General features: G+C 38.5%; 3 protein-coding genes and 1 long non-coding RNA gene across 9 annotated transcripts in view; 2 read left to right on the forward strand and 2 right to left on the reverse strand.

The window, feature by feature from the left end:
• The first annotated feature begins 25,457 nt into the window (after nt 1–25,457).
• Nucleotides 25,458–34,051, forward strand: LOC113567601 (uncharacterized). Its single transcript, XR_003409473.3, has 5 exons — nt 25,458–25,509; nt 28,270–28,332; nt 30,547–30,846; nt 30,955–31,243; nt 33,043–34,051. It is a non-coding gene; the product is annotated as an uncharacterized LOC113567601 (long non-coding RNA).
• A 2,501-nt stretch (nt 34,052–36,552) lies between these two features.
• Nucleotides 36,553–59,024, reverse strand: LOC113567599 (NLR family CARD domain-containing protein 3-like). 3 transcript variants are annotated; one of them, XM_081711243.1, is made up of 10 exons: nt 58,976–59,024; nt 57,440–57,547; nt 57,226–57,330; nt 56,242–56,296; nt 55,652–55,856; nt 52,753–54,538; nt 49,526–49,699; nt 42,717–42,890; nt 38,851–38,897; nt 36,553–38,657 (listed from the first exon to the last, which is right to left on the reverse strand). In XM_081711243.1, exons 2-10 carry the CDS (start codon nt 57,487–57,489, stop codon nt 38,110–38,112), a joined length of 3,144 nt encoding a protein of 1,047 aa, XP_081567369.1. In that variant the 5' UTR covers nt 57,490–57,547; nt 58,976–59,024; the 3' UTR covers nt 36,553–38,109. The 3 variants fall into 3 exon arrangements, with proteins under 3 accessions (XP_081567369.1, XP_081567394.1, XP_081567422.1); XM_081711268.1 differs by having other exon boundaries at nt 57,440–57,562; nt 58,976–59,010; XM_081711296.1 differs by having other exon boundaries at nt 38,518–38,657; nt 38,851–38,883.
• A 1,812-nt stretch (nt 59,025–60,836) lies between these two features.
• On the forward strand, nt 60,837–66,739 carry LOC113567598 (uncharacterized). Its single transcript, XM_026995680.3, has 4 exons — nt 60,837–61,061; nt 62,059–62,352; nt 63,241–63,525; nt 64,542–66,739. Exons 1-4 carry the CDS (start codon nt 61,001–61,003, stop codon nt 64,742–64,744), a joined length of 843 nt encoding a protein of 280 aa, XP_026851481.2. The 5' UTR covers nt 60,837–61,000; the 3' UTR covers nt 64,745–66,739.
• Nucleotides 66,740–68,314: 1,575 nt separating this feature from the next.
• The window catches only part of gak (cyclin G associated kinase), a 31,664-nt gene continuing 27,889 nt past the window's right edge, over nt 68,315–72,089 (reverse strand). For all 4 annotated transcript variants that reach the window (XM_081705155.1, XM_081705123.1, XM_035526144.2 and 1 more), the window contains 2 exons: nt 70,916–71,092; nt 68,315–70,606 (listed from right to left, as the gene is read on the reverse strand). In XM_081705155.1, the coding sequence (XP_081561281.1) occupies nt 70,505–70,606; nt 70,916–71,092 (279 nt within the window). In that variant the 3' untranslated portion in view covers nt 68,315–70,504. The remainder of the gene's footprint in view (nt 70,607–70,915; nt 71,093–72,089) is intronic.

Below are 72,089 nucleotides of genomic sequence, written 5' to 3' on the forward strand. Positions count from 1 at the left end.
TTGTATACTAATTATTTATATAACAACAACTATTATTCTTAAATATTTAAAAAGAACTAATAGGTAGCCAATAAAAAGGTTTAGAGCTCTAAAATGTGTAAAAACTGTTTTTTAAAAACATTTAAAAGGACTTTCCACAAAAGTCTCATATACAGTAATTCTATATCATTATTGTATGCAAATGTACTTCCGTATCTTCTTCATAATAACTATTTTACACACCAAACGTACACCATGCACTAAGTTAGCAGACAGAGAGAGGCTACCAGACCTACGAATGTCTCATCACACGACCTCTTCTTAAAACCACTAGTAAATTAATTTGCTAAAGATTAGAATATGGCTATTCTTTCTAGCCTATGTAAGTGTGTGAGTTAGCTGAGGTTAGTTTATTTTCTGGCTTCTTATTCCAAATTTCAACTCCGCCTTAAAATACTCAGCAGGCTAATGGCAAACAGCTTTTTTTTTTTTTTAATCTCAAATGGTTTGAATATAGTAAAGCCACGATGTAATGAACATTATGAATTGAGAAAAAGTGAGTGCTTTACTTGTCGACTTGTTATTTTCTCCTCTCCTTTCTCCGACCCTGAACGTCCTTTACCTCACGGCCAAACTGGAAATGTCATCATTTTTTATAAGAATGGATTAATAAACAAATGACACTTGGTTGTGGATCCACAGTAGTGAACAGTGTAAAGCGCTATTTTATCTGGTTCAAATGCTTTCAGTAGAACGTTGGTAGCTTGTTCCCCACACTGGCTCATCAAAATGATAGGAGTGGAAATCACCAGTTTGTGAGTGCATGGTTATTCTCATTTGAACATAATATGTTTTTAACTGTTAACAAGAAGAAAACGCTACAGTTAAACTCTACAGCAGTGTATAAGCTAGCCAGGCTATTTTCAGGCTAGATATCGGATGGAATCGGATCGGATTCCTTGTAAACTCTTTATCAATATCTTATCCAGAAAGAATTGGTGCAAGTGCTTTTTTTACATACTAAAAATATTCACTCTGACATGGTCACACAGCCCTGTTCATGACACCGTTTAGTCAGGCTTCACATGCTTGCTGTGCAAGTCTGTGCTTGAAACTGATTTGTAATAGTAAAGGGTATATTACCAGCTGGGCAATGAGCACGACGTACAGACTCGCTCGACGAAGACAAACATTTATTAACAAACGATACAAGACTAAACTGATGCAGATGTGCGCTAAACAACCTACGCGTGGTTACAAACGAGACACAGTCAACGGAGAAGTCCCACTGCACTCGGCGGGCTATACTACGTGACCAGTGCTAGGGCCGCGTTCCGTGACACTCGGCACAGTTTTGGACACCCGCCTTGAGTTTTGAGGGAAACTGATGCAGCAGCTTTATCTCATTAAAAAGTGTGAGAACGAGTATCACACCATGGATTGGGAATTTAAGATGCAAGGGTATAGGAAAACTCGTGAGAGTTGAGAGTATTGGCAGTAAAAGAAGAGGAAAGCAACGACATTTACCGCCACACACCCCCACAACCGCTCCACTGACGATGCGATTGCACATCTGCTCCACACTACACTGACTCACCTGGACGAAGGGAGGGGAAATTATGTTAAAATGCTATTTGTCGACTACAGTTCAGCATTTAACACTATCATTCCCTCCCTACTCACTACTAAGTTGGGAGATCTAGGACTGCATACATCCCTGTGCGACTGGATCTCCAACTTCCTAACAAACAGACCACAATCAGTACGGGTGGGCAACTGCGCCTCATCCACCCTCACCCTCAGCACTGGAGCTCCTCGGGGTTGTGTCCTAAGCCCCCTGCTCTACTCACTGTACACCTACGACTGCACAGCCACTTCCAGCTCTAACATCATTGTCAAGTTTGCTGATGACACCGTTGTCGTGGGTCTGATCTCAGACAACGACGAGAGGGCCTACCTGGAGGAGATTAAACACCTGGAAAACTGGTGCCAGGAAAATAATCTCCTCCTAAACGTCAGTAAGACAAAGGAGCTGATCGTGGATTGCAGCGAGAAGCAGGAGCGGCACTACCAACCTGTGAGGATCAGTGGAACCACGGTGGAGAGAGTAGATAGTTTCAGGTACCTTGGTGTTCACATCTCGCAGGACCTGTCCTGGTCCCGCCATACCAGCTCCCTGGCAAAGAAGGCTCGTCAGCGTCTTTACCAGCTCAGACGCCTAAGGGACTTCAGACTGCCCTCCAAGGTACTGCGGAACTTCTACACCTGCACTATCGAGAGCATCCTCACGGGGAACATCACAGTCTGGTTTGGAAATAGCACCAAGCAGGACAGACAAGCACTCCAAAGGGTAGTGCGTTCAGCAGAGCGCATCACTCACTCGGAACTTCCTGACCTGCAGACCACCTACTACAAGCGGTGCCAAACCAAGGCCAGGAAAATTGTGAAGGACCCCACCCATCCCAACAATAGACTCTTCTCTCTGTTGAGGTCAGGGAGGCGCTTCCGCTCCCTGAAGGCCAAGACAGAGAGGCTGAAGAGGAGCTTCTTCCCACAGGCCATTCGGGCCCTGAATCAGGGAAACTGATCAACTGTGGGGACCACCACCACCACCACGTAACGTGACTGTATATCTGTACATCTGTATATATAGATTTTAGATTTATACTCAATTAACCTGTTACAACAACTGTAGATATGGTACTATACAATGGATCTGTACATTCTCTAGATTGTGTACATATATACTCAACCATATACATTGTACATTGTGTATATAATCATAATATACATATATTGTACATACATTGTTAATATATTTTTGTACATACATAAAATATATTTATTTATCTGTATATATATTTTTTTCCTCTATGCACCCCTGGTTCTCTTCCTCAGTTTGGACAGAGCACTCTCCACCATTTCACTGCGTGTTGTACTGTGTATGACTATGTATGTGACAAATAAACAAAACTTGAAACTTGAAACTTGAAACATTTGGAAGATTTGTACAGGGAACAGACTTATAAAAAGGCACTGGGAATAATTAAATGTGTTCTACAACATCTCAATTCACAATTTATATAATTACCATGTGAGATGTGCTATAGGATCCTCAAGGCAACTGAGAACATTTATAAGACGTCCTTTTTAGCACATGCAGCAGAAATGTGTAACATTTCAGGCTTGGAACTATGATATACTTACAATGTGTGTTGTTATTATGTCTTATTGTAAATGTTATGATGTCAGAAATGTTGTAATTTAATTTTTTAAAGCCACGAATGACCAAAGAAAAATTCCTTCAAGGAAGACAATACATTTTCTAATCTAATTATTTGGCTCCACAGAGAAATTCTTGCACTGCTTCCTGTGTGTCATAGACCCAAACCTTTCTAGTGGAATTCCGTGTTTTGCATGTCGTGACAGCAACTGTTTGGTTGCCGCATTATGGCATTATGGTGCATGTTGTGGCAGTGTCTGATTGGCTGGGCTGTTTATATAAAGCTGTTGTAGCATGAGTTCCTGTCTCATTTGAACGGGGATAAGGACTGTACGTTTTGAATTGGTTTCTCTGCATCATGAACTTCTCTGTTGTTGAGCTGACTTCGGTGAATATAGCAATGCCAGATGAACAACCTACAGTTAATGTTGAGTCTGACACAGAGGAAGGTGGTCTTGATTTATCTGTGCATCATTTGATAATAGAAATGATAAACTTGATAAGACCACTGTCGAGACGATTTCACCAGCTACGTGCTTTGTGGAAATTTGTAGTAGCTGTGTTCGATCTTTATAGTGCATGTCGATAGAATAGAACATAAGTTCAGCTGTTTGGAATGGTGTATATATAGATATGTATATTTATTTTAGAGATTTGACGGCTGGATACGACCAAAAAATATAACTGAAATATTTCCCCCTCTCCCATAAAAAAAAAAACACCCCACGTTCTTTCTAACACTACAACAAGAATCTGCATATGGAGCGCTGAAACCTTTCAGATGGGAATGAACGAAAAGTATAACTCAATTCTACAAAATTAATTCTACAAAAACATCACCACTAAAGCAAGAATCTTTACACGGAGCAGCGAAGGCGTGATTGTTACCTTACAAAACAACCTTGAGAGTGAGAAAGGCGCTATTGAAGCGTAAATAATATTAACAATAATAACAATAACAACAATAACAATAATAAGGGCAGTGGTAGCTCAGCGGTTACGGCGTTTCAATTATCATCCAAAGGCTGCTGCTTCAAACCCCACCACTGCCAAGTTGCCACTACTGCGCCCCTGAGCAAGACCCTTAACCTTCAATTACTCAAGCTGGAATCACTCATAATTGTAAGTTGATTTAGATAAAAGCATCAGTATGAATGTAAATTATTGGTTACAATGTTCTATCTAATAAAAGCGTTTGAAGCCTTTATTTGTTGCGTGTTTTTGTTATATATAAAATGCTGTCTAATATACAGACTTATACAATTCATCTGAAAAGACAGTTATGCTTGTAACAGCTGAAACAAGAGCAATTGGATATTATTAGAGGAATCATGAACAAGCCTTGAAGAAGTTTGAAGTCCCACACAGAATGCAGGATATTTTGGTGGAAAATTTGTATACTAATTATTTATATAACAACAACTATTATTCTTAAATATTTAAAAAGAACTAATAGGTAGCCAATAAAAAGGTTTAGAGCTCTAAAATGTGTAAAAACTGTTTTTTAAAAACATTTAAAAGGACTTTCCACAAAAGTCTCATATACAGTAATTCTATATCATTATTGTATGCAAATGTACTTCCGTATCTTCTTCATAATAACTATTTTACACACCAAACGTACACCATGCACTAAGTTAGCAGACAGAGAGAGGCTACCAGAACTACGAATGTCTCATCACACGACCTCTTCTTAAAACCACTAGTAAATTAATTTGCTAAAGATTAGAATATGGCTATTCTTTCTAGCCTATGTAAGTGTGTGAGTTAGCTGAGGTTAGTTTATTTTCTGGCTTCTTATTCCAAATTTCAACTCCGCCTTAAAATACTCAGCAGGCTAATGGCAAACAGCTTTTTTTTTTTTTTTAATCTCAAATGGTTTGAATATAGTAAAGCCACGATGTAATGAACATTATGAATTGAGAAAAAGTGAGTGCTTTACTTGTCGACTTGTTATTTTCTCCTCTCCTTTCTCCGACCCTGAACGTCCTTTACCTCACGGCCAAACTGGAAATGTCATCATTTTTTATAAGAATGGATTAATAAACAAATGACACTTGGTTGTGGATCCACAGTAGTGAACAGTGTAAAGCGCTATTTTATCTGGTTCAAATGCTTTCAGTAGAACGTTGGTAGCTTGTTCCCCACACTGGGTCATCAAAATGATAGGAGTGGAAATCACCAGTTTGTGAGTGCATGGTTATTCTCATTTGAACATAATATGTTTTTAACTGTTAACAAGAAGAAAACGCTACAGTTAAACTCTACAGCAGTGTATAAACTAGCCAGGCTATTTTCAGGCTAGATATCCGATGGAATCGGATCGGATTCCTTGTAAACTCTTTATCAATATCTTATCCAGAAAGAATTGGTGCAAGTGCTTTTTTTACATACTAAAAATATTCACTCTGACATGGTCACACAGCCCTGTTCATGACACCGTTTAGTCAGGCTTCACATGCTTGCTGTGCAAGTCTGTGCTTGAAACTGATTTGTAATAGTAAAGGGTATATTACCAGCTGGGCAATGAGCACGACGTACAGACTCGCTCGACGAAGACAAACATTTATTAACAAACGATACAAGACTAAACTGATGCAGATGTGCGCTAAACAACCTACGCGTGGTTACAAACGAGACACAGTCAACGGAGAAGTCCCACTGCACTCGGCGGGCTATACCACGTGACCAGTGCTAGGGCCGCGTTCCGTGACACTCGGCACAGTTTTGGACACCAGCCTTGAGTTTTGAGGGAAACCGATGCAGCAGCTTTATCTCATTAAAAAGTGAGTACGAGTATCACACCATGGTTTGGGAATTTAAGATGCAAGGGTATAGGAAAACTCGTGAGAGTTGAGAGTATTGGCAGTAAAACAAGAGGAAAGCAACGACATTTGGAAGATTTGTACAGGGAACAGACTTATAAAAAGGCACTGGGAATAATTAAATGTGTTCTACAACATCTCAATTCACAATTTATATAATTACCATGTGAGATGTGCTATAGGATCCTCAAGGCAACTGAGAACATTTATAAGACGTCCTTTTTAGCACATGCAGCAGAAATGTGTAACATTTCAGGCTTGGAACTATGATATACTTACAATGTGTGTTGTTATTATGTCTTATTGTAAATGTTATGATGTCAGAAATGTTGTAATTTAATTTTTTAAAGCCACGAATGACCAAAGAAAAATTCCTTCAAGGAAGACAATACATTTTCTAATCTAATTATTTGGCTCCACAGAGAAATTCTTGCACTGCTTCCTGTGTGTCATAGACCCAAACCTTTCTAGTGGAATTCCGTGTTTTGCATGTCGTGACAGCAACTGTTTGGTTGCCGCATTATGGCATTATGGTGCATGTTGTGGCAGTGTCTGATTGGCTGGGCTGTTTATATAAAGCTGTTGTAGCATGAGTTCCTGTCTCATTTGAACGGGGATAAGGACTGTACGTTTTGAATTGGTTTCTCTGCATCATGAACTTCTCTGTTGTTGAGCTGACTTCGGTGAATATAGCAATGCCAGATGAACAACCTACAGTTAATGTTGAGTCTGACACAGAGGAAGGTGGTCTTGATTTATCTGTGCATCATTTGATAATAGAAATGATAAACTTGATAAGACCACTGTCGAGACGATTTCACCAGCTACGTGCTTTGTGGAAATTTGTAGTAGCTGTGTTCGATCTTTATAGTGCATGTCGATAGAATAGAACATAAGTTCAGCTGTTTGGAATGGTGTATATATAGATATGTATATTTATTTTAGAGATTTGACGGCTGGATACGACCAAAAAATATAACTGAAATATTTCCCCCTCTCCCATAAAAAAAAAAACACCCCACGTTCTTTCTAACACTACAACAAGAATCTGCATATGGAGCGCTGAAACCTTTCAGATGGGAATGAACGAAAAGTATAACTCAATTCTACAAAATTAATTCTACAAAAACATCACCACTAAAGCAAGAATCTTTACACGGAGCAGCGAAGGCGTGATTGTTACCTTACAAAACAACCTTGAGAGTGAGAAAGGCGCTATTGAAGCGTAAATAATATTAACAATAATAACAATAACAACAATAACAATAATAAGGGCAGTGGTAGCTCAGCGGTTACGGCGTTTCAATTATCATCCAAAGGCTGCTGCTTCAAACCCCACCACTGCCAAGTTGCCACTACTGCGCCCCTGAGCAAGACCCTTAACCTTCAATTACTCAAGCTGGAATCACTCATAATTGTAAGTTGATTTAGATAAAAGCATCAGTATGAATGTAAATTATTGGTTACAATGTTCTATCTAATAAAAGCGTTTGAAGCCTTTATTTGTTGCGTGTTTTTGTTATATATAAAATGCTGTCTAATATACAGACTTATACAATTCATCTGAAAAGACAGTTATGCTTGTAACAGCTGAAACAAGAGCAATTGGATATTATTAGAGGAATCATGAACAAGCCTTGAAGAAGTTTGAAGTCCCACACAGAATGCAGGATATTTTGGTGGAAAATTTGTATACTAATTATTTATATAACAACAACTATTATTCTTAAATATTTAAAAAGAACTAATAGGTAGCCAATAAAAAGGTTTAGAGCTCTAAAATGTGTAAAAACTGTTTTTTAAAAACATTTAAAAGGACTTTCCACAAAAGTCTCATATACAGTAATTCTATATCATTATTGTATGCAAATGTACTTCCGTATCTTCTTCATAATAACTATTTTACACACCAAACGTACACCATGCACTAAGTTAGCAGACAGAGAGAGGCTACCAGAACTACGAATGTCTCATCACACGACCTCTTCTTAAAACCACTAGTAAATTAATTTGCTAAAGATTAGAATATGGCTATTCTTTCTAGCCTATGTAAGTGTGTGAGTTAGCTGAGGTTAGTTTATTTTCTGGCTTCTTATTCCAAATTTCAACTCCGCCTTAAAATACTCAGCAGGCTAATGGCAAACAGCTTTTTTTTTTTTTTTAATCTCAAATGGTTTGAATATAGTAAAGCCACGATGTAATGAACATTATGAATTGAGAAAAAGTGAGTGCTTTACTTGTCGACTTGTTATTTTCTCCTCTCCTTTCTCCGACCCTGAACGTCCTTTACCTCACGGCCAAACTGGAAATGTCATCATTTTTTATAAGAATGGATTAATAAACAAATGACACTTGGTTGTGGATCCACAGTAGTGAACAGTGTAAAGCGCTATTTTATCTGGTTCAAATGCTTTCAGTAGAACGTTGGTAGCTTGTTCCCCACACTGGGTCATCAAAATGATAGGAGTGGAAATCACCAGTTTGTGAGTGCATGGTTATTCTCATTTGAACATAATATGTTTTTAACTGTTAACAAGAAGAAAACGCTACAGTTAAACTCTACAGCAGTGTATAAACTAGCCAGGCTATTTTCAGGCTAGATATCCGATGGAATCGGATCGGATTCCTTGTAAACTCTTTATCAATATCTTATCCAGAAAGAATTGGTGCAAGTGCTTTTTTTACATACTAAAAATATTCACTCTGACATGGTCACACAGCCCTGTTCATGACACCGTTTAGTCAGGCTTCACATGCTTGCTGTGCAAGTCTGTGCTTGAAACTGATTTGTAATAGTAAAGGGTATATTACCAGCTGGGCAATGAGCACGACGTACAGACTCGCTCGACGAAGACAAACATTTATTAACAAACGATACAAGACTAAACTGATGCAGATGTGCGCTAAACAACCTACGCGTGGTTACAAACGAGACACAGTCAACGGAGAAGTCCCACTGCACTCGGCGGGCTATACCACGTGACCAGTGCTAGGGCCGCGTTCCGTGACACTCGGCACAGTTTTGGACACCAGCCTTGAGTTTTGAGGGAAACCGATGCAGCAGCTTTATCTCATTAAAAAGTGAGTACGAGTATCACACCATGGTTTGGGAATTTAAGATGCAAGGGTATAGGAAAACTCGTGAGAGTTGAGAGTATTGGCAGTAAAACAAGAGGAAAGCAACGACATTTGGAAGATTTGTACAGGGAACAGACTTATAAAAAGGCACTGGGAATAATTAAATGTGTTCTACAACATCTCAATTCACAATTTAAATAATTACCATGTGGGATGTGCTATAGGATCCTCAAGGCAACTAAGAACATTTATAAGACGTCCTTTTTACCACATGCAGCAGAAATGTGTAACATTTCAGGCTTGGAACTATGATATACTTACAATGTGTGTTGTTATTATGTCTTATTGTAAATGTTATGATGTCAGAAATGTTGTAATTTAATTTTTTAAAGCCAGGAATGACAAAAGAAAAATTCCTTCAAGGAAGACAATACATTTTCTAATCTAATTATTTGGCTCCACAGAGACATTCTTGCACTGCTTGCTGTGTGTCATAGACCCAAACCTTTCTAGTGGAATTCCGTGTTTTGCATGTCGTGACAGCAACTGTTTGGTTGCCGCATTATGGCATTATGGTGCATTTTGTGGCAGTGTCTGATTGGCTGGGCTGTTTATATAAATCCGTTGTAGCATGACTTCCTGTCTCATTTGAACGGGGATAAGGACTGTACATTTTGAATTGGTTTCTCTGCATCATGAACTTCTCTGTTGTTGAGCTGACTTCGGTGAATATAGCAATGCCAGATGAACAGCCTACAGTTAATGTTGAGTCTGACACAGAGGAAGGTGGTCTTGATTTATCTGTGCATCATTTGATAATAGAAATGATAAACTTGATAAGACCACTGTCGAGACGATTTCACCAGCTACGTGCTTTGTGGAAATTTGTAGTAGCTGTGTTCGATCTTTATAGTGCATGTCGATAGAATAGAACATAAGTTCAGCTGTTTGGAATGGTGTATATATAGATATGTATATTTATTTTAGAGATTTGACGGCTGGATACGACCAAAAAATATAACTGAAATATTTCCCCCTCTCCCATAAAAAAAAAACACCCCACGTTCTTTCTAACACTACAACAAGAATCTGCATATGGAGCGCTGAAACCTTTCAGATGGGAATGAACGAAAAGTATAACTCAATTCTACAAAATTAATTCTACAAAAACATCACCACTAAAGCAAGAATCTTTACACGGAGCAGCGAAGGCGTGATTGTTACCTTACAAAACAACCTTGAGAGTGAGAAAGGCGCTATTGAAGCGTAAATAATATTAACAATAATAACAATAACAACAATAACAATAATAAGGGCAGTGGTAGCTCAGCGGTTACGGCGTTTCAATTATCATCCAAAGGCTGCTGCTTCAAACCCCACCACTGCCAAGTTGCCACTACTGCGCCCCTGAGCAAGACCCTTAACCTTCAATTACTCAAGCTGGAATCACTCATAATTGTAAGTTGATTTAGATAAAAGCATCAGTATGAATGTAAATTATTGGTTACAATGTTCTATCTAATAAAAGCGTTTGAAGCCTTTATTTATTGCGTGTTTTTGTTATATATAAAATGCTGTCTAATATACAGACTTATACAATTCATCTGAAAAGACAGTTATGCTTGTAACAGCTGAAACAAGAGCAATTGGATATTATTAGAGGAATCATGAACAAGCCTTGAAGAAGTTTGAAGTCCCACACAGAATGCAGGATATTTTGGTGGAAAATTTGTATACTAATTATTTATATAACAACAACTATTATTCTTAAATATTTAAAAAGAACTAATAGGTAGCCAATAAAAAGGTTTAGAGCTCTAAAATGTGTAAAAACTGTTTTTTAAAAACATTTAAAAGGACTTTCCACAAAAGTCTCATATACAGTAATTCTATATCATTATTGTATGCAAATGTACTTCCGTATCTTCTTCATAATAACTATTTTACACACCAAACGTACACCATGCACTAAGTTAGCAGACAGAGAGAGGCTACCAGACCTACGAATGTCTCATCACACGACCTCTTCTTAAAACCACTAGTAAATTAATTTGCTAAAGATTAGAATATGGCTATTCTTTCTAGCCTATGTAAGTGTGTGAGTTAGCTGAGGTTAGTTTATTTTCTGGCTTCTTATTCCAAATTTCAACTCCGCCTTAAAATACTCAGCAGGCTAATGGCAAACAGCTTTTTTTTTTTTTTAATCTCAAATGGTTTGAATATAGTAAAGCCACGATGTAATGAACATTATGAATTGAGAAAAAGTGAGTGCTTTACTTGTCGACTTGTTATTTTCTCCTCTCCTTTCTCCGACCCTGAACGTCCTTTACCTCACGGCCAAACTGGAAATGTCATCATTTTTTATAAGAATGGATTAATAAACAAATGACACTTGGTTGTGGATCCACAGTAGTGAACAGTGTAAAGCGCTATTTTATCTGGTTCAAATGCTTTCAGTAGAACGTTGGTAGCTTGTTCCCCACACTGGCTCATCAAAATGATAGGAGTGGAAATCACCAGTTTGTGAGTGCATGGTTATTCTCATTTGAACATAATATGTTTTTAACTGTTAACAAGAAGAAAACGCTACAGTTAAACTCTACAGCAGTGTATAAGCTAGCCAGGCTATTTTCAGGCTAGATATCGGATGGAATCGGATCGGATTCCTTGTAAACTCTTTATCAATATCTTATCCAGAAAGAATTGGTGCAAGTGCTTTTTTTACATACTAAAAATATTCACTCTGACATGGTCACACAGCCCTGTTCATGACACCGTTTAGTCAGGCTTCACATGCTTGCTGTGCAAGTCTGTGCTTGAAACTGATTTGTAATAGTAAAGGGTATATTACCAGCTGGGCAATGAGCACGACGTACAGACTCGCTCGACGAAGACAAACATTTATTAACAAACGATACAAGACTAAACTGATGCAGATGTGCGCTAAACAACCTACGCGTGGTTACAAACGAGACACAGTCAACGGAGAAGTCCCACTGCACTCGGCGGGCTATACCACGTGACCAGTGCTAGGGCCGCGTTCCGTGACACTCGGCACAGTTTTGGACACCCGCCTTGAGTTTTGAGGGAAACTGATGCAGCAGCTTTATCTCATTAAAAAGTGTGAGAACGAGTATCACACCATGGATTGGGAATTTAAGATGCAAGGGTATAGGAAAACTCGTGAGAGTTGAGAGTATTGGCAGTAAAAGAAGAGGAAAGCAACGACATTTACCGCCACACACCCCCACAACCGCTCCACTGACGATGCGATTGCACATCTGCTCCACACTACACTGACTCACCTGGACGAAGGGAGGGGAAATTATGTTAAAATGCTATTTGTCGACTACAGTTCAGCATTTAACACTATCATTCCCTCCCTACTCACTACTAAGTTGGGAGATCTAGGACTGCATACATCCCTGTGCGACTGGATCTCCAACTTCCTAACAAACAGACCACAATCAGTACGGGTGGGCAACTGCGCCTCATCCACCCTCACCCTCAGCACTGGAGCTCCTCAGGGTTGTGTCCTAAGCCCCCTGCTCTACTCACTGTACACCTACGACTGCACAGCCACTTCCAGCTCTAACATCATTGTCAAGTTTGCTGATGACACCGTTGTCGTGGGTCTGATCTCGGACAACGACGAGAGGGCCTACCTGGAGGAGATTAAACACCTGGAAAACTGGTGCCAGGAAAATAATCTCCTCCTAAACGTCAGTAAGACAAAGGAGCTGATCATGGATTGCAGCAAGAAGCAGGAGCGGCACTACCAACCTGTGAGGATCAGTGGAACCACGGTGGAGAGAGTAGATAGTTTCAGGTACCTTGGTGTTCACATCTCGCAGGACCTGTCCTGGTCCCGCCATACCAGCTCCCTGGCAAAGAAGGCTCGTCAGCGTCTTTACCAGCTCAGACGCCTAAGGGACTTCAGACTGCCCTCCAAGGTACTGCGGAACTTCTACACCTGCACTATCGAGAGCATCCTCACGGGGAACATCACAGTCTGGTTTGGAAATAGCACCAAGCAGGACAGACAAGCACTCCAAAGGGTAGTGCGTTCAGCAGAGCGCATCACTCACTCGGAACTTCCTGACCTGCAGACCACCTACTACAAGCGGTGCCAAACCAAGGCCAGGAAAATTGTGAAGGACCCCACCCATCCCAACAATAGACTCTTCTCTCTGTTGAGGTCAGGGAGGCGCTTCCGCTCCCTGAAGGCCAAGACAGAGAGGCTGAAGAGGAGCTTCTTCCCACAGGCCATTCGGGCCCTGAATCAGGGAAACTGATCAACTGTGGGGACCACCACCACCACCACGTAACGTGACTGTATATCTGTACATCTGTATATATAGATTTTAGATTTATACTCAATTAACCTGTTACAACAACTGTAGATATGGTACTATACAATGGATCTGTACATTCTCTAGATTGTGTACATATATACTCAACCATATACATTGTACATTGTGTATATAATCATAATATACATATATTGTACATACATTGTTAATATATTTTTGTACATACATAAAATATATTTATTTATCTGTATATATATATTTTTTCTCTATGCACCCCTGGTTCTCTTCCTCAGTTTGGACAGAGCACTCTCCACCATTTCACTGCGTGTTGTACTGTGTATGACTATGTATGTGACAAATAAACCAAACTTGAAACTTGAAACTTGAAACATTTGGAAGATTTGTACAGGGAACAGACTTATAAAAAGGCACTGGGAATAATTAAATGTGTTCTACAACATCTCAATTCACAATTTATATAATTACCATGTGAGATGTGCTATAGGATCCTCAAGGCAACTGAGAACATTTATAAGACGTCCTTTTTAGCACATGCAGCAGAAATGTGTAACATTTCAGGCTTGGAACTATGATATACTTACAATGTGTGTTGTTATTATGTCTTATTGTAAATGTTATGATGTCAGAAATGTTGTAATTTAATTTTTTAAAGCCACGAATGACCAAAGAAAAATTCCTTCAAGGAAGACAATACATTTTCTAATCTAATTATTTGGCTCCACAGAGACATTCTTGCACTGCTTGCTGTGTGTCATAGACCCAAACCTTTCTAGTGGAATTCCGTGTTTTGCATGTCGTGACAGCAACTGTTTGGTTGCCGCATTATGGCATTATGGTGCATGTTGTGGCAGTGTCTGATTGGCTGGGCTGTTTATATAAAGCCGTTGTAGCATGAGTTCCTGTCTCATTTGAACGGGGATAAGGACTGTACGTTTTGAATTGGTTTCTCTGCATCATGAACTTCTCTGTTGTTGAGCTGACTTCGGTGAATATAGCAATGCCAGATGAACAACCTACAGTTAATGTTGAGTCTGACACAGAGGAAGGTGGTCTTGATTTATCTGTGCATCATTTGATAATAGAAATGATAAACTTGATAAGACCACTGTCGAGACGATTTCACCAGCTACTTGCTTTGTGGAAATTTGTAGTAGCTGTGTTCAATCTTTATAGTGCATGTCGATAGAATAGAACATAAGTTCAGCTGTTTGGAATGGTGTATATATAGATATGTATATTTATTTTAGAGATTTGACGGCTGGATACGACCAAAAATATAACTGAAATATTTCCCCCTCTCCCATAAAAAAAAACACCCCACGTTCTTTCTAACACTACAAGAAGAATCTGCACATGGAGCGCTGAAACCTTTCAGATGGGAATGAACGAAAAGTATAACTCAATTCTACAAAATTAATTCTACAAAAACATCACCACTAAAGCAAGAATCTTTACACGGAGCAGCGAAGGCGTGATTGTTACCTTACAAAACAACCTTGAGAGTGAGAAAGGCGCTATTGAAGCGTAAATAATATTAACAATAATAACAATAACAACAATAACAATAATAAGGGCAGTGGTAGCTCAGCGGTTACGGCGTTTCAATTATCATCCAAAGGCTGCTGCTTCAAACCCCACCACTGCCAAGTTGCCACTACTGCGCCCCTGAGCAAGACCCTTAACCTTCAATTACTCAAGTTGTAATCACTCATAATTGTAAGTTGATTTAGAAAAAAGCATCAGCATGAATGTAAATTATTGGTTACAATGTTCTATCTAATAAAAGCGTTTGAAGCCTTTATTTGTTGCGTGTTTTTGTTATATATAAAATGCTGTCTAATATACAGACTTATACAATTCATCTGAAAAGACAGTTATGCTTGTAACAGCTGAAACAAGAGCAATTGCATATTATTAGAGGAATCATGAACAAGCCTTGAAGAAGTTTGAAGTCCCACACAGAATGCAGGATATTTTGGTGGAAAATTTGTATACTAATTATTTATATAACAACAACTATTATTCTTAAATATTTAAAAAGAACTAATAGGTAGCCAATAAAAAGGTTTAGAGCTCTAAAATGTGTAAAAACTGTTTTTTAAAAACATTTAAAAGGACTTTCCACAAAAGTCTCATATACAGTAATTCTATATCATTATTGTATGCAAATGTACTTCCGTATCTTCTTCATAATAACTATTTTACACACCAAACGTACACCATGCACTAAGTTAGCAGACAGAGAGAGGCTACCAGAACTACGAATGTCTCTTCACACGACCTCTTCTTAAAACCACTAGTAAATTAATTTGCTAAAGATTAGAATATGGCTATTCTTTCTAGCCTATGTATGTGTGTGAGTTAGCTGAGGTTAGTTTATTTTCTGGCTTCTTATTCCAAATTTCAACTCCGCCTTAAAATACTCAGCAGGCTAATGGCAAACAGCTTGTATTTTTTTAATCTCAAATGGTTTGAATATAGTAAAGCCACGATGTAATGAACATTATGAATTGAGAAAAAGTGAGTGCTTTACTTGTCGACTTGTTATTTTCTCCTCTCCTTTCTCCGACCCTGAACGTCCTTTACCTCACGGCCAAACTGGAAATGTCATCATTTTTTATAAGAATGGATTAATAAACAAATGACACTTGGTTGTGGATCCACGGTAGTGAACAGTGTAAAGCGCTATTTTATCTGGTTCAAATGCTTTCAGTAGAACGTTGGTAGCTTGTTCCCCAAACTGGGTCATCAAAATGATAGGAGTGGAAATCACCTGTTTGTGAGTGCATGGTTATTCTCATTTGAACATAATATGTTTTAACTGTTAACAAGAAGAAAACGCTACAGTTAAACTCTACAGCAGTGTATAAACTAGCCAGGCTATTTTCAGGCTAGCTATCGGATGGAATCAGATCGGATTCCTTGTAAACTCTTTATCAATATCTTATCCAGAAAGAATTTGTGCAAGTGCTTTTTTTACATACTAAAATTATTCACTCTGACATGGTCACACAGCCCTGTTCATGACACCGTTTAGTCAGGCTTCACATGCTTGCTGGGCAAGTCTGTGCTTGAAACTGATTTGTAATAGTAAAGCGTATATTACCAGCTGGGCAATGAGCACGACGTACAGACTCGCTCGACGAAGACAAACATTTATTAACAAACGATACAAGACTAAACTGATGCAGATGTGCGCTAAACAACCTACGCGTGGTTACAAACGAGACACAGTCAACGGAGAAGTCCCACTGCACTCGGCGGGCTATACCACGTGACCAGTGCTAGGGCCGCGTTCCGTGACACTCGGCACAGTTTTGGACACCCGCCTTGAGTTTTGAGGGAAACCGATGCAGCAGCTTTATCTCATTAAAAAGTGTGAGAACGAGTATCACACCATGGATTGGGAATTTACGATGCAAGGGTATAGGAAAACTCGTGAGATTTGAGAGTATTGGCAGTAAAACAAGAGGAAAGCAACGACATTTGGAAGATTTGTACAGGGAACAGACTTATAAAAAGGCACTGGGAATAATTAAATGTGTTCTACAACATCTCAATTCACAATTTAAATAATTACCATGTGGGATGTGCTATAGGATCCTCAAGGCAACTAAGAACATTTATAAGACGTCCTTTTTACCACATGCAGCAGAAATGTGTAACATTTCAGGCTTGGAACTATGATATACTTACAATGTGTGTTGTTATTATGTCTTATTGTAAATGTTATGATGTCAGAAATGTTGTAATTAAATTTTTTAAAGCCAGGAATGACAAAAGAAAAATTCCTTCAAGGAAGACAATACATTTTCTAATCTAATTATTTGGCTCCACAGAGACATTCTTGCACTGCTTGCTGTGTGTCATAGACCCAAACCTTTCTAGTGGAATTCCGTGTTTTGCATGTCGTGACAGCAACTGTTTGGTTGCCGCATTATGGCATTATGGTGCATGTTGTGGCAGTGTCTGATTGGCTGGGCTGTTTATATAAATCCGTTGTAGCATGAGTTCCTGTCTCATTTGAACGGGGATAAGGACTGTACATTTTGAATTGGTTTCTCTGCATCATGAACTTCTCTGTTGTTGAGCTGACTTCGGTGAATATAGCAATGCCAGATGAACAACCTACAGTTAATGTTGAGTCTGACACAGAGGAAGGTGGTCTTGATTTATCTGTGCATCATTTGATAATAGAAATGATAAACTTGATAAGACCACTGTCGAGACGATTTCACCAGCTACTTGCTTTGTGGAAATTTGTAGTAGCTGTGGTCGATCTTTATAGTGTATCGGGATACAATAGAACATAAGTTCATCTGTTTGGAATGGTGTATATATAGATATGTATATTTATTTTAGAGATTTGACGGCTGGATACGACCAAAAAATATAACTGGAATATTTCCCCCTCTCCCATAAAAAAAAAACACCCCACGTTCTTTCTAACACTACAACAAGAATCTGCATATGGAGCGCTGAAACCTTTCAGATGGGAATGAACGAAAAGTATAACTCAATTCTACAAAATTAATTCTACAAAAACATCACCACTAAAGCAAGAATCTTTACACGGAGCAGCAAAGGCGTGATTGTTACCTTACAAAACAACCTTGAGAGTGAGAAAGGCGCTATTAAAGCGTACATAATATTAACAATAATAACAATAACAACAATAACAATAATAAGGGCAGTGGTAGCTCAGCGGTTACGGCGTTTCAATTATCATCCAAAGGCTGCTGCTTCAAACCCCACCACTGCCAAGTTGCTACTTCTGCGGCCCTGAGCAAGACCCTTAACCTTCAATTACTCAAACTGGAATCACTCATAATTGTAAGTTGATTTAGATAAAAGCATCAGCATGAATGTAAATTATTGGTTACAATGTTCTATCTAATAAAAGCGTTTGAAGCCTTTATTTGTTGCGTGTTTTTGTTATATATAAAATGCTGTTTAAAATACAGACTTAAACAATTCATCTGAAAAGACAGTTATGCTTGTAACAGCTGAAACAAGAGCAATTGGATATTATTAGAGGAATCATGAACAAGCCTTGAAGAAGTTTGAAGTCCCACACAGAATGCAGGATATTTTGGTGGAAAATTTGTATACTAATTGTTTATATAACAACAACTATTATTCTTAAATATTTAAAAAGAACTAATAGGTAGCCAATAAAAAGGTTTAGAGCTCTAAAATGTGTAAAAACTGTTTTTTAAAAACATTTAAAAGGACTTTCCACAAAAGTCTCATATACAGTAATTCTATATCATTATTGTATGCAACTGTACTTCCATATCTTCTTAATAATAACTATTTTACACACCAAATGCACACCATGCACTAAGTTAGCAGACAGAGAGAGGCTACCAGAACTACGAATGTCTCTTCACACGACCTCTTCTTAAAACCACTAGTAAATTAATCTGATAAAGATTAGAATATGGCTATTCTTTCTAGCCTATGTATGTGTATGAGTTAGCTGAGGTTAGTTTATTTTCTGGCTTCTTATTCCAAATTTCAACTCCACCTTAAAATACTCAGCAGGCTAATGGCAAACAGCTTTTTTGACGTTTATATGACACTAACAATGGTTTAAATACAGACAAATGTGACAAGGCTAAACCGATACAGGTGTGTGCTAAACAACAATCTTTATATTGAATTTATATCCCAATAGAATAGAACAAAAGTTCAGCTGTTTGGAATAGTATTATATATATATACTCATTTTACAGATTTGACTCCCGGATATAACCGACAACTATAACTAAAATACCTCCAAAAAAAAATCCCATGTTCTTTATAAGACTACAACAAGAATCTGCACATGGAGCGCTGAAGACTTTCAGATGGGAATGAGCAATACGTATAACTCATTTCTACAAAATAAATTATACAAAAACATCACTAAAGCAAGAATCTGTACACGGAGCACTGAAGGCCAGATTAGTGCCCGACAAAAGAACATTGATAAACTGTTAACAATAAGAAAACGCTACTGGTAAACTATACAGCGTTGTATAAACTTGCCAGCCTGCAATCATTGCTGTGGTATTATCAGGCTAGATATCGGATCGGAGTCCTTAAAAATTCTTTATCAATATCCGATCCACAATTTTTTTCTGATATCGACCTGGATCTGTGCCATCTCTTAATAGAATAGAATGAAAATCTTTACACTCTATTTAGTTTAGGAAAGAATAGAAGAGAATAGAAAAGAATCTTAATTACATTTGTACTCACGTTCAAAGAAACCACGATCTGTAGCAGTATGTGATCCTACATGGAAACGTAATGTGGTCCAACCATGATTAGGAGCTTGTGGAGTCTGACTGCTGCAACGATTCTGAAACCTGCAGCTGCATCACTCTTACAAGGCTATAATGGCCGATGTAATCCTATATAATGGCATATTTTATCTCATCAGATTATAATGGCACATTTGGAGACTGTCCCCCCTGAAGGAGCAGATAGTGTGATGGAGACTGCCCCCTGTGAAGGAGTGCAGTGTGATGGAGACTGTCCTCCCTGAAGGAGCGGGTAGTGTGATGGAGACTGTCCCCTGTGAAGGAGTGCAGTGTGCTGGAGACTGTCCACCCTGAAGGAGCGGGTAGTGTGATGGACACTGTCCCTTGTGAAGGAGTGCAGTGTGATGGAGACTGTCCCCCCTGAAGGAGCGGGTAGTGTGATGGAGACTGTCCCTTGTGAAGGAGTGCAGTGTGATGGAGACTGTCCCCCCTGAAGGAGCGGGTAGTGTGATGGAGACTGTCCCCTGTGAAGGAGTGCAGTGTGATGGAGACTGTCCCCCCTGAAGGAACGGGTAGTGTGATGGAGACTGTCCCCTGTGAAGGAGTGCAGTGTGCTGGAGACTGTCCACCCTGAAGGAGCAGGTAGTGTGATGGAGACTGTCCCCTGTGAAGGAGTGCAGTGTGATGGAGACTGTCCACCCTGAAAGTGAGCATAGTGTGATGGAGACTGTAGGAAGGAGCGTGATTCAGCTTTCATACAGTACAAGCACTATTCATCTGACCCTACCAATATGTCAGTCATCTTAAAGAACCAGCACCTCTCATGTGACCCTACCAATATGTCAGTCATCTTAAAGAACCAGCACCTCTCATGTGACCCTACCAATATGTCAGCCTTCATATAGTACAAGATCGACTCTTTAGCCAGTCGTCAGACAGAGTTACACCCAGCCCCTAATCATTACATTCCCCAAAACCAGCAAAACCAGATCATGACCCCCTGCTAGAATGAGTTCATATAGCAAACATTATAATCACACAGGACGGAGCTATCCAAACATGTTGTAATGCGTTCTAACACAAAGTTCACAGTAAAATGGAAGTGAGACTGCAGTGGTTCCAGCAGGTCTGAATTATACTTGTGGTGATAGCTAGAGGCAAGGACCACCATTACCTGCCCACACAATATTGGTCAATTACATGTGACCTTTAACACTATAATGGTCTGCTACATGTGACCTTTAACACTATAATGGTCTACTACATGTGGTGTCAGCTTGTAAAGAGGTGGTGAGCCTTTACCACACGTGAGAAATGAGTGTCAGCTTGAACTTGATGTTTGTCTGCACTGTCATTGTACTGGGCTGGGGGGGGGGCACTTTAATAACCCCTAAAAGGAGGACATCACCCCCGCATAAAGACGACAAGAAAGAGGATATGACACTACAACACACAATTACAACCATAACCTTGATAGCTAGTTAATAGTGCTGCCAGTTTGAGCTAGAAATCTGTAATACACATTCATGTTTTACTCACTGGTGCAATAAAACAATCAACAATGCCTGAAATATAAATGATAATGACTGAAATATGAATTTAAACAAGAAATTATTTTATTCATAAAGAATACAGAGCCTTGGCATTTCTTTCTAGGTGGTGTGGGGGTGTGAGAATTCAAATGACAAAATGATCAGAGACCTGTAACAAGGTAATAATGGTTCAAGAATAAAATATAGAGCTGAATAATATTTTTGAACATTATGCATGTGCATGAATGAGACACCAGCTCTGACAGTGCCAGGGGGAATTTATTCAGTCTGTAGTATTGGCCATCTTGTTAGCATAATACATTTTGTATGATTACCACTGACTTAATAGATCTTTCTCTAATTCTCTCTCTCCCTCACATACACACGAAAAAATATAATTAAACGAACAAATAAATAAGTCTTGAGCGCCTTCTTGTGGCCATGGTAGCAATAAGGAGGGAAAAACGACTATGCCCTTACTGTTTTATATCACACTGACATGGAGAGTAAAGAAATTCATCAAAATGGAAAGGAGTAGGTGGTACACTGATCTGAAGCCAAAAGAGCTTACAGCACCTGGAACTCCCAGGGGGGCTCCCATCCAAGTACTATCTAAACCAAGCCATGCTTAGCATCTCAGACTGAGCAAGATCAGGGTGATACAGCTGCAAGCAAGCACTGTTGGTCACACAAGGACTTTTAATCTTAACATTCTGAGCCACTTTGGGCACTTTACATTACATTACATTTATAGCATCGAGCTGACACTTTTATCTAAAGCAACTTACAATTATGACCATCTTCCATCAAACTTCAAGCATGCTGCAGAGAGAGAGTGTCTATTGCTAAAGGTCATCTGTCTCCCATCTCAATAATCCCACTGAAGTGCCTTCTGGTATATAAACACTTTTATAACTTGCAACTACATGTGAATATATCTCTGTATTGGAGGAATGATGCCATATTTTGTTTGCTTGCTGCATATGAAAGATTAAATTCTATAAATGTAATGTATGAAATTTGTTTCACTTTCTTCAGTATTGCTCTTCTTTAGTCCAGTAGATAGTGATGATTTAAATGAAACTAAAGTCAAAACCAGTTGTAGAACATTAGACATTTATGAAGAAAAAATATAAAATGAATTGTTTATATTTTATTTATTTATTTATTTACCTTTCATACATAAAAATGCAACTCAAAGTGCTTCACAGTAAAAACCCCACCAAACCCATGTATATAAACAATCAACATGTAAAAATATAAACATTTTATAAAATGAACATTGAATGACAATGACAACAAAACAAATAAAAGATAATAAGATGTTTAAATAAATACAGTAATTAGAAGTATATGAATATTAACTAACAATAGTAAATGAAAATTATTTCAACTGCTTTTTAAAACTACTCTAAATTAGGTGCTTGTCAAATATAAATCGGTAAAGAGTTCACATAAAAACAGAAGGCTACTCCACCAGCAGTGTAATGAGGCAACATTACAGCATTAGCACTGTATTAAAGCATTAACATTGCATTACAGCATTAACATTGTATTACACCATTAACAGTGCATTACAGAATTAACACTGCATTACAGCACTAACACTGAATTAACATTGAATTACAGTCCTGGTAAAGGCTGATAAGCAAGCAAGCCACAGATAGTCCAAGAAATGCGCTAGTTTAGCTTAGGTAGGTTATCAACAGTCTAGAGAGAGATGGATTGCCTAGCTAGCAAATCAACATAACGTTACTGTTATTTGCTGACATCAAACTTGGAGATGGTTTAAATATTTGCTTTATATCAGAGTTTCCTGATCAAGCTGCACACTATTTATTTATTTATTTATTTATTTATATAATCAGGCTTTGGTGGCCAAGTATGTTTGCACACACAAGGGATTTGTTTTTGGTTACAGAATGGATCTCATTGCACTGCAGAATTTGCAAACATATTTGATTTCATAAAAACATCTATTCCCAAATTTTACAGGTATGCACACAGACACACAGAGACTCAGACATCCTCCACAATAAGACAGCTACAGGAAAAGGAAACATCAGGAACTCTTCATGACATTTGTTGATCTCTCCAAAGCATTCTAATAACATTTGTCTGTCCAAGACTGGGTTCTCCTGTCTCCTCAGTACTGACTGGGTTCTCCTGTCTCCTCAATACTGACTGGGTCCTCCTGTCTCCTCTGTACAGTACTGACTGGGTTCTCCTGTCTCCTCAGTACTGACTGGGTTCTCCTGTCTCCTCTGTGCTGACTGGGTTCTCCTGTCTCCTCAGTACTGACTGGGTTCTCCTGTCTCCTCTGTGCTGACTGGGTTCTCCTGTCTCCTCAGTACTGACTGGGTTCTCTTTGTGTTCTCAGCCATGTTGTCCTTCAGTAAGCATTACTTTGACCTGCTGTTGTTAGACCCTGGAGCCTTTCTGTCTTCAGGCAGCCAACACAAGGTCTCTGCCTATCAGCCATGACATGGCAGCTTGACCGTGAGCTGGTCACCCAAAGTCATCCGCTCCCTCTTCTTGTCTCCTTTACCCCTCCCTTTCTCTTTCTCTCTCTCCGTCTCTCTCTCTCTCTCTAAGCACAGGAGTGGCTCATGGCTGGCACGGGAACAGCTCATGGCTCGTTCATGCAAATTATTCAAGAATAATTTTTCTGATTGAGAGAAAATGACAGCATCGGTCCCTTTGTGAGATCTCTCCACTTCCAGTGGCTTCCAGTCAAAGATACTTTATACATATACATGTAAAAACCAAGCAGAACTCTCAGGTCACCACCTGCTGGTCTTTTAGTCATTCACAGAAATAAAACTAAAATGTGTTTTAGTCATTATGGTCCTGCTCTGTAGAACACACTGTTTGATGACCTCAGATCTGAGGTTTATTAAAATTATAAATCTATTATGTTGGAGAAATAGTATATTCATTATTTAACTTAGTTCTATATTCAAAAAGACACTTCTGTGTGTTTAAACAAATATAATTTGTAATTGTGCATATCTGTGACATGGAGCGGCAAAAAGACAGACGCAATTGCTGAGAACAGCAAGATTTATTCAGAGTAAATCCAGTCAACAACTGGCTGCTGCTGCTGCTGATTGGGTGATAATTCTTGTGCCACAAGAACAGAATGAATGAATCACAACGCTAGTTTTCCCTGATATATTTGATATATTATACATTATTGCATTTTCAGGACAATCATACTTAAAATAAGTTGATTATTTTTTAAATGTTTATTTTAAAAATGAAAAAAAAAAAAGAAGAATTTCCATCAATAGCTAAATGATCAGCACGAATACTGGACATACTGAACAGAACAGCTCAGCACATAATCGGGAAAAAAGGAAATGAAACTAAACAGACAAACAAGGAAGACCTGAAAACACGAAGACACAGCGGAGACCTTTAAACAATGAGACCAGAATTGCAACAATGACTAGCAAGCAAATGCAAGGCAGAATGACTTTAAATACATAATGAGGCTAATGAGGGCCAACACGAGGTAAACGAAGATGAAACTAATCAAAACAAGGACCACAACAAGACCAGGATCAAGAGTGGAGCAAAACAAAAACAAGACATACTAGGGAGGCCGCATCACAAGCAGGGAGGAAGCATGACAATATTTACGCTCTTTTATTTTCTTTTAGGTTTTGCACGGACGTTTCCTTCAGTAAAGCTGAAGTTTCACAATGCTGCTACTCTCCCCTGTAATCAGACATCATGGCAGTCAAAGGAGGGATTTCACATGTCCCATGATCAGTACCTGAAAGGAAATCTCTCCCTCACCATCACTGGTGTTGATTACAATAAGAGGGGCTGGTACACCTGTGAGTGCGATGGTGTAGAGATCTGTGATGTGGCCCACAGAAGTCAATTTAAGTCTGTTGACTTGTTTTCTTGACTGACTACTATTGACACTACCCCAGTAACCTGGATATAATGTTAAATTAAAATTCTAAAATTCTAAATGAAAGTTATAAGTTATACAACATATTACCTTAGTAAAGCAGAACGCATGCTGTACTGGAAAGATGTCAATCAACCCATAATTTAAATGAAATACTTAGCAGTCAATGTATTAGCAATGCAGTACAGTTAATGCATATATATTTGTCACTCTGACTCTTAATTTGTCATGACACATTTTCATGACAAAATGAGAAGCTTAAAATTCGCAAAGTAGTAGTTTTTCTGTTCCTCTCTAGACATTTCTCCTTTTCAACTTCCACAATTACCTGACTCAGAGTCATCCTACATGTCACTACAAAGGTAAGAATAATTCAAAATGTTTGTTAAATGTTGTATAGCTAAATTAATTCGGTTTGAAATATAATTCTGGATACCAAATTCAGTAGGTAAACATTGTTACCTGATCACAACCTGAAATAAATAGAACTGTGTAACGTGGAGTGATCACGAGGCAGACACACATGCTGAGAAGAACAAGATGTATTAAGAGCAAATCCAAAATCAGAGTCATTAGAACAGTCCAGGGTCAGTGAGCCAATATGAAACGTACGAGAATAGAGAGTTCCACTTTATTGAGGAAAGCACAGAGTATATGTGTCCTATATCTACTGTCTAAATCTATAGGATGACGGGGAAAAGTGAGGCATGTTCTAAGGGCCTACGTAGAAAGGAAAGAGACGAGGTTAGTAAAGATTAGATGTTCTCTGCATGAACGAGCCTCGAGCTGTTCCCGTGCCCGCCATGAGCCACTCCTGTGTTTAAAGAGAGACGGAGAGAGAGACGGAGAGAGAGAAAGAGAGAAAGAGAAAGGGAGGGGTAAAGGAGACAAGAAGAGGGAGTGCATGACCTTGGGCGACCAGCTCATGGTCAAGCCGCCATGTCATGGCTGATAAGCAGAGACCTTACGTTGGGTGCCTGAAGACAGAAAGGCTCCAGGGTCTAACAATGCTCTCAATACATCAAGATCCAGTTCAAGTGGTCTAGACCAACCACTGGGTTTTATTTACACACTGGTTTTTATTCACGAGCCCACCTGGTACAGTTTTTATGTACGAGCCCACCTGGTACAGAATAATGTGATATCACTAATAAACTTAGCATGAAAAATGAAATCATTTCCTTTGACATATATTCCATATACAAATAATTAACCATTACATTGAAGATAACTACATACTGTTTAGGAAGCAATAGATAATGGATAAAACAGTATATATCAATGTAAAATATGTCCAAATATGAGTAGGTTAATTTTTGACAGTAATACTGATTATGATGTGGCTTTGGTTATGTCCTTTACAGGTGGGTAGAGGCTACTAACACTTCTGAAATAGTTAAAGGCTACTAACACTTCTGAAATAGGTAGAGACTACTAACACCACTGAAATAAGTAGAGGCTACTAACACCACTAAAATAGTTAGAGGCTACTAACAACACTGAAATAGTTAGAGGCTACTAACAACACTGAAATTGTTAGAGGCTACTAACCACACTAAAATAGTTAGAGGGTACTAACACCACTGCAGTTGAGAAATTAATAACTTCATAGCCTCCAGCCTCAGGGAATAAGTCACATCCAGTTTTAATTGCAGGACACCCCTGTATGTTCCTAAATGTATGCACCTGTATGTTCCTAAATGTATGCACCTGTATGTTCCTAAATGGAACAATGATTTAGCAGGTGTGATTTAAAAAATAGAGAATACATTCTCTATTATTAGAGTAATAATAGAGTATGTATCACTCTATTATTAGAGTATGTATCGCATATTATTAGGCATATTAATAATAGTGTTTATTTCACAGTATGCTAAAATAAATAACTAGAATCTGCGACCAAGAGTAAACACACAGACTGAGTGGCTATGATTAAACAAGGTAATCATATAATATTCCATTGTGGGGGAGTCTTGTATGCATCAAACTCATGAAGTAGGTGGAACTAAGTATGATACATCATACCAAGAAATTACGGAATGTGAAAATATTTTCTCAGTACACATTTTTGATATAGTACTTATATCATGAAGACAGGAATCACCATAAGAAACTAACTGGCTGATTAAATATCAAGTTTTTAAATTCATTTAAACTCAAAGTATTCATTATGAATTTTAATAATATAATGATAGTTAATAATGTTAATGCTAACAATAATAATACACTTGGTTGATGTAGTTATAGCTAGCAACAAGCATTTAGCTAACACATTGGTCATCTGTTCACCTGTTTTAATGGGTTTTCCTTTTATGGTGTACTTGTTGGAATTCCTGGCTAGACAACAGCTAATGCATGCTTGGCCAAGCAGCATATGATGTCCATGATGCGACTAAAAACTAAACTAAAACCTTAACCAGCACTAACTAGCACATAGCAATTTAGCAAAACTAAAACACTTAACCAGCACTAACTAGTACATAACAATTTAGCCCAACTAAAATGTTAACTAGCACTATCACATCACAGTCTAGTCAAACTAGCACATAGTAATTTATCCAAACTAAAGTACTTATCTAGCACTAACTAGCACATTGCAATTTAGCCAAAATAAAACACTTAACTAGCACTATCACAGAGCAATTTACCAAAGTAAAACCTTAACTAGCACAGCAATTTATCCACACTAAAACACTTAACTAGTACTACCTAGCACATAGCTAATTTAGACAATCTAAGACAACTGACTAACTAGCTCTATAAATACCTATAGCCCAATAATTCACATGAATGCTGTATTCCTAATTATTCCTAATTTTTCTTAGGGAATGGTCCTGAAAATTTTTGACGTATGACTATCCAGTATTTTATCCAATTGTTTATTAAAGATTGGGTAAAAAATACGATGAACAGGGTTCTCCTGTCTCCTCTGTACAGTACTGACTGAGTTCTCCGGTCTCCTCTGTAGATTACTGACTGGGTTCTCCTGTGTCCTCTGTTCAAGTTCAAGTTTGGTTTATTTGTCACATACATAGTCATACACAGTATAACCCGCAGTGAAATGGTTCTGTACAGTACAGCACTCTGTACAGTACTGACTGGGTTTTCTTTTTTCTCGTCAGCCATGCTGTCCTGCAGCAGGTGTCACTGTGTCATTCTACTACTGCTGTTTGAAATTATAAATAGTAAGTAAATTAATTCTCATTGGTCTAAAGACTTTGGTATGTGAACCATGCTTTATTCTAACACTATCAAAATAAAGTCATATTTTCAATCCGAATTGTTTGTATAGACATAAATATAATATGTGTAAAACATTTAAATGTGTTTGACAAAAGAGTATACCAATCAGTACCAATCAACTCAGCTACAGGGTCATTGGAAGTAGATGTGCAAAGGAAGCTGCAGAACCTCCTAGTGGATGGTGAGAAGTGGCAGCCAATCATGCACACTCACAATTAACTAAAAAATTGATCTAACTTCCATCTTTTCAGAAAACTCCACCTGAATAGGTACATGATCTTGACACCCTGTTCTAAGTGGCAAGCATGCTAACTACCAAGATACTGTGTTGCCCAACCTCACCTATTGCAAATCGCTCTTGCCTTTGCACTGTGAAACTTAGCCATGCCTCACTCCAAGTTAAGTTTATCCCAAAATTAACAACACCAAAGTGTGCACAACAGTGTGTCAACCAGCCTGTCAAGACATTTTAATCATCTGTTCAATAATGCTGTTTCGCATTTTGCTGTGAGAATTATGTCAGAATTATCTCCCAGCAGGAGCAAACCTGGACACAAAGAAATGTTTACTTACACAATATATTTCCTTAAAAAATCAGTACATTTCCCAACATGTGGATATATTCCCCAACCATACCTGAATTGCTATTTACATTTTTGCTAGTGGACAATATTATTAAATAGGCAGTACATGGTGTCATGTAAATCCTATGTGCCATCTTGAAATGTACTAATTGAGGAGAAGTTTTTGGATGATGTGACAATGTTTGCCAAACAACATCCCAATCTGGATTAACATTAATCTAGATTAACATTAGATTAACATTAGATTAACATTAATTTAGTTTAACATTAGATTAACATTAATCAGGATTAACATTAGATTAACTCTAATGTGGACTAACATTAAGAGCACCAAGGTCTTTATTCAAGACTGAACTTGACCCTAAAACAGGGTTTTTAGCTTTAACAACAGAATCATACAAATATGAAACAAGCCCACTTGTAGAGGAAGTATTCTAAGTATTAAGAACTCTGCTCTCGTAACTCAGCCTTCAGAGAATTGACAGTTTTAACCCTGATTAGATCATAGTATTGTTTTGCATAGGTTTTTTTTCTGCCCAGCATCAACTTTTGTCTTTCCTTTAGTTCCTTGTGTTTGTAACCTTTAGTTGGAGAAAATAATTTAAAAAAAAACTTTTGGTTTCATTTTGCACTCTTGCAAGAGCCTGCAAGTGATTCCCCTTACCATACTGGTTTCTCTTGTCACTGGAAGTGTGTGGTTAACACTAGTCTCTGGACCCATGGGTTCGTGTTTCACTTTAGACTCTTAACCCACAGTTCTGTCTTTCACATTAGTCTCTGGACACATGGTTCACACTAATCTCTGGACCCACGTCTGGCCACACATTATCCAACCTACTGAAGAGCAGCTCACAGATTAATTCGTGCTCAGACTTTGTTTAGAGACCACTGTTATGTTATCTGTTAACATGTCTGGGTGTCAGTATTACTGATAGTTAAGATTGCTCAATTGGGTTCAGTATAAGTGTAACGGTAAGCGGTAAGGAGGTGGACGCATGTGCGGAGAAGAGCGAGATTTATTATGGGCAAATCCAAAATCAGTTGTTGTGGCAGTCTAGGGTCATAGAGCCAACACGGAGAGCACAGGGACACATGATTAAACAAACAAAACACAGAGACAAACAGGGGAAACAGGATATAACAAAGGCTAGCAAACACGAAGGCACGGATTGCAAAGAAACATAACTATTCGAATAAACAGGCATTGAACAGTAAAGACACTGGGCACACGGCAGGGTTTAAATACATGAATTTAACAAGGTAGAAATGAGGGACAGGTGTAAGCAATCAAACGAGGAGCGGAGAAAACAAAACTAAGGCATGGAACTAAAATACTCAAGACAGGGAAAACATGGAACACGGAAGCTGGGAGGCACTAATCATGACAATAAATGTTTAAGTATTTGCTATTCAACAAATAGTGAACAATTTTATCATTTAAAATCTTCAGTAAATAAATATGTAATGTATTTGTTTATTGCACATTTTAAATGAGAAAATTGAATTTATTATAGAGTTGGCCAACATTTAAACTTTACTGTTTAAGGCTCATTAACTAATCTCTCTTTTCAGGTTTTTCACCAATACAAATCCTGTTTATAGATGTGAAACCTCACAATACTGCTACTCTCCCCTGCAGTCAGAGGTGTCCTGGTTGGGTCACATGGACTGTGTTCCATAAACCACATGACATTCTGGCTCAGTGTAATCAGACATCCTGCCATTCAAAGGAGGGATTTCACATGTCCCATGATCAGTACCTGAAGAGTGATCTCTCCCTCAGCATCACTGATGCTGATTACACTAAAAAAAATATTTACACCTGTGAGTGTAATGGAAAAGACGTGTGTGATGTGGCACTTCAACTTGAGGGTATGTGAGTTATTTAACAGGCCAAACAACTCTTTGTAATATAGATTCAGTTTATTTTTTTAGCAGATTTGTATCCAGCTGTAAGTTCTCAATTGGATTTTCCTTCAGCATTGAGTTCTTCAGTTCGGATTAAGCCTGGTGAACATCTGGTGCTGGATTTGCCCATATCAGAGTCAGTGGAGGTGATTTATAACAGCACAGGTGCAGCTGCTCCCTCTAGTGGACAGATCTGCACAGTGGATGAACACACTCTACAGTGCAAAGATGAATACACAAAGAGGGCATCGCTCATCTCTGCTGTTGAGCTGAGAGAAACAGCTCCAACTGATAGTGGTTTACAGCATCTGGGACAAAAAAAACAAAGACATTATTCACACGTACACAGTGTCAGTACAAGGTATGTCTTTAACATGTTATTCACTCATACAGTGTCAGTGTGAGGTATGTCTTTAACATGTTATTCACTCATACAGTGTCAGTGTGAGGTATGTCTTTAACATGTTATTCACTCATACAGTGTCGGTGTGAGGTATGTCTTTAACATGTTATTCACTCATACAGTGTCAGTATGAGGTATGTCTTTAACATGTTATTCACTCATACAGTGTCAGTGTGAGGTATGTCTTTAACATGTTATTCACTCATACAGTGTCAGTGTGAGGTATGTGTTTAACATGTTATTCACTCATACAGTGTCAGTGTGAGGTATGTGTTTAACATGTTATTCACTCATACAGTGTCAGTGTGAGGTATGTCTTTAACATGTTATTCACTCATACAGTGTCGGTGTGAGGTATGTCTTTAACATGTTATTCACTCATACAGTGTCGGTGTGAGGTATGTGTTTAACATGTTATTCACTCATACAGTGTCGGTGTGAGGTATGTCTTTAACATGTTATTCACTCATACAGTGTCGGTGTGAGGTATGTCTTTAACATGTTATTCACTCATACAGTGTCAGTGTGAGGTATGTCTTTAACATGTTATTCACTCATACAGTGTCAGTGTGAGGTATGTCTTTAACATGTTATTCACTCATACAGTGTCGGTGTGAGGTATGTCTTTAACATGTTATTCACTCATACAGTGTCAGTGTGAGGTATGTGTTTAACATGTTATTCACTCATACAGTGTCAGTGTGAGGTATGTGTTTAACAGGCTATTCAGATGTACACAGTGTCAGTTTATGTATGTCTTTAGTGTGATTTATTTATAGAGTTATTTATCCAGTAGTGAAGAAATGGAAGCAATAAGTGGGCCACTGTCACTTGCTGTCTGTTAATATACGACTGGAGTTTCAATAGTGCTGATGGTAGAGAGTATCACTGTGCAAGTGGGTTATGCAGAATCCTTTGAAAATTGATTCTTGAATGTATTAAATCTTTTAGCTGGATCTACTGTGTAGTGTTTTAGGTTAAAAGGTTAAAGGTCATCTGTATCTGTGACAGGTCAGGCAGAATCAGACGCTCATGGATATAAAACAGGAGCTTTATTAATCTTCAACTCAGTGGTAGCTGAATAAACCAGGGTCAAAACCAAAAGAGCAAAGTAACGGGAAATCCGAATCATAGAGATAGAACAGTCCATGTCAAAACCAGAAAAGCAATCCAAAACCAGGCAATAATTCCAAAAAAGGGGCAGGCGAAAATCAGAAATGAGAAATACAAAATCAGCATACGAGACACAGGACAATAATCAAAGAAAATAATGCTTAGATGAATCTGGAGGCAATACTTCACAATGTATGAGAGCTTGAGACAGGCTTATATACAAAATACTCCGAACACACAGGTGAATTCAATATTCCGGTGACGACGATCTGATTGAACGTCCCTGATTGACTGAGTCGTTGGCCGAGTGACGAATAGTCTGCTGGGTAGTGTAATGTGATAGGGGTTTGGGCAGTATGACAGTGTCCCATCTTAATAAGAACTCTCTATCCCACTACAGTGTCGCTCTGGTACATAATCACTTTTATAACATATAGCATATGATTATGCCTCTGTACTGGTTAACCATAACCCTCTGTACTGGTTAACCCTAACCCTCTGTACTGGTTGAATGATGGTATATTTTCTTATCCTGTTGGGATGGTTTACTATATTTAATTGTAAATTATTATAGTAGAGTCCTCTGTAGACACAAAGCATGGATAAAGTTTCTTATTAAACTTTTTTGTGTGTGTGTTTTGTAGAAGACCATGTCCATGCACAGACCTGGGAGCAGCTTGGGAGTTTCCAGTAATAGGAATGATGGGGAGTTTACTTGTGCTGTCCTTGATAGTGAATGGGTTGCAGTTCTGCAGGGGACATGCACAGAATAGACTCTTAACTGCATCCAGAATGGACAAGCAAACAACAGTCCAGAAGAAGTGCAGAGGAGTTCAGGAACTTCCACTGAGTGTCTCCCCCTCTACTTGTAAAGGTTTTTGACCCAGTTCCAATTTGAGTCACTAAATGCTTATTATTTTAAGTATTAATTGAAATATAATCAAGTGTTTTCTATGTAATATCATGTGTTTAAAATGAGCACATTGTGTATAGTAATACCGGAGAACTGTGTAGGGAAGATAGACTACAAATTATTCCCCTGATAAAAATTTGACCTGGTCAAAGAGGGGCTCTCTCCCACTCTGGCACATGGACCAATCCCAAGACCTGCTGGTGCTTTGATGTTGAGTAACAAAGCCATAAACGGCTGAGCTGTCAAGATGTCCTGGCATTCTGACCCTCACTAGAGCCCACTCTGAAGATCCAATTCCTCGGTCCAAGAATTCTGATCTTCTTACCATCATAGACCTTGATCACTCAGAGCCACCAGAATGATTACAAGGAAAGGATACTAACCTCAGTATGATTCTGGCAATTGGAATAAAGATTGACTAAGATTGTTAAGATTGAATAAAATTGTTATTCTAATGATTTTAGTGATCTTGACACTACTGGTCATTAGTAGAATCTTAGTTAAGGATTGTTGTGCATGTTTTCCCCATCTTTCTTACTCAAACAAACCTTGGTTAGTATATCTGTGATATTGTAATGTTTGGTAGATGAGAAATAACCATGTATTGAATTGGCAACTTTCATGATTTGAGACTGAGTTATTAGTCATTAATAAATGGATTAAAATTAATAAAAATGTCCTTGTTAATTGGGATTGTGCCCTAATTAAATGTATCAGCTGTAATTGACAATTAAAATTGTTAAAACGTCTGCAGTTGTATTATTTTAAACATATGTAATATCACATGTTTAAAATGACCACATGGTGTATAATATTACTGCAGCGTGTTGTTTTAAATATTCTATGTAATATGTTTAAAATGAGCACTGCTGTGTAATTCTACTGTAGAACTGTATTATTTTAAATATTATATGTTGTATGTGTTTAAAATGTGCACATGGTATATCATAAAACTGGAGAGTTGTCAGTTCTGCCCTCTCCTCCACACTCACATGGGGTGCCAGGTTGGGGACACTCTTCAATAACACTGACAATGTAATGCAAGGATGCATTTGCAATATCTTTTCTTGCAAATTATAAACCAGCTCATGTGGATTTTTTATAATTCTGTAAGTGTTGGCTACATTCATGGCTGGTTATGCTTGGTAGCCGAGTCCCTATGATATTATTTCTAAAAATATTCCATAATGAACTTATCTACACAGAACACTACATTTCAGTAAAATATCTAGTTAGCAATCTAAGTATAAGAAAATTTGAGCACATCCATGGATTCAGTCAAACAATTAAATAAACTCTCCTAAAATGTGTAGCTATATAGTTTCTGTTAGATAAGATGGATAAATAGCTAGTAGTAGTTAGGAGGGGCATGAGTAACATTACTCAAGTTAGTAATTCATTCATTCAGTGTATAATCAACATTCATGGACTCAAACATTTTTTTTTTGGATGCATATTTCTGTCGGGCTGGTTGTTGTCGAGGTACTAAACAGCCGTGGCATGTCTGCTTTTCTGGTGTGAGTGATAGCAGTTAATTTTAGCAGGATAGTGTAAGCCCGCACAATTCTGGATCACTTCACCACCTGTTTTTCAAAGAATCGCTGTCTTTTTATTCTAGCTGCACATGGAATTCGAGTACTCAAATACTCACATTAGTTAATGCCCATTCCTACTAGTAGCTGTGATAACTTCAGCTAAGGTTATCTTACCTTTTATTTATCTTAATCAGCTCAATGCTTACATGTTCAAGAGAAAACTAGTCAAAGTTCTTAAAGTTCTTGAGGGCTTTAAGCCATCTCTTCTTGCTTTCAAATGCATAGCAACTAAAACATCCAGATACCCAGTTTACATTCCACTCACCAGTCTACCAATCACATTTAGACATAGACTATTTTAGTTAGCAACTCATACTTGCACAAATATGCATACACTCAAAAATCACTCCTACTTCAAAATTCCAGCAAGAACATCTGCTCTGACAGATTGGTGGAAACTTCAAAAAATTGCAAACTTTAATGGGATATCCTTTCACTTGTTTGAAACAGCCAAAGCTCCTCATAAATAATACAACTCTGCACTTTGCTTCATGGATTGAAGTTCCATTAGCCTCTGTTAGATGCTGACACAGCACGCAGCTTTGCATTTAACCTTTGTCCCACATGTTCTCGGTTTTGATTTCCTGCCACACCTCCCTCAGGTGGTGTGTGTTGTACCTCATTCACCACCTGAGGATTGTTATGTTTAACATGATTGTTTATGTTTGTTGTTATGTTTTATTGTTATGTTTGTTGCTTATGTTTATTGTTTATGTTTGATATGTGTTTGTTGTTGTTTATTGTTTGTTTGTTGTTATGTTCGTTGTTTGTGTTTGGTGCTATGTTTATTGTTATGTTTCTTGTTTATGTTTCTTGTTATGTCTGTTGTTTATTGCTATGTTTATTGTTTGTATTTATTTGTTATGTTTATTGTTTGTGTTTATTGTTTATGTTTATTGTTTATGTTTATTGTTTATAAAACGTTTTGTTTCCATCACTTTTGTCAGTCAATGAATGCTACGGTGGTTTTCTTTTGTTCTCATTAGTGCACCTTTATATTCATTTTCAGTCGTTTCATTAAACTCTTCAGTTGGAGGCTTGCATTTTCTTCCTCCTTTTTCAGCAATTTCTGATTTACCAGTATAATCCAATACTTAAATCCACCTTGTACATAACTACAACAAAACACTTCACATTCACAAACATTTAAATGACCACTAACACTGAAATTTCTTGGCATTCATAGGCTTGTGAGACATGCTGTCATAATGGAGAATGTCGGTGCAAAGCACTAAACTATTCTGTGTCATGTGTGAGTGTGCATGCACATTGGAGTGTGTGACAGAGAAACTGAGTGAAAGAGTGAGAGAGGTAAAACAGAGATTGTGATAGATGTCAGAGTGACTTATTGAACCAGAGTGAGAAAGACATAGAAAGAGTGACAGAAATAATCTAAAGAACTACAGATCATACTGTAATGCTTTTGTTCTTCCTTCGTTCATGTGTGTGTGTGTGTGTGTGTGAGTGTATGTGTGTGTATGTGTGTATGTGTGTGTGTGTGTGTGTGTGTGTGTGTGTGTATGTGTGTGTGTGTGTGTGTGTGTGTGTGTGTGTGTGTGTGTGTGTGTGTGTGTGTGTGTGTGTGTGTGTGTGTGTGCGTGCGTGCACATTGGAGTGTGAGACTGAGAGGGAGAATGACAGACTGTATAAGGGTGTTTATTTGTACAGCACTCTTCAAACACAATAATTCAAAATGCTTCACATCCGGTATAGAAGAATAATTTATGAAAATGTTACAAATACAATTTATTAAAATAAAGTTAAAATGGACTAAATTTAACTTAAGGAAATAAAATGATAAGATTAGAGAGATAAAAACCTGAATTAAAATAAACATACTTTATGAAAAATATAAATAATAAAGTGCATAAAATCACATTGTCATGGCGCACCCCACATAGCTCTAGATTGCATGATACAGCATGTACTAGTGTTACAGTGTCACTGTTTTCGTTTGCTGTTTATTCATGTACTAGTTATTGTGTTGCCGTATTTGCGGTTACCCCATGTGTTGTTGTTGATGTTCCCCATGTTTGTAGCCACACCTTCTTTATTAGTCTTGTCCTGTGTTACACCTGCCCCTTGTTACCCACCTCATTAGTGTGTTGGTGTTGGTCTGTTAAACATCTAAACCACTGGTCATGGCTGTTGTGTACATAGCATGTTTACAAATCACTTGCTGTGTTTCCGTTCCGGGACATGCACCTGTGTCTGATTCTTTACATCAGACACCTTGTCATGTCACAAGTCACAGGATCTGATGTTTAACCTGAGCTGAAAGCCTGGCCAAATAAAGACATTTTTGTTTTTGACTTAAAACGTCAAGTGTTGGGGCTCTTCTAATATCTAACAAATAGTATAATAGCTAAACGCTACCTCTCTCTCATAATGGATAAACACTGCCTCTCCATTCTTAGATTTGACCATGGGCAGCACTGAAAAGTTCCTAATGATCTGAGAGTTCTGCTCGTAACTGCAGCATGTCAGATAGATGGTCCTACACCATTAAACCAATGATAGACCAGTAATAATACTTTGACCTCAGCTCTGTAGTAAACTGGTAGCCAGTGTAAGGGCTTAAGAATGGTGACGTTTTCTCTTTTTTGTGGTGATGTGTCTTTTTTGGGGGTCCCGTTAGGAGGCTGAGGAAGAGACGGACAAAAAAAATGCTTCCTAACGTTTTTTGAAGCAAACATAAGAAACACAATAAAACAATCTGTGTGCTAGAAGAGAACTGGAGAGACAGAGAAGATAGAAAAATGAAGCAGATTACACTTATCAGAATGATAACTCACTACACTATTATCCGACTGAGACAGCAAAAATATTTTGTCTGTGTGAAAGACAATCACATATAGAGACAGAAAAGAAAAATGAAATTTGAGTGTGTGTGAGACATTTTTCAGAAATTAATTCAATTCATTGGAGGGGGGTTCCTGTGTCAGGTGTTAGAGAGGCAGATGCAAGTTTCTCATTATAAAATTCACTAAGTGACATTCTCTCTCTGTGGTTAAGGTACATGACTAGTAATTGGAAAGTTGCTGGTTCAAGCCCCACCACTGCCAAGTTGCCAGTGTTGGGCACCTAAGCAAGGTCCTTTAAACTTGATTTGTGTTCAGTCATAATTGTAAGTTGCTTTGGATAAAAGTGTCAACTAAATGCTGCAAATGTAAATCTGTCACCTGCAAACAGGTCACAGGAACCTATTCTAGCTCACAAAAACATACTGAGGAGTCAGAATAGCAAAGCCTAAACCCTGCATAGAGGGGCTCAGTGAATGTGGAGTGGAATGTGTGCAAATGTGTGAGTGTGTGTGTGTGAGAGGAGATGCTGTAGAAGGACAGAGTGCCTGCAGCCCAGTCCAGATACACTCCTACTCTGTTAGAGCTGGAGGGAGGGGCAGAGATGGCAGTGAACTTATTATTGTGTCTGACAAAGTAACTTTTATTAAAGCAGTACAGACTCCAGGACTTTACGTTGTATCCAAACCCACAGTTACCACTGAGTCCTTTCCTGCTGATGTCTTTATATGTCACTGATATATCAGCCCCCACCCTCCACTCAACCTCCCAGTAACAGCGTCCAGTCAGACTCTCTCTACACAGAACCTGCGCACACTCATCAAATCTCTCTGGATGATCAGGATACGGCTGCTGCTGATGCTCCTCCACACACGTCACCTTTCTGTTCTCCTCAGACAGAGCGAGACGTGTGTGTGCTGTGTTTGGGTCCAGTGTGAGATCACACACATCTGCACACAAGAAGAGACATTAGAGGAGAGGTTTCCACAGGTGTTTCCACACTATACGTATTTTTTACTGGTGGAGAGGATGCAATCTCAATGGATGACTCTGTGTGTGTGTGTGTGTGTGTGTGTGTGTGTGTGTGTGTGTGTGTGTGTGTGTGTGTGTGTGTGTGTGTGTGTGTGTACATTTTCTGCTTACATTTTCTTAGGCCTGGTGTGATTCTGAACTTCCCTGCATGTTCCACCCTTAACAAACACACACACACACACACACACACACACACACACACACACACACAATATGATCTATATGTTATATATTCTATTATATGTGTAATAGTACTTCCTCTAGTTTGCTCCTCTTGGCATCCTTATTGTCGTGGTTTTCGGTCTCGTGGATTTGTTTTTCTTCCCAGTTTCATTTTCTCCACCCTTCATTTGTAGCACCTGTGTCTTATTAGTATTTGTTAGTATTTATTACTACCCTGTTTTGTTCCCTGTTTGCTTTGCTGGTCATTGTTCATTTTTCCAAGTGGTTTCATTGTCATCTCCTGTCTTAGTTATTTGTTATTATCATTGCTTGTGTTTTTGTTATATATAATCTGTTATAAATTTTTGTTATATAAGCTTCCCATTTTTCCATTCACTTTAAAAGTACAAAATACAGTTTTCTTTCACAGTTGGATTAAACCACAATTGCTATTATATTTAAACAGCTTAATAAGCAAATGTGCAAAATGCTGTTTGTATATAATATTTCTGAGAAGTTTAGTGTAGAGCTGGACTGCCAGCTAAAACAGGGGACATCACTAGTGAAATCCTGCAAATGTGCAGTGCAATTCCACTGCCAATTGAGTGGTGGCCCTTGGCTATCACCAGATCAAGTTAGAAAAGCTTCTACTGCACCAGTTTTTAATAAATCTATATTGGAGTACTTATATTTGTAATATTGCCCATTGTAATGATGCCCCTTACATTTAATTCAGAGAAAGTATGGTTACATATTTTTCTGAATTTTAACATAATGCAAAAATAGTTCCACTGCCACATGTCAGTAGGAGACCTTGACCATCAGTAATGTAGACAGATTTCACTGTACAATTTCATCATAAACCAATATTAAAATCAAACTACCTTTAGGCAAATTTATTTCTTTCATTTAGGCTGAATTTGCCTATCCATTTCTCAGACATTTCCAGACATGCCAAAACAGTTCCATGACTACATAAGAGTAGGAACCCTTGACTATCACCAGTGCAAGTTTGGCCACATTTCATTGTGCCATTTCTTCATAAATCCATTTTACAGTCATACTACCTTTAGGGGAATTAAAAATGCTCATTTCATTTAGGTTGATTTTAACTATTTCTCTAGATTTTCCCATAATGTTAAAACAATTCCACTACCTCATAAATGTAGGAGCCTTTTACTATCACCAGTGCAAGTTTAGTCACATTCTAGATTAAAAGCCAGATTACAAAGCCAATATAATAATAGAGCTAAGAGACAGTATGGATATTTCATTCTAAATATTTTTCCCATAATGCCAAAACAATTCCACTACCACATAAGAGTAGGAGCCCTTGGTTATCGCCAGTTCAATTATGACCAGATTCCACTGTACTATATATTCATATCCATATTGGTCATACTATCATTGTGCAAATTAATATATTCATATCTTATAGGCTGATTTTGGTTAGCTGTTTCTCAGAGTTTTCCCATAATGCCAAAACTGTTCCACTACTCCCAAAGAATGGTAACCCTTGGCTATCAGTAGTGCAAGTTTGGACAGATTCTACTGGACAATTTTGTCATGAACCAATTTTAAAATCTAAATATCTGTTTAACCACCACTTTTCTAATGCCATTGTTTACAATACAAATTGTAGGGTGTTTTATAAAATTAGGCTGGGCCTGCTAGGGATGTCTAGGGCACAAACCCTTTTACCTTATTCAGTTTTATTGTATGTTCAGACATGATTTCATGTATTGTGCAGAAATAGCACCACCTCCTACTTTAAAACATGGATGTATGCAGGCGCTACCTTACAAGGATAAAAAAGATGCCACCCTAGTCATTTTAAAGGTGAAGGCAAGCTACACCTAACAAGGATGGAACCCATCTACAGGAAAGATGAGAACCACCATACACTTTTCAAGGACGGAAAAAACAAGGTTTTACATTGGCAAATTACAGTCCTTAGTCCACTAATGGTACTGAATGTGTTTTGTATGTCCAAACATACCTGGCCAATTAATCCTACTATAGAAACAATGATTGGAACAATACATCAATGCCGATAGTTTTGCATTGAGATATCAGCTTCTATGAAATTAGTATTTTAATTCGCCTAAAGGTAGTAAAATTTTAAAATGGTCTTATGAAGAAATGTTGAGGTGAAATGTGGCCAAACTCACACTGGTGATAGTCAAGGGTTCCTACTCTTATGTAGTCATGGAACTGTCTTGGCATTATTGGAAATTTCAGAGAAATAGATATCCACAAACTACATGAAAAAAACTACGTTCATGACTACATGAATTCTCGTAAAGGTAGTATGATTTAATATAGATTTATGAAAAAAAATGGTACAGTGAAATCTGTCCAAACTTGCTTGGCTAATAGACAAGCTACACTACTCTTATGTGGTAGTGGAAATATCTTGGCATTAAGGGAACTTACTGTTAAATGGATATGCAAAATCAGCCTAAATTAAATGAGTACATGAATTTGTCTAAAAATAGTATGAATTTCATACGGATTAAAGGAAAAAAAAAGGTACAGTGAAATTTGTCTAAACTTCAAGGGTTCCTATTCACATGTGATAGTGGAGCTGTTTTTGCATCATGTTAAATATGTAACCATACTTTCTCTGAATTAAATGTAATGGGCATTTAATGATCATGACAAGTACATATAAGGACTTCAATATAGATTTATTCAAAACTGGTGCACTATAATCTTTTCAAACTTGATCTGGTGATAGCCAAGGGCCACCACTCAATTGGCATCCCATGCCCTGCACATTTGCAACAGTTCACTAGTGATGACCCCCGTTTTAGCTGGCAGTCAAGCGCTATAGTTTAATAAACTTCTGAGTAACATTAAACCGAAGAAGTATTTTGCACAATGCTTATTAAGCCATTTAAAGATATTACCAATTGTGTTTAATCTTATTATGCAAGTAAACTAGTTTAATCAAGTAAACTGTATTTTGGACTTTTAAATGTAGTAAAAGTGTGCGTCTTCATCTAAGCTCTTCAAAACAATATGCAAGTCTGTTTATCTTTGCTTAGGGAGCGTTGGATTGAGGTGAGCAGAGGAATACCATAAAATCGAATTTAATGCTCGGATGACTTGACTGTGAATCGCTAATCCCTTGATCGCGGTGACACAACCACACTGTAAGGCTTTGGAGTTAATCCAATTTAACTTGTTCTCCAAACCAGATTAGCAGAGAGCTTCAGAACTAGAAGGAAAAGACCTGTGAAGCATGTGGAGGAGAGTCAGGCTCAACTCAGTTTTGTAATAATCTTGCTGGTTTTTTCCACTACATAACACAGGCCTGTTCTTTAAATCTTCTTGACTGTTCATGCATGAACTGTAGAGAACATCCAAAGCTCTCAAACGCGTTACTTCAAGAAATGAAAACAAGCACAAAAGAAGAGGTAGGTCCAGTAGTTTCTGTACAGCACAAAACAAAAACCCTCTTTATATGTGTATGTGTACACGCATTCCACATAGACGCAACTGAAAGGGACAGTACACAAATTACTGACCCTTACAACATACAGACACATAATAGTACTGCCCCTATTCAATCATTCTCCCTCAATCTTCCTCTTTCTTCCTCTCTCTCTCCCTCACACACACACACATACACACACACACACACACACACACACACACACACACACACATACAAATGATAATGGCAATAATAATAATAATAATAATAATAATAATAATAATAATGTTCCTGCTCCACTGTGTGTGAGAGCAGGTTGTATTTGAGAACACACAGTTGAGTATCAGATCGAGGACAGGGGATTTCTACATACCTGAGTGTGTCCAGTCTGCAGTGGGGATCCTCCAGTCTAGCAGAGAGCAGCTTCACTCCTGACTCTTCTGGGTGGTTGTAGGTCAGATCCAGTTCCTTCAGGTGTGAGGGGTTTGACCTCAGAGCTGAAGCCAGAGAAGAACAACCTTCCTCTGTGACCAAACAACCAGACAGTCTGCAGAAAGGAGGGAGACAGACGGAGAGAGACAGAGAGTGAGACGCATTTCCAGACCAGCTTGCATGGGGTAGCTAGAGAGGCTGGAACTGTAGTGGAGGCTTCACCCTGTGCTTTATAATAAACTACTGACATGGTGAGGTCTCGTATGGAGGTCTGGTGTACATTTATAATAAACTACTGACATGGTGAGGTCTCGTATGGAGGTCTGGTGTACATTTATAATAAACTACTGACATGATGAGCTCTCGTATGGAGGTCTGGTGTACATTTATAATAAACTACTGACATGGTGAGGTCTCATATGGAGGTCTGGTGTACATTTATAATAAACTACTGACATGGTGAAGTCTCATATCCATTCCTCACCCAGGATTCTACACCAGCAAACACCCCTCCACAATAATAAACTTAATAAACCTAACCTGCTTAGCTCTGAGCTTGGACATACTAGATAAATGTGTCAGTACAGGCACTAAAAAAGTGATTTTTTATATGATCCACTGCTTAAATTATCAATTTAATTTTAGAAACAGAAATGAGGTAACAGATCAGAAACTGAACAACAACCAACTTTATCTTTAAGTTTCAATTGAAGTCAAACATTATAAGCAATAAATAATACATACTTGTGTAAATCTGAATAATAAATAACATTTCAAACCTTAGTCATATTGGTCCTGAACTAAACAGTATGAGGTCTGGTTTACTGTGTATAAACAGTAGTTATATTGGTCCTGAACTAAACAGTGTGAGGTCTGGTTTACTGTGTATAAACAGTAGTTATATTGGCCCTGAACTAAACAGTATGAGGTCTGGTTTACTGTGTATAAACAGTAGTTATATTGGTCCTGAACTAAACAGTATGAGGTCTGGATTACTGTGTATAAACAGTAGTTATATTGGCCCTGAACTAAACAGTATGAGGTCTGGTTTACTGTGTATAAACAGTAGTTATATTAGTCCTGAACTAAACAGTATGAGGTCTGGTTTACTGTGTATAAAAAGTAGTTATATTGGTCCTGAACTAAACAGTATGAGGTCTGGTTTACTGTGTATAAACAGTAGTTATATTGTTCCTGAACTAAACAGTATGAGGTCTGGTTTACTGTGTATAAACAGTAGTTATATTGGTCCTGAACTAAACAGTATGATGTCTGGATTACTGTGTATAAACAGTAGTTATATTGGTCCTGAACTAAACAGTATGAGGTCTGGTTTACTGTGTATAAACAGTAGTTATATTGGTCCTGAACTAAACAGTATGAGGTCTGGTTTACTGTGTATAAACAGTAGTTATATTGGTCCTGAACTAAACAGTATGAGGTCTGGATTGCTGGTTGGCAAAGAATTTTAGCACCAAATGTCCAGTGGGCCCTGCAGAACATAATTAGTGGGGAGATAGATGAGAGCAGTGAACACACTAAAAAGGCTTTACAGCACAAAGGAACTTTAGGGTACACAAATTAATCAATGGTAAAATCACTAATATAGTGTATAATAATTATAAACTGTATAATTCCTTATCAGATTATGATATTCACTTGAGATCAGCCAGGGAATCATTAATTAAACTATCAAATTACAATTTGAATGACTCATCAATTAATCAAGTGTGTGCAATGCTTAAACATAAACATAAATATTAATTAGTAGCTGAGAAAGGTTTCATTTCTGTCCAGCATTTTATATCATTTACAAGTATCTTCCATTCTTTGAATCATAGCCTTGAAAAAGGTTGTATTTCGAGACTATAGGTGGCCAAAATTTCTACAAGTGGTTATAAGTCTAGGAGTATCTGAATTCTGTGGAATCAAACAAAGAATTATGGATGCAACGATAGTCTACAGTGAGAGTGGACACAGCCGACACTACAGCAGAGCTGTGGGGCTACAGTGAGAGTGGACACAGCCGACACTACAGCAGAGCTGTGGGGCTACAGTGAGAGTGGACACAGCCGACACTACGGCAGAGCTGTGGGGCTACAGTGAGAGTGGACACAGCCGACACTACGGCAGACCTGTGGGGCTACAGTGAGAGTGGACACAGCCGACACTACGGCAGACCTGTGGGGCTACAGTGAGAGTGGACACAGCCGACACTACGGCAGACCTGTGGGGCTACAGTGAGAGTGGACACAGCCGACACTACGGCAGACCTGTGGGGCTACAGTGAGAGTGGACACAGCCGACACTACGGCAGACCTGTGGGGCTACAGTGAGAGTGGACACAGCCGACACTACGGCAGACCTGTGGGGCTACAGTGAGAGTGGACACAGCTCCTCTGTCTGCTGTGAGAGAAAGAAATAGTATACACTAACAGTCAAAATGATGTATTGCTTGATTTGATTGATTGATTTGACAGCTGTCAATCATCACCCCATACACACCACCCAACCCCCCAACATATTTATTATATAATTAATATATATAATATATTATTATTGTTATTATTATTATTATTATTATTATTATATGATATGATATATGATATGATGTAACAATATTATATGAAAATTAAATAAAACACAATGAGGGAGCCTCAGAATAGTTTTATTGACTTTAAAAATAAATCTTTAATTGAGAAATAATCAAGTGATTAAAGTAAATAAAATTTATGAGTCTTAAATGAATACGTACCACCCGGTCTTTAATGTTTGCTCTGCTCCGCTGCCGGTCATGTACTGATACTGACTTGTGTCTCTCTCTCTCTCACTCACCCACTCACTCACCCCCTCCCCCCCACTGGTTGATTCTCTAAGAAGTCACACCTCCTCCCAAGTCCTTCCCCCTACCATACAGGAATACACGTTCTGTCAAAAATGTATATAAGGTGTCCCATCACACCAAAAAAGTTCCAATTTTGTCGCCTTTTTTCTTTCTACCCAACCAGACAAAAAGAGGTTTCTTTAATTCATCCAGATCGTACAGGCACATGTGTAGATGCTGACTAGGATGGTCAGTAGCACAACAGTTTTCTCTCATATCTTCATCAATAATTCTATACATTAGATTCCCAGCTCGAACGACCGCCAGCACCGTTGCGTTGATGCACACATTGGTTTCGTTGTTATTAACGTTTTCACAAAAGCTTGTTTCAGAGGGTTCGCTCTCACTGTCATTCACACCTGTAAGAGCTGCTTCTTCGTAATATGAGTTCATCGTAGGAGTATAGAATATCAGACCTGTTTCTGGGCTCATTGTTTCAACCTGTAATGTTTCATCGAGTCCATGCCCCCAACCCCCTTTTTATATAAGATGGGAAGGGAAAAAAAAGCGGCAAAATTGGAACTTTCTGGCCGAGTGTATTTCTGACCCTCAGAGGAGTTTGGTTTTTGGGGGGATGGACACCTTATATCAATTTTTGACAGAAAGTGTATTCCTGTGTGCTAGGGGGAAGGACTTGGGAGGAAGTGTGACTTCTTAGAGAATCAGCCAATGGGAAGGGGGTGAGTGGGTAAGTGAGCGAGAGAGAGACAACCGAGAGCCATACACGTGTTTGAGTATCAGTACATGACCGACAGCAGAGTGGACATTAAAGACCGGGTTCTACATAATCGTTTAAGACTCGTAACTTTTATTTACTTTAATCACTTGATTATTTCTCAATTAAAAATTTTTTTTAAAGTCAATAAAACTATTTTGAGGATCCCTCATTGTGTTTTATTTTATTTTCATATAGAATTGTCACATCGTGTCATATATAATAATAATAATAATAATAATAATAATAATCTAATATTATATATATTCGTTATATAATAAATCTGCTGGGGGGGGTCGGGTGGTGTGTGTGTGTGTGTGTGTGTGTGGGGTGGACGATTGACAGCTGTCAAATCAATCAATCAAATCAAGCAATAAATCCTTTTAACTGTTAGTGTATACTGACTCTCTCTGCTGTGCTCCCTTCCTTCCATGTCCTCTTCCTGGACACATTTACCATCATGTTCTCCTGTCCTTTCTCTGTCCTGCTGTCCATGGCAATAGCATTAACCTCTCTCTTCATCCTGGTCTTTTTCTGTCTTGCTATATTAACTGGAAAAAACAATCATGGGTATTTTATGTCCTAGCCAGTTCCTCAGATTTAAGGAAGCTAACATTAGCTTTACAAGAAAGGGACAGACAGACAGAGCTTCTTCTCTGCTCCCAGTCTCCTGATTGCTCATTGCCTGCACCGTTGTCTTGTTTGTTTCTTGCTTTCTCCCTCGTATTTAAGAGAGATTAGAATGACTGGTGTTTTCCATACATGAGATGAAAGTCTTACATTAGAACACCTCATTTTGCTCTGTTCAAACTATCATGCTTTTGGCCACACACCTGTCTTAGTAATAAGAGTCTTGGGAACAAGAGTCTTCTCTGTACGCAGCCACCTAGCTAGTGTCTACCAGCAGGTGAGGTGTTTAGGGATCATCTGTAAATTGTTTCAACTACTGATAGTTTTCATGCAAGGCCTTTTGGGGAACATCTGTAAATTATATCAGTCTGAAGAACCATGTAAAGATCTATTTAAGTATGAAATGATTTCTTTTAATAAAGAACCCCTGAAGTACTATCTATTTTTAAGAATGTCTGAATAAGGACCAGTAAAATCGATCAAAACTGTGTTATGTCCGCCTGTATATCTGCATTTTGTGTTCCAGATTTTGCCTCTTCCTCTCTGGTGTCCCCATCCTGATCCACACCAGGTTTTCCAGTGAGCAGAGGAACAAAATAACAGGAAGAGAAAGAGACAAAGGATTTAGCTGAGGGCTCATTGGAGAAGAGTTTGTGGTTGTGGGTTTTGACTTGTTGCTACATTTTGAGTTTGTATTTGCTAGACTTTGTGTATGACTTTGTATTTGCCCCTTTATTTATGGTTTATTTTGCCCCTTTGGTTGATTGCTGGATAATATATGTTTCTTGTATCTTGTATGTATATTGTCCTGTATATATTTTCACACTGGTGCCATTTTGTTTGGTTGTGGGTTTATCTTTGTTCTAACAGTGTAGTCATTGTAAGTTTCTTTTTGTTAGCTTAGTCAGTCGTCATTTTGTTTCTAGTGTGCTTTTGTTTGTTGCGTTGGCCTTGGTCACTCCTGATGCGATTGCACCAGTTTATTAACTTTAAACACCAAAAACTTGTAAATATACTAGGTCTTTGCTGCCAACTGTGTCTGGTTATTCATTCCATTACTCATTTCTACTGTTGTACTACTCAAAACCCCATGTTACGTCCTCCCAGCCTAGACAGGGTGGTAACAACTGATATATACCAGCAAGCTAATAAACTACAATACCCATTTCACATCCTTAGTATTCTCTTTCTGTTACATAAACCACACAAACATATGCTAGAATTTCCTCCTCATACAAAACTATCACCCCCCACCTTGCCCTTGAAAACAGCATTATGTACTGTATATAGTATTGGTTTTATATTTTAATATTAATATTCCCTCATAAAAAATAGTGACTGCAATTCTAAAGTTAACCACTAGAGGCACATTTGTAATGCCCTGATAGAACTGGTCTGAAAATGTGGTATTGTGGTTCTGCAATTAGATACTACTACTGTGCTGCAGTAACTGAATGGGAGTCTTCTCTATATACAGTCACCTACCTAGTGTCTAGCAGCAGGTGGTGTTTAGGGACCATTTGTAAATTTTATGGCTAACTGATAGTCTGAATGTTAGGCATCTAGGGATATCTGTAAATTATAGCTACAGAAAATAACCTGGTTACACTCTCCCCCTATAAACTGTATGGGTTTCTACATGTACATCAGCCACACACTGCATCGATCACCACTACAACTCAATTCTTATCCTGAGGGAAACACTGTCAGTTGGGGGGCAGTAATTGTAGCATGGTGGCCATGGCCAACCTGACAAGTTCTTGGGGGTGCTCTTGCAAATACCTCTCTAAAGTACTAAACCTGATCACCATAGCAACATTTTGAGATTTGATTTTCCAGTAAGAGAGTGGGAGAACACATTAATTCTAGGGCATTCTAATATCTTTCTTCTTAAACATAGTGTAAGGGTAACTACATTTATGTGTAAACATAAAGCCCGTTAGCAACATTCACCCAGCACTATTTTGACTATCCCCACCATTGCACAAAATCACCTCTTGTAATTAAAGTAAATAACAGTACACACTCTTGATGTTACAACACTGTTGAAGCTTCTGAATATTTTCATACCGAAAGACATTTTGCAAAATCTTTGTGCTCAGGTTACCAAAAATGCAGCATGTGGACAAAATGCCAAAGCTCATAGAGGAAGCAGCATTATAATAAATACACTTGAACATGTGGACAAGGCCTCATCTGTGTCACCTCTTTACAATGTTATATTTCTTTTCCAGGTGTTGAAAATCTGCTCATACATCACATTTATCTCTGTTTTCGCAGTGTGCTCATTTACCGAAACACATCTAGTTTCACTAGAAAATATTTGCAAATGTTTTAAGAAGAGAACTTCATAAAACAATGAAATGAAATGAAATTATATTGCCTTGCCTTGTTTAACAGTGTTTTCTTTAAATACTGCACTATAATGGGGTTATTTTATACACTGACCTTATAAAAATTGTTCTGTAGTGTCACTACACCTTACTGTTTACATTCAAAAATAAAGTCACAGAAAGCTCACCTGAGAATCTCCAGTTTACAGTGTGAACTCTTCAGTCCAGCACAGAGCTGCTCCACTCCTGAATCCTGCAGGTCATTGTCATTAATCTCCAGCTCTCTCAGCGAAGAGTTTTCTGTTTGTAGAACTGATGTGAGAGATTTACAAGACTCTTCAGTGAGACCACAGTCAGATAATCTGCAAAGGAAGAGTAAAAACAGTAAATAATGCAGTTCAGTCAGAGGATGCTGAATTACTAGATCTGAAATGCTGAACAAAAAGAATAAGAAGGTCTGGAGCACACTGAGAAATTTTTAGTTTTTTAATTGTGCAAACATACTGTTTTAACACTTCTGAGTCTCTATCTGACTCAAAAGGGACAAAGACATCTGACAAATATCATAAATAAGCAACCTAAGACATGTACAAATAATGGATAATTGGTTCAGAAATCAATAAATGGGAATTTCCATAATCAGAGTATCATGCCCCTAATACCATAACCTACATATAAGACTTTTAACAAACATGGTATGTGTCTAAACACAATACTGTCAGTTGACTTGTATACAGTTCCGTAAAAAAATAAGAGACCACTACAAAATTATCAGTTTCTCTAGTTTTACAATTGATGGGTATGTGTTTGACCAGGCTGAGCAGTTTTGTTTTATTCTATAAACTACTGGCAACATTTCTTCCAAATTCCAGATAGAAATATTGTATTTTAGAGCATTTTATTTTTAATGAAAATGACTAATGGTCAAAATAACAAAACAGTTACAGAAATTTCAGACCACAAATAATGCAAAGAAAACAAGCTCATATTCATTTATAAACAACACAGTACTAATATTTCAATTTAGGATGAGGCAAGAAATCTATATTTTGTGGAATAACCCTTATGTTTAATCACAGCTTTCCACCAGTCTTTCAAAATGCTGTTGGGGAACTTTATGCTAGCACAGACATTCCAGGAGCTCGGCTTTGTTTGATGGCTTTGGCCATCCATCTTCTTCTTGATGTTGATCTTCTTCTTCTTGGTCTGGAGATTGAGCTGGCCATGATAGTCTTGATCTGGTGGTCCCTCAACTACACTTTGATTGACTTGGCTGTGTGACATGGAGCATTGTCCTGTTAAAAAAAACCAATCATCAGAGTTGGGGAACATTGTCAGAGCAGAAGGAAGTTTTTTTCCAGCAGTTTTGTAAGTGGCTTGATTCATTTGTCCTTCACAAAAACAAATCTGCCCGATTCCAGCCTTGCTGAAACATCTCCAGATCATCACCGATCCTGCACCAAATTTCACAGTGGGAGTGAGACACTCTGGCTTGTAGGCCTCTCAAGGATAAAGCTGAAAACTGAACTCATCAGAGAAGATTACCTTACTCCAGTCCTCTACGGTCTAATCCTTATGGTCTTTCGCAAACTTCAGTCTGGCTCTTCTTTGCTTCTAATAGAATAAGGGCTTTTTTTCTAGCTTACACGACTTCAGGGCTTCCTCCAGAAGCCTGTTTCAAACCATCCTCACTGTGCAATTCATCCCAGCTGCCGCATGCCATTCTTTTTGTAGGTCACTTGACATCATCTTACGGTTGGTAAGTGACATTCGAATGAAGTGGTGATCGCCATGGTCAGTAGAGAGTCATTTTCGACCTCTGCCAGTCTGTAGCTGTTGTCATATGTGTTTGCTGCTTGACCTTGTTCTTATGAACCGTAGTTTTTGAAATTTTCAATATAGAAGCAAACTGACACTCACTGTATCCCTCAGCCAGTAAAGCTACAATTGAACCTTTCTTTTCAACTCTTTTAGCATGGTCTGTAACTGTATTTTGACTACACTTACTTTTTGGGTAGTCCTAGCACTGCTTTTCCCATCCAGCTGGTTCTATAACAAGAGAATAGTGATGACAGCAGCAGTGGTTTTTATACTGTTGCTCGTTAGAATAGGATTTTGTTAAGGTGATCACCTATTCAGCATCTCATTAAGTAGAATGAGGTGTGTCTGTTAAGGAATTCAACAAACACTTGAATGGAATGGCTGCTGTACATGTGGAGATGCTGATTTAAGAAAAAATTGGAGTGTTCTCTTTTTTTTTTTCCAGAGCTGCATATCGCATGGTTCAGATGTTCCATGTGGTGTACTGTAAGACCTGAAGTTGAGGTTTGTGTTTTATGGTTTAGATGCTGCTTTTCTTCAAGAGTGCTTTTAACTTACTGTTCCCAATGTACAAAGCGGCTGATAAGGAGATCTTATGCCCCACCCCTCTCTAACTACACAACTCCTTATAAGAGGACTATGACCCGCCCCTCTCTAACTACACTAACTATTGATTTGAATACATTGACAAAATGGACAATTATATTGACACAGTTCAGACAGTTCTTGAGTTCTTGAGAGTTATGAACATCACTGCATGTTACATTGAACACACAGAGCTGAATGTGTAGGACTCTAACTATCATTTAACCCAACATAAAATAACATCTTTACCAACAACTGTTTATACTAGACTATGACAAAATGCCTTGGTAAAGTATTTAAACAATAAAAGTGTTTCAGATTAAGCCATATTTACACCTAGACCTTTATAAAGTGTTTCAGATGAAGCCATATTAACACCTATACCTTTCTAATGTGCACACTCACCATAATCAGCTCTAATAAAAATCTGTGATAAACTTCCATCAGAGCAAAATGTATGTGTACACACTTGTCATCCTCATCCCTGTACACTTTTCTCTGTATTGGTCAGTAGTGGTTTAACTGTAATGTTGGCCAGAAAGCTGAACTGATATTTGGTACTTGAACACTTTTGTATGTTACACTGCAGCACATTTTCTCTGGCTGTTTCACCAAGAGTGTAACCTATAAACACTGTTGGCCACTGTTTAGATTTAGGACCATTCTCAAAACACAGGCATTACATCAAATGTACAAATGTACCCATTACATCAAATGTACTTTAAGCATCATCAATATGTTTAGGCTAATGAATAACTGGACTCTACTGGAATGAATCATCTGACTTGAGACAGTTCACAACTTTATAGGAAACTAAATTAAACCATAAGCACCTGGTGTTGGAATCTTTAATCACCCAGATGTGCTTTAATGTAGGTTCCCTCTATCCTTCTCTCTCTCTTTAATGTGCTAGCTCACTCTCCATTTCATTTCACTTTCCTTTTCAATCTTCTGAGTTAAGAACATCCAGTACTATATCCACTGTTAATCTCTAAATGAAAATACTCACATGGCTTTTCTGGATGCTTTGAGCACTGGCAGCAGTCTCAATAGACATTCCTCTGATGGCTCATATTTCCTCAGGTCAAACTCATCCAGCTCCTCTTCTGAGTTCAGCAAAACAAACACCAGAGCTGACCACTGAGCAGGAGAGAGTCTGGCTCCATGGAGATGACTGTTACCTCCTCTGGTCAGGTATGTTTGGACTTCCTGCACTAGAGAATGATCATTCAGTTCATTCAGACAGTGGAAAAGATTGATGGATTTCTCTGGAGAGGAATTCTCCCTGATCTTTTCCTTGATGTACTTCACTGTTTCCTTTTTGCTATGAGAGCTTCTTCCCATCTGTTTCAGTAGTAGGCTTAGTAAGAGACTCTGATTGGACTCCAATGAGAGACCCAGAAGGAAGCGGAGGAAAAGGTCCAGATGTCCATTTTGACTCTCTAAGGCCTTGTCCACTGCACTGTTGAGGAAGACAGACATTGGGGTTTTGAAAATAGTGAAAAATCCAGGGTGTTCCTGTTGTAGCACATTGGTGTTGGTGGAGATGAAGGAAATAAACACATATAAAGCAGCCAGAAACTCCTGAACACTCAGATGTACAAAGCTGAACACCTTCCCCAGCTGTAGCTCAAACTCCTCTCTGAAGATCTGAGTGCACATTCCTGAATACACTGAAATTTCTCTGACATCAATGCCACTGTTTCTCAGGTCTTCCTCATAGAATATCAGGTTGCCTTTTTCCAGCTGTTGGAAAGCCAGTTTTCCCAGTGCCAAAACAAGCTTTCTAGTTTGGTAAGTGTCACTTTGTTGATCATACTTTTGGCCCTTGTGTTTGATATGAAAGATCAGGAAGTGTGCGAACATCTGAGTCAGAGTCTTGGGGATCTCTCCACTTTCTGCTTCACCCAACATTCTCTCTAGAACAGAGGCTCCAATCCAACAGAAGACTGGAATGTGACACATGATGTAGAGGCTTCTTGATGACTTCATGTGTGTGATGAGTCTATTGGCCAGGCTCTCATCACTGATCCTCTTCCTGAAGTACTCCTCTTTCTTAAGGTCACTGAATCCTCTTACTTCCGTTACCTGGTCAATACACTCAGGAGGGATCTGACTGGCTGCTGCTGGTCGAGAGGTTATCCAAAGGAGAGCAGAGGGAAGCAGATCCCCCTTGATGAGGGTTGTCAGCAGCACATCCATTGAGGTCGACTGTGTTACTTCCCACAATCTCTCATTGTTCTGAAAATCTAGAGGAAGTCGACATTCATCCAGACCATCAAGGATGAACAGAATTTTGTAGTGTTTATAATGTTTTGGTTTTAATTCGCATGTTTCTGGAAAAAAGCAATAAAGAAGCTCCACCAGACTGAACCTTTTCTTCTTCATCAAATTCAGCTCCCTAAAAGGAAGTGGAAATATGAAGAGAACATCTTGATTTGCTCTTCCTTCAGACCAGTCCAGTATGAACTTCTGCACAGAGACTGTTTTACCAATTCCAGCCACTCCTTTAGTCAGGACAGTTCTGATAGCTTTGTCTTGTCCTGGTAAGGGTCTAAAGATGTCATTGCATTTGATGGGTGCCTCCTGTGTTGTGGGTTTCCTGGATGCTGTCTCGAGCTGTCTCACCTCATGTTCATTACTGACCTCTCCATTCCCTCCCTCTGTGATATAGAGCTCTGTGTAGATCTCATTCAGAAGTGCTGTGGTTCCATGCTGTGAGATTCCTTCATGAATTTTCTGACATTTTTCCCTCAGTATGGATTTGAGCTTTCTGTGGCAAGCGGGGGCAAGTTCTAAAAAAAAAAAGAGGAAGACAACAGCATACATGTTAATCTCTTTTAGGACCATTCATAAAAGAGCCCTTTACATGAATTGCAGGAAAAGATATAATTATAAATACAGTAGATTGATTATTCCCCTTACATTGGGCCTGAAAGTTCAGGTCTTATCTTAGAAAACGCAAGGACTGTAGGTGTTAGATTTCGGGATTATAACAGTGTTATTTTTGAGTATCTTTGTTGTCAGTAACACTGAATGAAATAAAGAACACAAGGAGAAAGTTTCATGGTGTCAAGAGCCCAGCTGGATACACATCCACTGCCAAACCCATAGTGTAGGTGCCCTGTTACCAGTCACCTGAAACACACCACACCTGCCCCATTCCCAATCACGTGAATATTAATCACAAGCACCTGTTCCTTGTTTACTTCTCAGCTAAATGCCGTAATTGGTTTCCTTGGTTTCTCTCTATTATTTAAGCCCACAGGTACATTCCTCTAGTGCTTTGCATTGCTTGCCTAAGACACTTCGAGTGTGCCAGCATGTTTGCTTTCCTTTCTGAGTGCTTTTTACCCAGCTCACCACTGTGCTCTGTTGTGGTGTTTACTGAATGGAGAATAAACACTCGATCACATCTCGCTCCCTCCCTGCCCATGTCACACTGGTTGTCAGTAACACTGAATGGTCAGCAGTTTAAAATGGAGAACACATGGGTTCATGGAGGACGTCATTAAACCAGCTGAAGTTCCAACACCCACACTGGCAACAATCACCTGACTGAGGACATCTACAACTAGTAGACTGGACATCTGAGAGACAATGGAAAGAAAAACCCCTGTGTATCAAACCTTATATATCACAATGCTTAGCTAGGTAAAATCTCATCGATCTAATCTCATTTCTAAAGAATAAAAATGTATCTTCCAAACTTCAGCATTCTGCAAACACATGACAATGGTGATAAATATAGGACAGAGTTGTCTTGAGTCTGAACCTGATCAGACTACACTGAGGGGGGTTAATTTGAGAACAGGCCACCACTGATTTAAGTTGCTTATTTTGAACAGAGATTCACCAAAAGTCTCCTTCTGAAGTAATGTAATAATGTCATGACCCAGAGCTCTTACTGGTCTCTAGTGTGTTGGCAAGGTCTGTCTGGTTCATGTTCCTCAAGAAGTGCAGTGTGATCTTCAGCACTCCCTCTCTGACACTGCACTGATCCTCCTCATCCTCCACCTGTCTCTCAGTGCATGCTGGGTAATCTGGGCTCAGTAGATTCTTAAATATCTTCAGTTCATTCTTTAACAGAGAGATGATTTTATCCTCCAGCTCCTGAATAAACAGTATCAGTAAAACTAGTGTTATACACAGATGATTTTAACACTGGATAATCCATTAAGCATAACAGAGGACAGCACTGAGTGGGATTGGGTGGTCATGTAGACATTATGGTTTATAAAAGAACATAAGCATCACATTAACTGAGCTGTATATTAAAGTTTCATAAAGTTATAACACTAGTTTGTGAAGTTTGGGTATAGTTCATTATCATCTTAATTACAAAAAGGTAAAGCATGAACCAGTAAAGCATGAAGCAGTAAAACCACAGAGTCTCATCATGATGTGATCTAAACTCACTCTAATGATAAGACTCTTCTCCCCCTCACACACACACACACACACACACACACACACACACACACACACACACACAGACCTTGAATACTGACTCCAGTTTTTCTTTATAAATATTTTCAGGCTTCTTTTGGGCACTGTAGACAAACAAAACAATGCCTTTAATGGAAAGTGTACAGTTTATAGACATGAATCCATGTTAACTTCATGGTTGTGTACATTATGATGTGATAGACATGGAATAACCCAACAGACTTGAACTCAAATGTTATACTGACAGTAGAGCAGAATAAACACAGAGAACCTGCCCCTGGCTTTCACTCTGGTGATTTAGAGTAATGTTTATGTGAATGGTGCCTCACCAGAAAACTTTATTAAAAAAACACCTTGTACCGGCACTCACTGGACACTTTATTAAATACATAATTTATATTTTATAGTTCACTCCTACAGACTATAGTCCATCTTTGACATGGGGGTCTGATGACACAGTTCATTATCCTCCCTCTACCCCATTTATCACTGACCACAGTACCAATAATATATATATATATATATATATATATATATATATATATATATATATATATATATATATATATATATATATATTTAGAACACTAAATAATTTAGTTACAATGAGAGTAAAATTTAATTTTATTCTATTTTATGGATATTCATACAAATTGCTTTGTTAATAACAAAAAACTGCTTGTAAATATTAGTTACAACAGAATTGTGCAACAGAAATTTAGCTGGAAAATGACTGGAAAAGCCAATTATAGTTACCCCATCCACACAGAACAGAGGGCAACAGAACTGAGAGGGGGGGGGGGGTGTAGAGAAAGAGAGAGATTAAAGAAAGAATATGAATATGTGTGTGGGGGTATATGATGCTGGGTTTCTTTCTCCTTTTCTCCTAAATCTAACACACCTGTGCCGAAACCCTCTTATAAGTCTGATCTGCAGTAATATTGATTACTGGGGTATTATTGTGGTAATATTAGAATGGAGGGGGGAGGGGGTACACTCAGTGAAATCTCACAGTGTTTAATGTGTCACTCACTTTATGTCAGATGGCACTGGTGCACTGAATACAGGAGGGTTCATTATGGACCAGTCACTCTTCATAGACAGACAGCTGGGTGCTGGAGACTCTGCTCTCTTTACCCTAATGAAGATGAAGTGTTGAGTAATTACATCCGTCACTACGTTTCATTTATCCTGAATATTCCCTCTTCCTGTTTATTCAGATTAAGGGCTGATGGAAAGATCCTTACTTTGGGTCAGAGGTTCCTCCTCTACTGCTGGAGTTATGAGGCTCCATCATGGAGTTGTTCCTCTTCACATACACACAGCTGGACACTGGAGATGCTGCTCTCTGCTCCCTGTCAACAGTTCATCTATTATAAGTGTAGGAGCAGGACACTGAAACATTGATTATAATTAACTAGATGTCACTGCAGTTTGAGTAAGTCCCTCATAAATAAGACCAATGCAACAGTGTGTGAGTATACATGTCATGACAACACATCTGTGTTTATTAAAATGATCCAGCAGTATCCAGCACTAGAGAGGAGAGTGAAGCAGACACAGGAAACAGACTCTAGATCCACTGGCTCCATCACATCCTCTGATGATACACTTTCATTACTAACCATCAGCATCAGCCCACAGTATCACACTCTTCCATTCACAGCAGATGTTAAAACCAGAGTGTTAATGAAATTAATGTGAACTGAATGACATAGTTTAGGGATTGTTTATGTAGCCTACTTCAGGATTAACCAAATGAACGTATATGTGGACCTAAAATAAAAATGCAGTGACCTGTTCCATTGGCGCCATTTTCAGGCTAAATGCTGCATATTAACGACAGTGAAAATAAAAGCATGCTGTATTTCAGAGATACAGTAGATATCAATGTTAAAACTCTAGCTAATCCTGCACCATTATATACAAAATGTTATAATGAATTAAAGAATTAAAGTCTTTAAATGATATCGGCTTTTCGATCTAATTTATCTGGTGATAAAATCTGAGTTCAAATGCAAACTCACAATATTTATCTACTATGCTTCGACCAGACATTTCCGTGATGAAACAGTCCGATCTGTTTATCTAGGCCTGAACACTGTGCACTTTCAATTTTATGCTATGGAGAATAAAACTTTACTCAAAAACTCAGGAAAAGAAGAATAAACACCATGTAAACAGACACCATTTAATTCGTATGCCTGTGTTACATATTCATGGATCATTAACATTAAATCTTTAGTGACTTCTCCTCTTCTCTTCAGTTACTTTCTATGTCAACATTTCTTCACAGTGTCATTGTGACATTCTGCAAGGGGCACTTTAATAACCTCTATAAGGAGGACATCACATCCCTCTCCCCCCACAAAGGGGATATGACCCTACAGCACACAATTACAACCATAACCTACACAATTAGCTAATAATGCTGCCAGTTTGATCTAGAAATCTGTAATATTCATTAATGTTTTCTCACCATACACACCGCTCACACACTGACTGGTGAACAGTCAGAGTAATGTGGCATCACAAACTGAAGTTCAATTACATCAACTTGAGAGAAAAACAGTTGAAAATTAGATGTTTATTAACTGTAAATTATGCTGCAGTATTTATACAATTTAGAAAAAATAAGTAGCTCTTTAGAAATTTTGCAATTATTAATTAATTAAATGATAACGCATACCCTTCAAACTAAAGTAACACCACATTTTTACATTTAGTATAAAGACTACGTGTAGTTTAAAGCATTTTGGATATTTTTACTGTTTTGTACTTACCAATTTTCCTGTCGATGTTCCAGGAAGAAAGCGACTACACCTTTGTCTTTGACTTAACTTACCCGTTTGTCCTGTTACAGCACATTCTATATCCTCTGTAGCAGCTCCTCCCCACCAGGTGCCAGTCACCACTAATCAACAATCAACAGACCAACAAGTGTAGGAATGATAACACTCCATCTGTTAACTCCTGATTACCTCCTATAAATAAACTCACACCTTGCGTAAGATAGAAGTTCTATTCAAATGATCGGTTCAATTCTCAATACCCCCCTATGAGTCTTAAGTCATAAATCTTGAGGCTTTCAAAACAAGTTTGAGTCACTATCTCTGGTGGGCACAACACAGATACCGTGTCTCAGTTAAACCCACCGTGCTGATCTCAATCAGCTTATTTTAATGAAACCCACTGTACTGATCCCAGTCATTTTATTTTAATTAAGCCCACTGTGCTGATCACAATAATCTTATTTTAATTAAACCCACCATGATGATCTCGATTGGCCTATTTTGACTGAGCCCACCATGCTGATCTCTAAACCTTTGTGTTCAGTGTCAGAAAAAACAATGTATTTACATGTATTTACAGTTAATTTAAGAAGTTTCAGTGAAAATAGAGTGGTCATACCATGTGAGTTCCAGGAGAAAGTTTGGCCACTTGGGAATAAGTGTACAGAAGTTGACATAAGATCATTAGACAATTTAAGTGAACAAAGAGGTGGGATTGTGTAATAAACCTATTTGGACACCCAATTACACACATTAGCAGTGTTATTAGTTGTAGTTGTTTTGCTTACATCATACTAATGCTTGATCAATCATACATCTTCTAGAAACCTGACATGCCCATTATTAGTGTTCTTCGATGCCTGCCAGATATTAGTTGTCCACCTCATCCACCCTTCAATCCTCACCTCACCCACCCTTCAATCCTCACCTCATCCACCCTTCAATCCTCATCTCATCCTCCCTACAAACCCGACCTATATCCAGTTTACATTTAGGTCTAAATAAACCTAAGATTGCCAACATTCATAAAAAAGTGGAAACAATAATGGGGTTTGGAGGGGCAGTTTCATTGAGAACTGTTGTACTATGGCCTTTTGTTAAACATGTTTCAGTAACACATATTAAACATAGTTTGAACATACTATAAAACACTTCTTAACCAGAGATGTGATGATAAGATGGGGCACCTTTTACCGGTAATGAAACCTTTGGAGACAGTCTAAGAACAATGTGCTACAGATCACACACTAGACGGTTTTCCTGTAGGAGTATAAATGTTCCTTCAGTTATTGATTTAGACAGCATTTGTTTACTGGACATCAGCTAGTGTAAAACACAAAATACAACACTTAGAAAGTAGAAAGTGTCATTGTACTGACAGAAACCTAATTTCTACAGCTGGTCTGAAAATCATTAGCTAACTGCATTGTGTGCTTACAATTTATATGAGTGACAAATAGTAACTAATATAAGTAATCTCCCCTTATAATACTGTGGTTGGGGAAAAACGCTGGAAAATTGGTAGGCCTCACCTCACAAACATGTTTTAGACCTAAAATCATTTGATCGTTTGGACAGTAAGTGTAGGCTCCCCAAAGAGGATGGGACAGTAAGTAGATGTTGGGGGTTTATCCTTTGACCTGGTGGTCCTCAGTCAAAATGTTGAGAGAACATGTAGGAAATACATCTGAGATAAGCGGCGGCCTGGAACTGCAACAAGAGTCGTAGAGCTCATAACGGTACAAGAGCGCCATCTAGTGGTAAATCTTGTGGTGACATAAGAGACTCCAGAGCGATTCACCCCACCCCCCGTCAGAGTAGGAGGATCACGTTTCACCACTCTAAACAGGCTCCTAGCGACTCAGGTCCCACATTCGCTGTTTCTTAAACACGCTATTCCACATTAAACGTCTATTGGATTGCTGCGGTCACCAAACACCCGGAGAGACCAAGATAAAATGCTCTGTTCTCTTGAGTACGTGGTGATTCTTTTCACTTTTTCCTGATTCTTCAGAGATGGACGTAACTTCCAGTGTATGGACAGCCTCCTTGGGGCCATTGATCAGATTTTTCTTTGGTAAGTGCATTCTTAAATTATTATGTGGGAAGTATCTTATCGATAATCTTTATCGTTGATCACCCTATCCTTCCTCAAAATTAACCGTTAAGAATGTACTGTCTTTTGGGGGTGCCCAGCATCACAGATAGTGTCCTGATTTGTCGTTTCCGTCAATTCATCAAGTTAATATCTGAATATCTATTCTCTTTTATACATTTATTTAACATTACCATGCTAGCTAGATCTGAACCGTCTTTCTAGCCGTGAAAGCAGCCCCTGATTCCTGTTGCATGCAAAGATACCGACCGCAGTCACGCGATGTGCACTTCGCACTTCGGTTCGGTCGCGCAATCTACACTGCAGGATTATCCTGCTGCACCTGCGTACCTCCACAATCAGAGGACGCTTAGACGAACATTTAGACGCCTCACTTGCCATATTTGGGCTGCTACTTAAGCCGCGGGAATCTCCGACGACAAACATGTACCCACAAGCTACATCTCGCAGGATATTAAATATTTCGTGTGTGGATATTACGTGTTTTTGACGGTATTATAAGCATTTATTTATTTGTATGCAAAACGGTAAATAGTAAAATATTTAAATAGGCCTAAATTAAATCACAAAGTCTGACATCAAAGTAGTTTATGGAAGACTTGATGGACTACTGATGTATTAACAAGAACCAGCTGCAGTACTCTGTGTTCCATGTTCAGGTTGAAGGAGTTGAATATTACGATTTTACAGTTAAACTAGGGCACTCTGAAGTGATGAAAAACAAAGATATCAGAAATTTCCCCTACATTCACCTTTGTGTTTGTACACTATGTGAAGAATGTCACATTCCTACAATATGGAACCACTAAAATCTTTAAGCCTCTCATGCTTATTAAGACCCAGCCAACTTAAAATTACTGGTTGAGGATTGTCATGGACCTGATGTTTCCTTGAAGGAAAGCTTTCAAAACTTTTTACATGTTTGTAGATTTTCTGGTGATATAATTTCCTCCTGCAGTTCTGGGATCAGTTCTGGGATCAGCGATCCCATCCACACTCGTGGCGCTGAATAAATCTGCGACTCTATGCTGCCCTGAACGGTGTCGGGGTGGGACAGAGTGGAAGAGGCTGGGAGACACGGTGGCCCAGTGTGGGCAGGACACCCAAACTGGTCTCCAGTTCATCTGTACGGCTAAAGAAGGGGGAAGTTTTCTCACTGTCCCTCAGGTCAACTACTCCACCAGGGGGCACTACTCTGTTTACTGTAATGGCAATGAAATGACCCTCTGTCGACAGCTCCTTCAGCCTCTTCGTAAGTCCTCTGTCAGAAAGCTGTATGAACTTAAGTTCTTTTTTCTTCTTTTTAGTTTCATTTTATTTTGTTCTTTGAAAACATCCACCCCCCCCCCCCAAAAAAAAAAAAACATCAACAACAACAACTAAAAAGAACAACTGAACTGAAATAATATCTAATAAATTTATGGCATGACCTCACACTTGTTCAAATTGTGTCCTAACAGAACAGAGGTTTTACCAGTCCAATGTCCCTAGACACAAAACTCTCTGACTAATCTAGATTACTGCAACTCTTTCTTCCTTAGTCTTCTATGCATTATCTTCATCATTCAAAATAGGCTGCTAGATTTTCATTAAATATATTTAAATTTCAGCAGCAATAATTCTGGCTTGTTTTGCACATACTGTTGTCATAACTGTAATTCTGGGTTTGGCTGTTACACTATCTAGCAGTCTGTTGGTGTGAAGTTTAAACATGTGAAGCTGTGAATGGTGTCCATCTAAACAGAACTTCAGTTCTTTGCCCTGCCCTAAGGTCTTCTGGTGTTGACCTTCTGTCTGTCTCTACGTTCAGACTGGTCAGTGGTGGATGTAGACTAGTTCAGTACTAGGACCCTCAACTGTGGAACTCTCTGCTACAGTTCCTTCGAGATTGCTCTTCAGTTTCTGGCTTCAAAACTTTCCTATTTTCATGAAATTTTCATGAAAACTAAGTCTTGTTGCTGTTGTTGTTTGAGGGGTTAATGTTTAGTTCATAATTTGTGTATGCTTTTCCCATAAAGTATCTTGAGAAGTCATTTTGAAAAAATGTTAAATAAAATGTTGTATAAATATATTATGAAATGAAATTAAAGTCCAATGATGGTGTTGAATGACGTTGATCCTCTTGTTTTTAATGTTCTAGCTGATCAGTCAACCCTTGAGCTGGAGGCTGAACAGCACCTCAGAATGGACTTCTATATATCTGACCCAGTGATCATAACATTCAGATCACCTGGGAATTCTTCCAGCATGCAGCTCTGCACTGTGGATGGACGTGTTAAGCAGTGCCACCCTGACTATCAGGACAGACTTCGTATCGTTGACAACACCTTCATGCTGATGGATGTGCTGCTCTCTGATAGTGGCATCTATACTGTGAAGGAGAAAGAGGGGGTCACCGTCCGCATTTCCAATGTGACTATCAAAGGTATGTGGAATTTAACATTGCTCAAGTTTAATCTCACTCATTTCCAAAATGTTCTACAGTCTGCTCATTCAAGCAGTCATATATTAAAGTAGAAATGCCAAAGTTTTTGACTTACTCCATATTTATCTGTTATTTTTGTGTAATGGGATGTAGCAGTCACTGTAGAAACCTTTTCCAAGCCATGTGCAAAGGGGAAATGCAGAGCCCCTGATTGGCTGAGTCCTTTGGGTTTGGCCGCTGATTGGCTGATTCTTTCGGGTTTGGGTGCCTCGAAGAGAGACATTAGAAACTGCAGCCCTCATGACATGCTATCTCTCAAAGCTTAAAACTAAGCTCTTTCAGTTACTCAATGTTCATGATAGAAATACTTCACACTCTCCTCTTAGAATGATCTGAAGACATTATATATCAGAGCTTGACTTCATTATACATCAGAGCTTGACTTCATTATATATCAGAGCCCGACTTTTCTATTTTAGGTTTTTGATATCTGTGAATCTGAATTCTATCTTAATATCACACTAGATCTAATATTCTCATATCACTCTTGATAGATCTCATGTTTTCAAAAGCATATTCACAAGAAGATCCACCTGGCATGAAATACACATCATTCTATGAAATTAATATATAAAAATATAACTTTCTCAAAGTTCCTTATTTATGCAACATATCTTTTTAGAAATTATAAACTAACTCAAAATGTTTGCGTAATGGTATTGAAACAGAGATCATGTGATATTTTGTGATGTTCTCATTTTAAGAAGCATTGAGATCAGATATTAAAGTTGCTACCCCACATTTACCTCTCCATAAACACCATAAATGGTATAACTGACCCCACCATTCACGTATTATACTTATCCAATACTTTACTTAATATACTCACCCCAGCATTCACTTATTATAGCCATCAACATGTATTTTAATAATGTCAACTGATATAACTGAATTACATTCATTTGTTGTGAGATCAGATTTAACCCATGTCTCTGCTTTGTCTGTTGTCCATGTAGATGTACATCACAGCTGGAAATGGAAGGAAGGATACTGTACAGGGTTTGGTCATGGATCATGGGCTGTTGGAATTGGAGCGCTGATTGTTGGTGTGCTCCTGGGAAAGTTCATACCATCACCGGTGTCCAGAAGAAGAGAATCTCCACACAGCCATCAGGAGGATAAGGAAAATGGTATACTACTAAATGGTATTAAGAGATAATCACATCCTCAGGTTTAATAGGATGTATCAAGGTTTGAAAAACCATCAGTGGCATGCTTAGAGGTATTTGTGATATAAACGCAAATATATCGATAAAGAATTTTTAGATCTACACTCCTTCAGACAAACAAACCAACCCATTTTTCTTCCCTCGATACACCATTGCTGTTCTCAGAAATTCCTTCTATGTAATTTAAAACATTTGGATTTTTATACAGTGTTGTGAGTTCTTTTCAGGATGGGCAGCCATCCTAAAAATGTAGTAAGCTACAAAAATGTAGCTATAGCTTACTATAACAAAAGTGAAGTTCAGCCAGCTGGAAGCCCATAACTCATTGTTTGTTTTGCTTACTGAAACTGGCCTGAATCATGTTCTCCCCTGATTTAAACTGTAGAGGCCATTTTGGAGCTAATTTAACATTTCATCTGGTTTGTAATGTTGGAGGTGTGGGATGCAAATTTTATTCATGTAGCTAACATGTTCTTTGCTGAGTGTTTTAATGTAACTAATGACATTGTTCTGCTTTACTGAGTTTATTAACGTAACTGATGACATGCTTTGCCTGGTGTAAAAGCAGATTTCCACTGCGCATGACCTGTAAGCTTAAATTCTGTTAGAAATCTAGCTGGAATATTTAATGGGATATGACTAAAATGCATTATAATCATTCTAAAGAAGAAATGAGACTAGTATTTTTGGTATATTTTGTATGAAGAATAATTTCATTTGAAGGTCATTTTTTTCTGAGTGAATATTGGGCTTGGCTGCATGTGTAACTACAGACAGACTTTCGTTGGACTCCTGCACCCACCTTACTTTCCCTGGGTCAGTAATACATCAGCTAAAAGATATTTATGTTTGGGGGGAAAGCTTTACATTTATCTGACACTTTTATCCAAAAAGAATTATGACTGAAAACAACTTGAGGATTAAGGGCCTTACACAGTGGTCCAACAGTGGCAAATTTGGAAGTGGTGGACTTATAATTGGAAGTTTGCTGGTTCAAGCAGCAACCTTCCAATTATAAGTCCAGCACCTTAACCACTCCGTTACCACTGTACATACAAAATTCTTAGACTAAGAGTTCAGCGTATTGCTCACAAGAGGCAGTGAAGTCAGCAACATAGTAGTGAATGACTGGAACATTAGTTCATCAATACCAGATCTCTGCCATCCTCCTGGTAAAATATATGATAATTCCGTTCATCATCAGGAGCAACCTCCTCCAGATTTTTAGTGTTCACAGCATTTTTAAGCACTTTGTTTTATATTTTATAGTTATTTAATCTTATTGCAGTAGTTATGTGAAATGGTAATGTGACAAATTATCTGGGTTTAAAGTATTCATGAGGAGTTATAAGCTGTGAAATGTCTGTTCTTAAAGAGAAACATTACTGTGAAACATTCACCTGTGTAACCTTAAGACAGAACCATATGAGGGTTGGACATACAGTGTGGTTGGACATTTTAATAACATTTTTACTCCTATGTCTCCACTTAGGGGAATTGCTGTAAAACAAAATAGTCACAGTCTAATACACTGATTTTGCCTTTTAATTGTTTGAACAATGATTGTGTATTCTTGAATGCTGTCAAAATTTAACAACATTTATGTTGTGTTCTGCTTGTGCCTTTTTTACACCATTATTCTATGTTTACATATTTTTATTATTTAAATCTTGTCTTGCCTGTAATATTTATTTAAACAAATGTTCCACCAGTTTGCAGAACCTGTTGCACATATGTTTTACATATTATTTTTCATTTGCATGTTTGTCTTATTATTATTATTATTATTATTATTATTATTATTACAAACATCTCAGGATCTTTATGGCTATTTAATTGAAGGCAACGCAGTGCCATGTTTCTGACAAGAATTTTACCTGTACACACTGAGAAATACAAGTGTCAATGAAACCAAAAAACACAAAAATGAAATTCTGGCCTAGACAATAAAATAAAGCAATAAAGTTATTTTTATCTATTTTAAATCAATGTGCACTTGATGTTATTTGCTTAATATAGATTGTTTATTTTATTTTTTGTATTATCTTTTTATAGTCCGTTTAGTGCGGAGTATGAAGTATAAATAACCGTGTGGAGTGAGACTTTTATTTTGCATTGTATTAGTCACTTCTTCTGGGTTGGACCGTCAGTCTGCCGACTGTCTTATTCGGTGATCCGGTCTGTTTTCCTTATATGATCGGTCAAAACCGAGATGATTAGAGTGATTTTGGTGATTCGGAGATTGATAGTATGGCTGACGGTTACAAATTTAGCGGCAGAGCTGATGTGACTGGCTTTGTAGCTAAAGTAGGTAGTTCGAGCCTGTAGCTAGCCAGCTAGCTTGTTAGCTTGCTAAGTTATTATCAACAAACTAGAAAGTGCCCCAGAAGTTAGTTAGCTAATAGGTTTGGCTATAAATAATTTTAAGACCACGATTAATTCATTGTCTAATTAATTAACGTTTTTGTCCAATAAAACACTTAGTCAGCTACGCTATGTAGGTGCATTGGAGGATGACTAGGAAGCGTCACATCCAATAGTTGTGGTCAATGATGGCTTCGCTTCTCGCAAAAAGCTGACTCCAGATGGTGAGACTTGCTTTTCACAAACTGAGACCACGACAGAGACGAGCGAAGTTACCAACTACTTCGTCTTTTAGGTTCTCACCCGAGTGCCTGACTTAATAAAAATGAATGAGGCTGAAAGCAAGTTCCTGTGAGGTGTTTGTTAGCTAGCTCAGCTGGCTAGTGTCTATGACACACGAGGTAATATAGTATATTCGTAGGTCGGGACATTGAATAAAAAACCCTTGGACATGAAAACAGAATACAAGCCCTTGTGGGTCTCGGGTGCTTTAATGCAGGTGGATCCAAGGCAGATCACTCTGGACTGTTCCCGTGAGAAATAAATTCATTAGTACTGGGAAAGATCTTTGTTTTTATAAGACTTGAGAGTTCTGTTGCTAAGCAAGGTTCGTTATCACTAAGAACAGAGTGGTACAGAAGAGCAACTTTATCTTGCAGGTATGAGATGAGATCATCTTTGTTTAAAAATAAGGAAAATCTTCCAGTGGGATATGGTGGTGTTTCAGTTTGCATATATTTAATAATGCATGTTTGGATATAATGGAGATTTCAAACAGTAGTATGTAAAAGACGGTGGGGCTATTAAAATCACTCCTAAAAAGTGTGGGTTCTTTGTGTAATGCCTTAATAACGCTTGTTAATGTTAAAGTGCAATAAAGAACAGGACCAGGTATTCTCTTCCAACTAATTCTGTTGTTTGCATCTTTTTTCTTGAATGAAGTAAAAATTATGCCAGCATATAGAGGAATTTAGGAACAACATGCACTTATGCTGGCCTGACAGAACATAGGTTGACACTACAAATCACAGTTCTTACATAGCGAGTCCTGCCTTTTCCCTATCTGGACACAAGGTTTTTGGGAGTAGGCAACCTTTGGGTCACCACACCAGACCATGTTTGGCACTGGACAGACCAGCTATACTCACACTCAATCGCAAAAGCCACACAGTCAAATCAAAGCCAGACAAAGCCTACATGGTGACTGAAACTTTATTGGTGAGACTGAAGAACAGAGGAGGGGACATTTGCAATGTCAGGAGTTTGACGTTCATAGAAAATAACAGGAAACAAAGACACCCCAAATTACTTAAGTCACTATGAAAAAATAAGGAGACTTCTCCTTTACCAAAATATAGCATTATTTTACAGTGCATCCCCACTCGATGTAAGGACAACAAATCTTACGTAGTCATGACGACCCTCAGTCAAGATAGTTATTCCACTCCATAATATTTACATACCACATTAGTAAGACTATACACATTAACCACCAAGAGAAACTGTCATTTTATTTAGTGACCATAAGATTTTTACTTAAGTTTTAGATGGATTTTAATGCCAGTCACTTGGAATGTGATGCACAGGGCAGCATCACTGATCTTTTACCCATTCTGTTTAATAAAACATGCTCCAGAGCAGTCAAACAGAAATGTTTCTGAGGCAGACTTCTGGATATGCTCACAGCATCCTAACACATAGGGCAGATGGTTTTGGATAGCTGGAACCTTTTTTAAATCTCTCAAAATACTGAAACAGATTAAGGCTTGTGAAGACCAGTTACACTGCATTATTGCCAGTACATCAAAGATTCAAAGATATGGGTATCCAACACATTTACCCATCCTGGACGACTTCTCTTTTTTTGGTTGATGGTGCTTTTTAGTATACTCTGTAGTCCTAGACTAAAACTTACCTACCTTCGCATACAAAAAAAGTATCGCATGCGCCCAGTGTTTTTACCATGTCAGACTACTACCCAATTCCCTTTTTTTTTTTTTTTTTTTTTTTAAGTTTAGTTTTTTTAAGAATGGTTATCATAAATTACACAATACTACAGATGTCCTTCAACAGGTGAGGTCTCTCCACATGAATTATTTACCTCATGAGTAATATTTTTGGTGGCAAGTATCCGATGCCCCGTGCTACACTCAGTAATCTCGTTAAATCAGCAACCTCGAGAATCTCTCCTGTGTGATTCTGATTGGGCCTGTCCCACTACTGCTCTGGGCGAAGAATCTTGTGCAACATCTCTCGTGCAGCAGCCCCGAGTCACCATGGAGGATTGGAAGTAGGTGTAATGTTAATGTTTGGTCATTTAGATGAAGAAAAAAAAAAAACCTCCACATAATTCAAGTAAAAGTATTATAAAAAAATAATGCCATGTTCTATTAAGGGTTCTTATTTTATGTGATAATATAAAGAAGTAGTGAGGAAAAAATGTTACATTTCAAATAGCCAATAAAGAACATTTAAAGCACATTCATGTCTGTGATGCTTTGGAATGATCTTAGCTTTGCAAGATTTGTTCTTCTGAGTCCAAGCATACATATTCTATATATTATTAGTCGCCCAATGCACCTCTCAAGAATAAATAAGACAAGTTTATGTTTGGTCCATAAAAACAAGAATTCAGGTTCAAGAACTCTAGAACCCAAGCAAAGTCTAGTTTTGCTGTGTGTGAATTTGTTATGCTGGGTATGGAAAATCATCTAGACAGCCAAAACCAAACACTGATGCACAGAGCCACATACATTCAGCCATGCGCTCATGCAACACGCACGCACACGCACATGCACACGCACACACACAGCTTAGGCTAGATGATATGCTAATGATTAATGAATAACAGATCATCAAAAGACAACACAAAAATAAAGATAAAAAGGATATGAAAATAGAGATCATCATCATCATCATCATCATCATCATCATCATCATCATCGTATTTCTTCATTGTTGTTCCTATATCCATCCAGAGTGCACAACCTAAAGAGGTGAGCTGCAGTGCTAGACACAGGCTGCTTTTCTGAAATGAGTATGCATTTCACAGACCATCTCTCTCCTCACACACAGGTGTCTCTCGTTTGGAGAAAGTGTAGCTTGACAAGCGCTGGCTCTACTGGGTAGAGCAACAGTTTAGCAGTAAAATAACCCATTGAGCACCCTAATCCAAATCTCCATCCCTTCAGAAGAGAGAGAACAGTCCATATCCCTCCCGATTGTCTTAGTCTTTATATAGCTTGAGTCTTTCATTCTCTCTCTCTCTGCTGTGTTGGGCAGAGGCAGTGAGTGTGGAGGGAGAGAGAGAGAGGAGAGAGAGAAAAAAGCACGCACTGTCTCTGCCTGGCAACTCAGGCTCCAGGCTGGGTGTCCAGTGAGCATGCTCAGAACAGGGGTTTGCCTCCTTGGTTTTCAAATTCAGACCAGGCGTCGCTGAGCTCCATGAAGATCATCTTAGCGTACTGCTCATACGGCTGCCCTGTAGCCTGGAAGACACCAACACAAGACTATTAGCAGGGATTAATAAACACCATATACCTGTTAGCAGGGATTAATAAAACACCACTACACCATATACCCATTGTTAGAAGTGCTGCGGTGTAATACTATAACACTGTAATACTGCTGTAGTATAATAGTGTAGTCCTGTAATACTGAAAAGGTTTAGTAAAGCAGTAGTGCATTTTTTTCCCCCACTCAGTTTCAAGAGAACTCAGACAACACATTTCTATTGTCCACTAAATGGCCATGTGTGGTTATCCACAGATGAGCAGGTGAAGCCCGGTGTCTCTCACCTTGTCTGGGTGCACGACCAGCACGGCTTTCCTGTAGTACTTCTTCACCTGCTCAGGTGTGACCAGGTCGGCCATGTTGACCGGCTTCCAGCGGGTCTCCCCCTCCCACAACACCGTGTGCAGCGTGGAGAGCAGAGCCCGGATGTTCCGCTCCTTCCCCTCGATCCATTCCAGGATCTAACACACACACACACACACACACACACACACACGCACGCACAGTGTGAGAAGCATAGTTTCTATACCTGTAGTTTGAGAAGGTTCATATCGTCTTATGAGTAGGTGTGTAATGGGTGGGTGTGTGGGTGTGTATTCCCTATTCCCTAGGTGCTCGTAGCCTGGGCATAACTTTGGACAACCAGTCGTCATTCTCAACTCATGTTTCTAATCTAACCCGGTCTTGCAGATTTCTCCTTTGTAACATACGAAGGATTTGGTCTTTCTCTCGCAAGAAGCTACCCAGGGGTGCAGTCTCTTGTGATCTCAAAGCTAGACTACTGCAACTCACTACTTGCTGGTCTTCCTCTAAGAGCCATCAGACCTCTACAACTTGTCCAGAATGCAGCAGCACGACTGGTCTTCAATCTTCCGAAGTTCACACATCACTCCACTGCTGCGCTCCCTTCACTGGCTTCCAGTAACTGCACGCATCAGATTTAAAACCTTGATGCCTGCCTACAAAGCCAAAAATGGACCAGCCCCTCCCTACATGAGGTCAACAGTCAAAGCCTCTCCAAAGCCTCTCCAGCCTCTTGAGTACTTTGAACCTCAAGTATGGCTCGGTTTGAAACCCCATGCTTCAAGTCTCAAGGAAGTCAAGCATTGAGACTACACTGTGAAACGAACTTCTGCTTGCTGTCCAGACAGCAGAGTCCCTCACAGTCTTCAAACTCAGACTGAGGACCCATCTATTTGAGGAATATTTAAAATGACCACTGACCCTATGTTGACTAACTGAAACTAGCAGACTAGTTGACTGCTCCTTTGTTTTATAGAGCTTGTATGCATTTTGCACTTCTAGGCGTCAGCATTGCTCCCTGTATTTCTACAGTATTCTAGATCATTGGTATATTGGTCTCTAACCTACTGTACTGGCTAGGATGTATTCTATGAGTAAAATGACAAAGCATTTTTGTAAGTCGCTCTGGATAAGAGTGTCTGCTAAATGCCATAA

Source organism: Electrophorus electricus, chromosome 1 (assembly GCF_041902795.1).
Source record: "Electrophorus electricus isolate QZ-2024a chromosome 1, ASM4190279v1, whole genome shotgun sequence".
Classification (NCBI taxonomy): Eukaryota; Metazoa; Chordata; class Actinopteri; order Gymnotiformes; family Gymnotidae; genus Electrophorus; species Electrophorus electricus.

Bases quoted from the DNA above. Each gene is read 5' to 3' on its own strand.
- LOC113567598 (XM_026995680.3), top strand. From the start codon at position 61,001: ATGGACGTAACTTCCAGTGTATGGACAGCCTCCTTGGGGCCATTGATC. The intron at 62,353-63,240 runs GTAAGTCCTCTG...TTAATGTTCTAG, and splicing joins ACAGCTCCTTCAGCCTCTTC to CTGATCAGTCAACCCTTGAG. The intron at 63,526-64,541 runs GTATGTGGAATT...TTGTCCATGTAG, and splicing joins TTCCAATGTGACTATCAAAG to ATGTACATCACAGCTGGAAA.
- LOC113567599 (XM_081711243.1), bottom strand. From the start codon at position 57,489: ATGATGGAGCCTCATAACTCCAGCAGTAGAGGAGGAACCTCTGACCCA. The intron at 57,331-57,439 runs GTAAGGATCTTT...CATCTTCATTAG, and splicing joins GGAGGAACCTCTGACCCAAA to GGTAAAGAGAGCAGAGTCTC. The intron at 56,297-57,225 runs GTGAGTGACACA...GTTTGTCTACAG, and splicing joins CCAGTGCCATCTGACATAAA to TGCCCAAAAGAAGCCTGAAA.